Source organism: Cibotium barometz, chromosome 21 (genome assembly GCF_041138505.1).
Source record: "Cibotium barometz isolate CiBa-2024 chromosome 21, ASM4113850v1, whole genome shotgun sequence".
Classification (NCBI taxonomy): domain Eukaryota; kingdom Viridiplantae; phylum Streptophyta; class Polypodiopsida; order Cyatheales; family Cibotiaceae; genus Cibotium; species Cibotium barometz.
The window spans coordinates 18,258,926-18,331,014 of record NC_141066.1 but is presented as its reverse complement, the minus strand read 5'-3'; positions in this window follow the sequence as shown (position 1 = coordinate 18,331,014).

The following is a 72,089-nucleotide window of genomic DNA, read 5'->3' as shown; positions in this document are numbered from 1 at the left end:
ACCGGGGATCTTTTGAGCCATCGGCACCCGTGGCACCTCAATAAAATCATCGGTTGGTATATGAATTTTTTTAAAATACTCCACATAAAGCCTGACTTATTATTATCACACTCGGTTGGTATATGAAATTTTGTTAAATACTAACACATAAAGCCTAACTGATTACTACATGTTCATAATCACTAAGTAATCTTTTCTATCAAGAGGATGTTGTAGAAAAGATCTATATAATATTAATGTATAATATGCCACACATTAGAGGAAATTTGGACTCAAATTAGACCCTTTAAGGATTTGTACACTTCTCTCTCTATAAAAATGGGCTCATGGTAATTTTTTTTATAAATCAACTCAAAAGTTAGCAGAGTTTGGACATTTGGAATCTACTCTTCAAGACCTTTCCAATGATATATAGCATGACAGACAATTTTGCATATTCAAGAAGCCCCAAATTTGGTGATGATGTGGCATGTTACATGACACATCATCACCAAATTTGGGGACTTCTTAAATATGCAAAATTTCATGTCATGCTATGTATCATTGGAAAGGTCTCAAAGAGTAGATTCCAAATGTCTAAACTCCGTTCACTTCTGAGTCAATTTGGAAAAAAATTACCATATTGATCCCAAATGTCTAAACTCCACTCACTTCTCAGAGAATGTGTGCAAATCCTTAAAGGGCCCAATTTGAGTCCAAATTTTCCCTAATGCTATTTGGTTAATGTGGGAAACGTGAGGATGGAGTATAAGCATTAGAAGGGCTCAGGGAAAACATTGTGTGCCCAAATTTTTCCCTCATGAGGTAGAAGAGTATGATACCATTGAGGAAACGGTCACCCATTTTTTTTTCAAAGTGAGGATGGGGAAGGGATCCCTAACATATTGAGAGATCAAGCTCAACTAGTGCTATGGATATTGATGACCCGCATGGATGTGATAGCTTCTGCACTTATGCCACTGGCATGGTTTTTGAGATTATGGTTGATATGCCATCAATGGTGGATGATAGGCTGTGTGACAAACACAATATTTGGATTACTAGAGTATGGCATAGTTACAGCACCAGCTCATATAGTCGGGTTTACACTGTGGCATAGTTATAGCACTAGCTCATATAGTCGAGCTCACACTATAGACCAACCATTGTATGTACTCTTATCTCTTTAGTTTATAGTTGTAGACAAGAGAAGAGGATAATTGGAAGTTTAGCCATCCAATCTCTCTCCTGTGTCTCACTCTCTCTTGTGTGTGTATTTTGCTTATACAAGCAAGCTCTCCCTCTCTCACATTGTCTTTTTAACACTCAAACAATTGAAGAAGAGGATGTTCTTTAAAAAGGAAGGGAAGCTCTCCATATCCCACATTATCTTTTTAGCATTCAAACAATTGAAGAAGAGGATGTGCTTAAAAAGGAAAGTAATGCACCATTATAAGAGGGCATATGAGGACGCGGCATACTCTGCTTTGCATGGATGATTGGAGATCTTGAACTTACAAAACCCTATGGATGGAGAGATAATAGCAAGCCTACTCTGGTGAGTTCACCTTAAACCCCCCTTATTTACAATTAAAGGAAGATTGAAAATTATCATTAAAAATGTAAAATTAAAAAACATTAAATTATCATTATTAATAGTATATTATTGAAGAAGAAGATCCCGCCAAATAGTTGGATTATCGAGGAAGCATCAACTAACAACTAGTGTGCAAGCCCTTCTCCTCCCCCGCCTCAGCTCCCCCCTCCCCCCGGCTCCGCCCCCGCTATCCTCTCTCCTTCCGCCTTGCCGTTTCCTTGTAGGGCTGTGTCCCTCCCGTTGGTGACCCTGGTCTCTGGCCTTTTCCCTCTGGAGGACTCCATGGAAGCCGCTCCCACTACCCCTGCCGATTCCGGTCTCCGACGTCTAGAGTTCACAGATGTAGATCATCAGTTATTTGTTTCCACAGTATCCGCTCTTGAGGCCTCCTCCTTGATCTGCAAGATAGTGGGTAACCGTTCGATGCGGAGAGAGCTTCGCGACCTTCTCCAAGGCAGCCTCATTGGCGTGCCTGCCAAGATCGTCAGTGTCAATTTTTTGGGACGTGGCTACTACCAGGTGGATTTCGAGTCCCCCCAGGCAGCTCAGACGGTGCTGGCTCGGAGCCCCATTGCCCTCCGCTCATCCCGGGCGTTCCTGGTGCCATGGACTCACGGTTTCGACCTCGCTTCTGACCCGCTAGCAGGCGCGAGAGGTTTCCCCATCACTATCTGCTTTCCTGGACTCCGCAGGGAGTACTTGCCCCTCTTGTCATCCATTGGCAAGGCGTTCGGGTAGGTGGTGGAGACGCCTCAGACAGCGGCTTCAGTGATAGCTCGGGCAGCAGGACTCCCGGCCATTCGTGTTGTGGTTCCGTCACCGGAGTCCCTCTTGAAGATGATCCTCCTCCCTTGTCTTTCTGGAGGACATCTGATACAGCGCGTGGAGTATTCGGGCCTCCTCGGCCAGTGCTACATCTGTCGGGAGATGGGCCACCTCGCACGCTGTCGTGACGTGTGCGGTATAGCTAGGAAAGTACGAGACTTCTAGCTATGAGAGTAGGTACCAAATCTAACAATGGAAACTCACACACAAAATTTCCCAAGGAATATTGAACATCACCATTTTTAATGACATATACATGTGTCAATTCACCTCAATACATCCTTGAATTCATCCTGATGATTGCACAAAATTGCATACCAAGTACTTATTCCTTTACTCACTGACTCCTTTCTCCAAATCCTTTGAACCATTCACATGTAGGCATAACAAAACCTTCAACTTCTTCCAATATACATGTGACCATCTACATTCTTTACATCCAGTGCCAGTGCCATCAAAACCATCATTTCAAGATGCTCTTTATCACCTGAAAACCTGCCTTAATATTCTAATATCTCACAAGCAAAATAACATAGCATATGTACCACATAGTCATGTAATTTTTGAAAGTTCCATGTCTTGCATTCAAAAACCCAGCTAAATAGAATTTGAAATCCAAACTTCAAAGTTCTCCAAAGTAATAAAAAAAAAGCTTATACAAGAACTTATTCCGAAAGCCTTATGAAGGAAACCTTAGGATTTTGAATTTGTAAGTGTAAAAAAAATTCGCTTATCTTTTTAAAAGAGAAAGAAACGAATCTCTGATTTTCGCTTCTTTTCTTTTATTCGCCACCTTGCTGTAGGGCCAGATTCAGGGTTTTGCATGTAGCATGAAGTTTTTGGAAAATCGTATCCTCTTATTACTCTTCATTTTCTCTTCATTTTGAAATCCAGGACATCATGAACAGTCGCCGTCTTCTAGAAATAAAAAGCACTGGTCTTTTTTCTCTCTGGTTCTGATTTCTGCACACACTGGTTTTTTTCCGCCCCACGCTCTGGTTATTTCCCCTCTTTCCCGCGGGGAAATCGCGCCTACACCACCTTTTGCAGCTTATAACCCGGTATTTTCCATTTCAAAAAAGCTGCGCTCACATCTATTTCGCGCATTATCTAGAAATTTCCAATAAAAAGAAAATCATTTCTTTTCATTCCACGTACGCTGCCACCTCTAGTGTAATGCACCTAACCTTGGCATTAAGGCAAGGTTCCCAATGTAAAGTAGATCATCCAATTTTTATTCCCCGCATTCAATAAAGACTTCGGCACTCTAATGCCCATTGAATCTCCATTACTCTTGATGCCTCCATAGTTTATAATGTCATCACATCGGCCATGTAATTTATAGAATTCCCCAATTGTTTACTCAAATATTTTTCCATGTCTTCATAAATGCATTCCTTTGTACATTGGCATGCCCTCATGTTTGCATCCATAAGAGGTGTTCACTGATTTGACCCAATCGATACCATTTAAAAGCTACCACACATTATGCACATGGGAAGCCATTAACATCATTAACTTATCCCTTTGGCGTGCCACTCATACCATCATATATAACTGGATGTTTCTAACTTACCCATGGGCTCTGAGTAACAGCAGAACCATCACCCTCCACACTCATATACAAAAACTCCTAGATCTGGCTCAGCCTCAGCTTGTCTTATTGAACCTCATTTACAATATGAACATATGTACATGGCATCATATAATGACTCGTCATGGCACTTAACCCCATGCATCTGGATGTGTATTTGATGGCCTCACATGCAGGATTTCACACCATAGACGTGCCATGGCACGACAACGCGCCCTCTAAACCTGCACATCCTCTGGTATGTGCCAAATCATCATCAAGGTCCACATATAACTGGATGTCGTCTTCATCTTCTGCACTTCCAGGAAGATCATCCTCTTCCTCTTCAACCATATCCATACTACCACTGTCAAGCCTCTCATCCTGAGTCTCTTGTGAGTCAAAAGGATCACTGTCATACCTTCTTTTAAATATCTTGATTCTTTTGCCTGCCACAAGATTCTTTATTTCTGTTCCATCAAGCTCACACAGAGTATACGTGGCATTTCCATGCACATGCTTGACAATGTAAGGGCCAAACCATCTTTTTGCAAATTTTCTTTGAACAGTGAATTGGTTGTCAAGGCTACTATCATACATTAGAACCCAATCACCTTCTTCAATAGGTTTTGGCCGGAGTCTGTGCCTACTATCAAATCTTTCTTTATTTTTCAGCCTTGCATCTTTCAAGCGAGCTTTAGCAAGCTCTACATCTTCAGGCCTCCTCTCCAACTATCTTATTCGCAATGCAAGGAGGTCATCTCTGCTCAATCCTTCCACCCAGGGCAATACATTCCAAGTTAGAACTACTTCTTCAACTGGCATCACTGGCTTCTGACCATACATTAATTCTGCAGGCATGTATCCTGTCACTGAGCTATGAGTTGTACGGTCAGCCCACAAGGCATATGGTAGCAGCTTTGGCCACTCTCGCATTCTTTCTCTGCATGCCTTAGCCAAAGCTTTAATGATTGGAGGATGTCCTCGCTCACTTTTTCCATTGCCCTCAGGATTGTAAGCACATGTTAGGGACAGTTTGATACCAATTCTAGAGAAGAATTCCCTTGCTTCTTCAACATCTAGCTCACCCCTATCAGCTGTTATTTTCCCAATACAACCATACCGGCAGATCACATCTTCCAAGAGAAATTTGCATACTGTTTCCGTACTCTTTGTTCTAAGAGCACGTCCTTCTACCTGATTTGTCAAATCTTCTCTTGCAAGTGCAATATACCGCATCTGCCAAATTCCCAAAGGTATTGTAACTAGATCCACTACCCATTTATAGTGCATGGCAGGTGGGTAGGTTGGTTGCAGGCTCTCACGATGCCGCACATTTGAGTACATTTAGCATACCATGCATGTTTCCACATATTGGGAAATATCCTTGTACATTCCTTTCCACCAATATTTTTCCTTTATTTTGGTAAAAGTGGCCCACACACTTCTATGTCCAGCCCAGAGACTCTCATGAAATTCTTTCACAAGTTTTCCTTGAGTCTCTTTATCACATATGACTCTCTGTGGCATAGCATTCCTCTGCTTAGGATGCTTCCAGAGGTACCCATCCTTTAGGAAATAACCATATGCTTTTCTGCGGATCTTCTTAAATTCTGAGTCAGACCAATTTTCTTGCCTTGTCAGAGTACTCAAATATTGACCAATAAGCAACCAATCTCCTTCATATATTTCCTCAATAAAAGACTCAAGTGCATTTGATAGGCAAATATGGTCCCCTTTTGCATATGCTGTAGTATAGAACTTTGTACCCACATCATCAATGTCACTAATCATCTCTTTCTCATCTTCATACCTGGCTCTTGATAGCATATCTGCAACTGGATTATCTTTTCCCGCAATATGCTCAAACTTAGGATTTAGTGACTTGATATAAGCAATCCACCTAAGCATAGCAATATCTGGAGTGGTACAACTTGCTATCATCCCAAGAAGTAGCAAGCAATCAGTTTCCACAAGTACAGATGCCCCAATAAGATATTCCTTTTCACATTTTAGAGCAGTGACTATTCCGCTTAACTCTCTCTTGATCTGTGGATACTTTCGTTGCCGAAAGCTTAATACCTTTGCTCCAAATCTAATTACATACCTATGATCATCCTCATCATCTTGCCCTACTGCCCATCCTATCCCAGTAGGACTAGTATCAACTGTAACAATCACAGGCCTGCCACATTCATAATCTGCCTTCCTCAGAGTGGGTGATGATTGGAGCAAACATTTCAGCTTCCGCATAGCTTTAATATGTACTGTACTCCACAGAAATTTTTGATTTTTCCTCAAAAGTTGATAAAGAGGATCTGCTACATGTGCATAATGTGGGATCCAAATAACATAAAAGACACATGCTCCAAGAAATCTCCTCAGCTCTGTAACATTAATGCATGTTTCTTTCATTCTTTGTATTGCATCTATCTTGGCTGGACAAGGTCGGCGTCCACTAGTACTACAAAGATGTCCCACTATTAGCACTTCACCAACTCCAAACACTGATTTCAGCCCAGATAAAGTAAGATTCACTTCTTCAAGCCTGGATAGAATCATGTCACAATCCTTTATATGATTTGCCACAAACTTGCGGCACCCCTTTGAATCCAAATCCTCATCTTTATCTTTCTCATCACAACCCTTTATTGGCACATCATCCAAAAATGGCATAGTTTTTTGTGGTATGAAGTCTCGTAAGACTTTATTCATTCCATTCATCATATGTGCCATTGAATTGGTGGCTCCCTGTGGTGGTAAGGTACACATCCTTACTAATCCCAAAGGAGTTCTCATTGTGGTCAAGTCCCTGCTTTGTATATCCAGCTGGAACTGATCATATCCCGAATACAGATCACCCATAGAGTATATAGCTTTCCCTGCAAATGCTTCTGTAAACTCATCCACAATTGGACCTGCTCCCACATTCCTGATTGTGACTTTGTTTACAGGTTGCATGTCTTGAATAAAGCGCAATGTCCCATTTTTCTTTGGTACAGTAAACCATCTGTTGGAATATGGGGCACATGATGGCTCCAAGATTCCCATCCTGATCTTTTCTTTTAGTAATTCCATCAACTTCGGCAAGAGAGCCTTTGGTACTGGAATTGGCCGCAGGTTCTAGGGCACATGTGGAACAGTAAAGATCACCATTGGTGTTGTTACACTTGGATCAACACAGCCTATCTCATGCGGCTGAAAAGCAAAGGCTTTCCCATGTTTTACAAGCATCTCCTCAAAGCATTCCCTTTCAACTGGCAACAGAAAATCCTTCTCACCAATCTTCAGCTCTTTTATAGTTTCTTGAGTAAATTTATGCCCAATTTTCTTCGGATCTCTAAGATTTGGTTGCATAGAAGCTTCATCTATCTTCTCCTTGCTTCCTGGTGGCAAGGGCAAGGCAACTGGTTTCACCTTCTTTGCAACCGCCGTTTTGTACTTTGTATCAACATGAGCATCCATCTCGCAACTCATGTTTTTACATTCCACCCCCTCGAATTCCTGGATTATATCATACATCTCCACAGATGACATCTCTATCATCTCATTTCCACCCTGTAAGCATGCTCTTCCCATATCAAAAAGCACATCCATAGTATCTACAAATGACACCTCATCAAGCACCCCTGAAACAAACTCATTCTTCCCCAAAAGACCACACTGCTCAAAACTTTTTTGTTCATTTTGTATATGTTTTCGCATGCCACGCTTCAAATCCTTGCTTTTTACAAAAACCAGTGACCCATAGCTGGAAAATCCCTGAAAATTTGCTGAAAAACTATTTACATTGATTGAGTCCTGCGAGAACTCATTTTTCCTTGTACCATTGGAATCCCGCTTTACAATGGCACCTGGCCAAAATCCTTCATCTCCCTGTAATTCATGAACTCTCTGTTTATCTTTGGGAGTGACTGTGCCCGAAGAGACTCACGATTCCTTTCATGGTTAATGCAAACTGTCAAAAACTGAACAGCTTTTTTGCCATCCTTACTCCTTATTCTTGCATATGCCGAGCCATCGTCCAAAACTTTTGTTTCCATCCTCACAGCTGTAATGTAGGGTTGCCCAAGGATAAGGGGATACGATGACATCTCCTGAACAAAGAAATTCTGATCATCTTTCACATCCCCTATAGTTACCCTTACATTTGGACATGCTGCATAAAGCTCTCCAGATGAGTTATTAGCTGCTTTAATCATCCACCCATGATCCACATCCATTGGCCACTTACATTTGTTGTAGAGATTTTTAGCCATAAGATTTATTTCAGACCCATGATCAATTAGAGCGACATATGGCTCTTCCAAATCACCTATCTTGACAAGGGTTTCAGTGGTTGCTCTTGCCCAATGGCTCGTGGAGTAATGACTCTTTGTAAGAACTTCTTTTTCATCATCCTCTTCCACAAAGCGCACTTGTCGTGCCCCATCAGCAGAGTGATTACATTCCACCACATTTTCTCTCTCTTCCTTCTTCTGTACCTGTACTCCATGAGTCTTGGAAGTGCTTGCCTCCCCTTGTGATGGAATAGATTCAATTATGGACTGCCTTTTTCTTCGTATAATATCAATTATCTCATCATGAAATTCTTTCTTTGCAATCCCCAAGACTAGTGTGAACTCCACCCTGCTGTTTAGAATCCTCTCTTCAAGCACCTTTTTGAGATCTGTTGTTGCAGCTTCAATATCAGATTGAAGCTTGTAGAGTGGACTTTTCCCTTTACCCTTCTCCTTCATTTTTGCTGGCACTTCTTCCATTGAAACATCCTGTGGAGGTCTGCTATGCTGTGGAGGCATATGTGATGGCCCAGGATCCTTCTTTTCACTTCCACGTGTAACTCTTTTTGATGGCCCTCCTTCCTCATTTTCCCTTTTACGCTTCTCCTCTACCTGTGCCTCATTATTTTGGCATTTGGCAATATAGGCATGAATAGATAAAGAATCCACAGGCTCCTCCCAGCCAGTCTCAAGACGTATACAATCACCTGCCTCATGCAAAGCTTGCTTTGACACTTTCTTTGACGCAATTAATTCCATTGTTGATGGCCAAAAATCCTCATTCTCATAATCCTCATCATTCTCAAATCCCTGCTTTAGTTGACCAACCTTTAATCCATAGGTTGCTGCCTCAACCATAGAAATGGCATGACTAGCAGCCATATCCTCAACCAGCTTTTTCATCCCTCCTTTCCCAAAGTTTGTGCTCAATGGAAGACCAGTCTCTATAAGATGGATTTTCCCATCTTTGAAAAACACAAGTTGATTTTTAAGAGCTTCTTTATAGCTAGCACAATACTTCTTTGCATGTTCTGGGTCATCACACCATATGCATCTATATGTAAACCCTTCTTTGCTTTGAGGCCTTTGCATAGAAGCCTGTCCCAATGGTAGACCTTTTTCTTCAATCCTGGACATCTTCAATTTTAGGTCACGCATACCCTTGATAAGCTCATCCATCGGCCCATCTACCTTTGGAATTATAGCAGCTGGTTTGGGTAGATTCTCAGGGGTAACAGCAGTTATGGGGGTTGCAGAGCCCATCACCATTTTATCCCTCCTCCGCTGCCGCTTTGCTAACATAGTGACTGCATCCTCAACATCATTCCAATCACTCTTTAATCCCTGCTCTGTATCCTTATCCTCAAGGAGGATTTCCAATTTCTCCTGGAGATCTTTCCCAGCTGCTTGTAAGAAGAGCTCTGTTTTTTCTGTGTCCAAAGTTGTACGCTCTATTCTTGACAGCTGGGCATAGCGTTTCTCAAACTCTCTTAGCAATTCTATGGCAGAAATTCCCATTTTAGGTTTTGTGACCCATTCCAAGAAAGTTCGTTTGGTCACTCGCTCAGAATCCTCCATGAAATATTCATCCTTTAAAGCAAGCTTGAACTCCTCCCAATTTCTGCCACCATGTGCTGTCTGCAATCCTCTTATGCGCTCTCTTATTTCAGGAACACATACCAGCTCGAAACTTCGAACCATATCCTCCTCAGTCACCCTGTTTAGCTCCATCTCCTTTATATAATTGCGCAGGTACTTTGTAATGTCCTTCCCATCAAATTGATCCACCTTTTTCACAATTGATTGTAATGCTTTGGTCGTGGAAATTTGTCCCCTCTCAGTAGCTTGTTGCTGTTGCATGTACATGGTAAACATCTGAAACATCTGCATAACTCCGGGGTCAAAATGAACCCCCTGACCCTCAGAATTCTCAGCCATAGCTTCCCTGTATATTTCACCACACTCTCACCCCAGCAGTTTCACGTCGGGTTCACCAAAGATCTGTCGTGACGTGTGCGGTATAGCTAGGAAAGTACGAGACTTCTAGCTGTGAGAGTAGGTACCAAATCTAACAATGGAAACTCACACACAAAATTTCCCAAGGAATATTGAACATCACCATTTTTAATGACATATACATGTGTCAATTCACCTCAATACATCCTTGAATTCATCCTGATGATTGCACAAAATTGCATACCAAGTACTTATTCCTTTACTCACTGACTCCTTTCTCCAAATCCTTTGAACCATTCACATGTAGGCATAACAAAACCTTCAACTTCTTCCAATATACATGTGACCATCTACATTCTTTACATCCAGTGCCATCAAAACCATCATTTCAAGATGCTCTTTATCACCTGAAAACCTGCCTTAATATTCTAACATCTCACAAGCAAAATAACATAGCATATGTACCACATAGTCATGTAATTTTTGAAAGTTCCATGTCTTGCATTCAAAAACCCAGCTAAATAGAATTTGAAATCCAAACTTCAAAGTTCTCCAAAGTAATAAAAAAAAAGCTTATACAAGAACTTATTCCGAAAGCCTTATGAAGGAAACCTTAGGATTTTGAATTTGTAAGTGTAAAAAAAATTCGCTTATCTTTTTAAAAGAGAAAGAAACAAATCTCTGATTTTCGCTTCTTTTCTTTTATTCGCCACCTTGCTGTAGGGCCAGATTCAGGGTTTTGCATGTAGCATGAAGTTTTTGGAAAATCGTATCCTCTTATTACTCTTCATTTTCTCTTCATTTTGAAATCCAGGACATCATGAACAGTCGCCGTCTTCTAGAAATAAAAAGCACTGGTCTTTTTTCTCTCTGGTTCTGATTTCTGCACACACTGGTTTTTTTTCGCCCCACGCTCTGGTTATTTCCCCTCTTTCCCGCGGGGAAATCGCGCCTACACCACCTTTTGCAGCTTATAACCCGGTATTTTCCATTTCAAAAAAGCTGCGCTCACATCTATTTCGCGCATTATCTAGAAATTTCCAATAAAAAGAAAATCATTTCTTTTCATTCCACGTACGCTGCCACCTCTAGTGTAATGCACCTAACCCTGGCATTAAGGCAAGGTTCCCAATGTAAAGTAGATCATCCAATTTTTATTCCCCGCATTCAATAAAGACTTCGGCACTCTAATGCCCATTGAATCTCCATTACTCTTGATGCCTCCATAGTTTATAATGTCATCACATCGGCCATGTAATTTATAGAATTCCCCAATTGTTTACTCAAATATTTTTCCATGTCTTCATAAATGCATTCCTTTGTACATTGGCATGCCCTCATGTTTGCATCCATAAGAGGTGTTCACTGATTTGACCCAATCGATACCATTTAAAAGCTACCACACATTATGCACATGGGAAGCCATTAACATCATTAACTTATCCCTTTGGCGTGCCACTCATACCATCATATATAACTGGATGTTTCTAACTTACCCATGGGCTCTGAGTAACAGCAGAACCATCACCCTCCACACTCATATACAAAAACTCCTAGATCTGGCTCAGCCTCAGCTTGTCTTATTGAACCTCATTTACAATATGAACATATGTACATGGCATCATATAATGACTCGTCATGGCACTTAACCCCATGCATCTGGATGTGTATTTGATGGCCTCACATGCACGATTTCACACCATAGACGTGCCATGGCACGACAACGCGCCTGTCCCCGCAAGGGGGTTCATCCTTCATGCTCTGCTGCCTCTTGACCCCCTTCAGGAGGCCCGAGGGGTGGCCATCCACCTCAGAGACCGGACATCCTTGGCTCGTCTCAGCAAGCGCCATCATCTGAGGAGCAGGCCCCGGCAGAGGATGCCGTGCAGACCCAGGAGGCTGGCGGATGGTAGGAGGTTCGCCGGCGGAAACACGCGGCCCACAGGGACCGTCGCAGATGCCAACAGGCAGCACAGGCTGGCGGACAGGCGACTCCGGCTGGCACCTAGGCACCTACCCGCACTTATGCTCCAGTCAGGGATAGGTGGCCACCCAGTAGGTCCCACCCCGATGGATGAGGATTCAGTCTCCGTGCCTGTTGAGGCCAGTGGTGGAGCCCCCCATGTGGAGACCCCGCTCCCGTCCCCCCGCGCGGGGGGCCTCGCCCCCTCCATGGAGCAGATTCCTGAGGATCTCGGGCTGCACTCTGCGACCCTCGGCCCCTCTTCCCCTCACTCGGAGAGCACTCTTTCCACCCCCCTCTCCCCCCCAGCCCCCCCTCCCGCCTCCCTCGGCAGCCCCCCTGACACCTCTCCTCTGGCAGATGCCTCTCCATCCTCTCCTCGCTCTCCCCCCTCCTCTCCGCGAGCCACCATCCCTCCCTCGGCCTCTCCAGGATACTCCTCCAGACCACCCACTGCCCCGGGGCAGCGAGATAGCGATCCTAGCTTTGCCTGCCACCACAGAGTTCTCTCCGGCCTCCCCTGGGGGGGGCCCCCGCCGCAAGTGATGGGGCTCCCAGTGGATTACGGCTTCTTAGGTGTCTCCAGCTGGATGCTGGCCCGTTCGAGACACTGGTCTCGCCCTTGCGAGTATGCGTGGTGTGCCATCCCTCTCGTTCTCCTTCAGAGGTGAGCACCACGGTGGCCTTCTCCTTTCCTCTCAGTGTTGCCCCAGACACAGCATGGGATTGCAAGTCTGTAGAGGAAGTTTTGCGTGATCAGATACTGGAGTTTTCTCACCACTTCAGTGACTTGGGGCTCACGGACCTATTGCAGACTCGATTACACTCAGCCCGCATGAGCTTGTTTGGTATAGGAGATTGGTGGGCGGATCCGGTCCATACCTCAGTTGAGGCGGTGCTGCTGATTCTCCTCCACGCCGCCCCGAGGATGCAGCCTACCTTTAGATACATATATGCAGAGGATTGGTCTCACGCCTATGCCCTGGATAGGGCGAAGGTGGAGTGGGGCTGGACACAGAGATAGGTCACCCTCTTTTTGGAGAGACTCTGCACCCGAACAGACAGTGACTATTCTCCCTCCAAGTCGGCGCCCAAGACTCATAGAGTGGAGGGCAGCTCATCCGGGCCGGCTGAGAGGGGTGAGCCAGTGGCGGCTGCTTCACTTGCCATAGCTCATCCATGAGGATCCTCTCATGGAACATCCAGGGTTTTGGTGGACCTCGCTGCTACATTGGTCGGGGCAGACTTCGCCAGGAGATCCAGAGGGCTCTCGTTGGAGGGCCCATAGATATCCTTTTCATCCAGGAGCACCACCTTTCTGCCAGGCGCACCCGCACTGTGGGAAGATCTTGCCAGGCAGGAGTCACTTTTTGGTCAGTGGCATATGGCTCCCAGGGGAACCAAGGTGGAGTATGCATCTCAGTCAGTCGAGCAGCTTCTATCCGAGGTTGTTGATTTTGGCACTCTGGTTCAGGGTTGAGCGCAGTGGATCATCCTTCAGGTTGGGGAAGACCGCATTGGCTTCCTCAACTTCTACGCCCCTAATGGGGCGACCGGGAGAGCTAAGTTCTGGAGCACCATTAGGTAGTCCCTCCCCATGGCAGACCATTGGTGCCTAGGGGGGATTGCAACATGCTGGAGGATGCAGAGGACAGGATGGGGAGCAGCCAAGAGACCATTCATGGGCTGGAGCTCGCTGCCTGGGAGGAGCTAGTGCTACAGGTGAGAGGCCAGGATCCGTGGACTCTCTCGGAGTTTGGCAGGATGCAGGGGAGTTTATCTTTCTCGCGCTCGGATAGACAGGCCACAGGAGTTAACCTTTCCCACATCGACAGGTTTTACATTGATGAGTGGGCTTGCGATAGAGGTGGCACTGTGGGTATACTTGCAGGCTCTTCTTTTTCCAGATCGAGGACCCTATGAGAGGAGAGCGAGGCCAGAGCGTCCGGATTCCAGATTGTCTCATAGAGGAGCCCGAGATCGCGACCAGAGTTGAGCAGGTCTGGCAGGAGCTTCAGTTCAGGAGAGGATCGGCAGCTAGTGATCTTGACAGGGGTTTGCAGGAGCTCAGTAGGATGCTCAGACAGGCTGCCCTGGACCGTCTGGAGGCTTTCAGAGAGCAGGAGAGGAGCCTACGGAGGAGTCTAGCTTCCCTTTAGAGACTTCAGGAGAGGGATCCTACCAGCCCTTGGATTTCAGAGCAGATGGAGTCAGCTCGCACAGAGATCAGCGCACAGAGATCAGATCCATCTCGAGGAGAGGAGGGTGGAGTTCCGATTCCATGCTCGGGCATCTTTTTGGACACAGGCTAGAGACAGAGTGACTCGGGATTTCTTTGAGGTGACAGGGCCTCGCTTCAGACGAGAGGGTCTCAGGCATCTTCGGCAGGCTGATGGCCAGGTAGTGGTGGATCCCCCGAGGGTTTGGGTGATCGCCACAGATTTTTATAGGGATCTGCTCTCTGCTGAGCCAGCAGATGACAGGGTGAGAGAGGCTCGGGAGGTAGTCTTGAGCTTCACGAGACCGATTGTGCCGGTCCATTTGCAGCACTCCCTTCTCTCCCCCTTCTTGGATGCGGAACTGGAAGCGGCTCTTCAAGCACTTCCTCGGGGCAAATGCCCAGGAGAGGACGGTCTCTCAGTGGCTTTCTTCCAGAGGTACTGGGGTCTCTTGCATAGGGGTTTCAGATTGGCATTCCAGGAGATCATGGAGTCGAGAGACATGCCGGATAGCATGGCAGAGGGTTTGATTCACTTGATCCCCAAAGAGGGAGGAGACAGACTGGAGATTAGACAGTGGAGACCGATCACCTTGCTAGGCACGGCCTACAAGATCCTAGCTAAGGTGATCAGCAGGCGGCTTCAGCCTCACCTTCCGGAAATCATCCACTCCATGCAGACAGGCTTCATCCAAGATAGGAGCATCCTGGATAACATCTTCTCTTTCTGGGAGGCTACGGCTTTGGCTAGATTTCGGCAGGAGGATTTGGCAGTGCTCCTTCTCGACTTCGAGAAGGCAAATGATCGGGTGGACTGGGCCTTCTTGAAAGGCACTATGGAGAGGATGGGCTTCCCCCCTCAGTGGATTCGTGGGGTCTCTACACTCTACACATCGGCTCATAGCCAGGTGCTGATACAGGGCGTGCGCGGAGAGAGGTTCCAGCTCTCGCGCTCGGTGCGGTAGGAGTGCCCCTTGGCGCCCTTTCTTTTTCTTTTTGTGGCGGAGGCCATGAGCACTTTCTTGACGGCACAGGATACAGGTTTGCGGGGCCTCCAACTCCCCATCTGCACCTCGGAGGTGCTCCTAGACTCGGATTTTGCGGATGACACTGCTGTCTATCTTCAGGGAGGGGAGGAGAACCTCCGCTGCTTTGCCTTTGCCATGGACAGGTTTTGCAGAGCTTCGGGCGCTTTGATCAACTGGCACAAGTCGTGTGGGTTGTGGGTCAGTTCTGTGCCCCCCGACTTGGAGGCGAGTTGATGGGTTTCAGTGGCTGGCCCCGGGCACTACAGTGCGCTATTGGGGATGTTATGTGGGCATTGACATATCTCCGGAGCAGCAGATAGCCCCCTTCTTCTGAGCATTCGGAAGAAGCTTCTGTATTGGAGTACCGCTCGTTTATCTCTGGCTGGCCAAGTGGTTGTGGCCAACCAGGTTCTGCTTGCTACCATGTGGTACATCACTTCTTGCTGGGCCTTCTCTCGGGCGTGCATTGGCCAGGTGCAGAGGCTCATCAGGAACTTTCTTTGGTCTGTGGCAACGGGCGGCCCGCCAGGGTCAAGGTGGCATGGGCTGTGACTCAGCCGAGGGAGAGAGGCGGCCTGGGCATAGTTGATCCTATTTGTCAGAGCCGAGCTTTGCTTGGCAAGTTGGTGGTTCGTGGCCTCCTACCAGGCGCTGAGCCGTGGAAGGAGTTTCTTGTTTCCAGGATTCTCAGCCGCACTCCTTCTCTTAGCGGCCCCTGGACCCCCAGCATCAGGTGGATCTTTACAGAGCAACGATCCAGAGGAGTGGGCCTTGGTTTCGAGGAGTGTTTTGCAGCTAGCCTTCTGAGGGCCTGGGAGCATCTGAGGCCATCACTCTTTCAGACTCCCCCGGGCACCGATGAGAGGAGCGCCTGAGGTAGCCATTGATCTGGAACCCCTTGATCCAACTTCCCAGTGGTCATATGGTTGGATCGCGATCTCATGTGTCACGGGGCCCATTGAGCTCCGGCCCACCCCAGTCCTTAGACGACTGGATATGTTTTCAGCAGCTGCCTCTAGAGGTTCAGGAGAGGAGACTCAGCGGGATGAGGGGCAGAGAGTTGATGAGGTAGGACATTGAGGCGGCCATCCCCCTGGAGTGGCGAACTCTAGTACAGGACCCTCCACCTCCACAGTGGATGGGCATCTTTACTCGGCATGGGATCCTTCTAGCAGTCTGCGGCTCAGCAGAGAGAGTCGCCCCACTCACCTTCGAGGTGGGAGAGGGTGGCCAGCTTCAGAGGACCCGACTAGATTTGGATGAGTTCTAGGGTTGTATCTTTTAGCGGGTGTGGGTGATCGGCTTTCATCAGAGACAGTGGCATGTAGACCCCTCACCGGCCTCGATAGGGGAGGACTATTCTTGGAGATTATGGGCTTGGGACAGCAGGCCTCTTATTCGCCTTCAGTGGGATCCAGGCGAGTGGCTTTGGCAAGATCCCTATTTGGCCCCTACCAGCCCAGGCACCCCCTTTTTTAGTATGCAACGAGCGAGGTTGGGGCGGAGGATCCAGAGGCACAGGATAGTGGGCACCGCGGCGGCGGCCAAGCATTGGCGGCGGATCCAGAGGCACAGGATAGCGGGCACCCCGGCGGCGGCGGCCGAGCATTGGCGGCGACAGGGGCTCTCCCCTGCCTTCCTTACGGACTTCTGGCAGTGCCTTTGGGACAGCTTCTGGCCCCAGAAGGTGACGCTTTTTCTCTGGCTTACAGTGCATAAAGGACTGGCTGTGGGGGCTTGGCTAGCTTTTGGCAGACACCCAATGTCCTGCCCTCAGTGTGGCCATGCACAGGAGTCACAGCGGCACTACTTATGGGATCGCCCACACAGGCATAGCAGGTCTGGCAGCGCACTCTCAGGATGGTTTTTGCAGGCTCACCAGGTGAGATGATGGTGACGTGGGGTGCGGTGGCTTGGGCCACGGACAGCGACCCGGCCCTTGGATACGAGGACGTCCCTGGCAGTGTGACCATCCAGGTCTCTGACAGGGCGATGGGGCGGTGGTTCCGATGCCAGACTTCTCTTTGGCAGTCTCCCAGGAGGGGGACAGGCACAGATGGGAGATGATCAGCAGCATGACGGCTTGGCACATATGGAGAGCCCGATACAGGGAGGCCATAGACCGCCAGGTGACTCCACCGGCGGAGGTCATACAGGCTCTCTGGGTGGACATCATTCACACCTTGAGAGGACAAGGGGAAACTTCAGGGCGACTCGGATCGCATGAGAGATCGCCGCAAGGCATTCCTCCGCACTTGGCAGCCTGGCCCTTTCCTCACCGCGAGGGGCGACGATGTCACTTAGGCCTCCAGTTTGGCTCTTCTCACCTCCCGCATGTACTACTAGGTAGCCCCCCCCACCAGAGAGCGGCCAGCCACCACCACGGGGGTGGAGCTTCGGTGTTCACTGTATTTATTATCCCTCCTTGTGAGGTGAGCTTTGTAGCTTTATGGCGTCTTCTCATTAACTAATAGAAGGATCATTTTTCCAAAAAAAAAAGCTCCCGCCAATTGTTTGATGCCCAAAAAAGAAGTAGTCCTACATAATTGCTTTCTATGTATGTTGGTATGGATTAGACTCAAAAATATGCATGTTGCAATGATTGTGTACTATGTAGGGGTGCCCTTGCTAACGTCTTTTAATGTCTAGAATGTGGAGAGGGTCACTATAGGAAGGATTTGGAAGGGGGGGAAATCTAAAAACATGTTAAGGCACTTTCCTATAATACCATTCATCCAACACATGTTTCGGTGCCATTCCCAATTTTATGATCTGGCATGCAAGGCATCATTTAATCATTCGCATGGTGAGTGATCCTACCGATTCACTGGTTGGGAAACATAAAGCATGAATAGTCAGAGTTCAAATAGGATCCCCATAATTTGTGACTTGTGTTAGATATGGATGGAATGAACCCATTTGGCATGAGCTCCACATGGCTCATTTGGTTGTGAATTACAATATTTCTCCATGGATGTCCATCAAGAAATACCATGTGATGCTTGTGCTCCTTGTATCAAAGAAAAACAAGGTTTAATACCATGGACATATACTTTCATGCTTTGATTGATAAGCTCAAGAAAATATGATAAGGTATAAATGTGCATAATGATTTTTTTCCAATATCATAATGCAATGTGATGATCAAGGGTATTTTGATATGGACTATCCAAAATATACGAAGTGCTCCAATATGATTTTACGCAATTTCTCATTATAAATAAGGCATCTTAAATGCTATTTGTAAAGAAAAGGAACTAATACAATGAGCATCATAAATTTCTTCTGCATGAGCAGATCAACCCCATCATGCTCCATCACAGATTCCTATGGTTGTGATGAGAGGTGAAGATTGGGAGGAGTCATGGAGAGTGCCTTCCATCAAGCCACTATAAGGGAGGTTGGAGAAGAAGATTGGAATAAGAGAGGTGGAGATTGATTCCCATCATGCTAACTATAGGCACGAAAAGGTACTCAATTTGACTCCTATATTGACCCAAGTTAAATATTAACGATATCCTTGATTTGATTTACATTTTGAAGAATGTGGCTTAAATGACCATTTAATTGTTAAAATGACATGAAGGCACCAAGGATGACCTAAAGGATCAATAATGCATGGAAAGAACATGACCAAGGTGACAAGGTGGTTTTACGAAAGGCACAAGGTGGATATTTAGAAGGCAAGAGGAAGATAATGTTGTCAAGGGTCAAATCACTTGTTTCTGTACAGTAAATGCCATAACACACTCATCAAAATGTGTGTTCATAAAAACAAAGAAGAAGGGCATATCTCAATGTATGGTCTCAAATCAGATAATTGGCACAATATGATGTAGTACATGGGTATGCATATTTTAATTATCTATTTTTCAGTGCTTTGGTCTTCCTGCCATTATCTACTTATGTTACCCTATAAATTGTTGACTTTTTCTATAGTTCACTTTCAATATCTATTAGTGGGTGTGTAGATGAAAAATTTTAAACTGCTATCATTTTCCTTTCACAATATATTGATTGTTCCTCACAAATAATAGCTTAAGTTAAAATAATTTTGTCATTTCTACCATTTTATTATAGGCAATTTATTACAAGTAGGTTATCTCAAAGGATATCCATTTAGATCTCATTAAGAAGGCTCGAGTTAAGGAAAAATTAAGACGAAGTGTATGATTGAAGATAATGTCATGAGGAGTAACTGTAGATTTTGAGACATGATCGACTTTGGGCATTAGAGGATAATTTTTTCATTTTGTTTGGGTGCCTTCCATTTACCCTATTTTGGGCAACTTCCATATTACTTATTGGAATGGAATAATCATTTTTATAGAGTGTGTGAAAGCTCTCTTATGGACATTTAAATTTTGATGCAAAGGTTGTAAATATTATTGGATCAAAGTTTATAACTCAATTTTGAGAGAAAGGCTTACATGTAAAGAAAATAAAGCTTTTTTATTTTAATCTCCAAAGCTATTTTGAGAATAATTGATTAAAATACACCATGAGGAAGCATGGGCTAATCACTCATGTGTGGGGTAGTCCTATGTATATTTAGTGCAATTTGATTTTATTGGTAATATGTAAATTAATATGCTTGGGCTTGTCTCCCAATATCTTGGGGGGATCACTATATGTAAACCTCTTTAACAATTCTCAATGCAATTTAGACCAACATTTTCTTAATTAACATGATGACTTTTACAACACCAAACAACCCTCATGAACTTTCAGAGCTTTTATAACTTATGGGCAAATGTATTAGCAATTGTCTCCTACCATAATGCTTTTCTTTTTCAAAAACTACTTCACATCCTCAATGATAATTATGAAGAAGAATGGTCCAAGGTTTTCTTGCAAGATCATGAACTAGTACAACAAACCCCCCCCCATAGTAGCGATGGGGGGGAAATGAATGGAAAAGTGACGGGCATCGCTTAAGCGATGACATGCCATCGTTAAAGCCATCATATAAAAGACACATAAAAAGTATTGTTTATGCGACGTTGTAAGTGACATCGGCAAACTGACAGGCGTCATATAAGCGATGTTGTCACATAAACTTCTCGTAATTGGGAGGCTTATATCCTTTCCCAAAAGATTCTATCATTATTGACACCATTGCATGGAAATACGGGGAGTGAGCCAATGCAAAAGCAAGACCACACGCGTAGAATAAATGAGCCACCTTCTCATCTACCTCCTCTTTGGACTACTCCTTAAACATGCCTTGCAAGGAGGGTTGTGTAACTTGTGGTAGCACTGTCTTTTTGGCTACACCTTGCTGAGTCTTTTGCTTCTTGAGTGCACTCTCATGGTCCTCTCGAGCCATTTTCCCCGGTCTTTAGGAGTAACCTTGCAACAAACCTGAATACCTTCCCTTGTTATGCCAAGTAAATGGGCTCACACTCAAGGAAAGGAGCCAACAAACTCAATCTTGTAGTAGAAGCTACACTTCCACTTCTTGCTTCCCCCTTTATTGAATGCAGTTATAGGAGTGACATACTTCCAAAGGGGCTTATGGGTGACTGGTGGGCTTGAATGGGTTCACAAGAGGCACTGCTAAAAAGCTAATGGTGAGGGAAACATTGTTAGTGGTCAATCTTCATCAACATCTATCCCAAGGACTCCTGTAGTGCTGTGGGCCTACTTTGTGCAAGACAACAACAATGTATGTGTTGTGTTTTTTCTCCTACAGGCTTGTTTGCTGATGGTGATTACATGATTTGAGGCTTTGTGATACTCTTCACAACTACGTTTCTGGATTCTACCGTATCTATTGTCTCTTTCACCTCTACGTTGTCAAATTTGGAGCCCTGTTTTGCTGTGTTTTTTAGGCTCTATTAGCGGGAGGGAGGGAGAGAAAGAGAGAGTGTGTGTGTGTGAGTGTATGGAGAGAGAGAGAGAGAGAGAGAGGGAGAGAGGGAGAGAATTAATAGAGTTTATGTGTAGTACGAGAGGGGGAGAGAGAGTGTGTGTGTATGAGGGAGGAAGGGAGAGAGAGTGTGTGTGCATGTGTGTGAGTATGTATGATGGGGAGAGAGAGAGAGTGTGTGTGTGTGTGAGTATGTATGATGGGGAGAGAGAGAGTGTGTGTTTGTGTGAGTGTATGTATGAGAGAGAGAGAGAGAGAATATTTTGGCCTTAGCTCTCTAATATAATAACAATATCATGTGTTTCCCATTGCGCATGGGTATTTTTTTCCCCTTTTGAGCATCGGATAAGCGATGAAGGGCGTCGTTTATGCGACACTACAAATGTCTCCTATATGACAGATTTTACATCATTAAATATGTTTATTTAGCGACACCCCACATCAACGTAGAAGGTGTCACATAGGTGCCATTTTCTTGCGTTGCTACCAGCCTAATGTGTTGTAGTGAATGTTGTGAGAACAATCCAAAGCTGAGTTTAAATGTGATGTATAGGTAGATGTAATGTACATAAGATGTTGTGAACTGGATCCTAGGTGGTAAAAGCAATGCTTGGCAGCCTAGTGCAAATGTGGAGTCGTAAAGAAAACAAGAAATAGTATGGGCAATCTAAGCAATCGAGTGGTGCAAGTTTCTAGACAAGGCGGCGATGGGTTGATGACGTAAGAGAGAAATTGAGAAGTTTTTTTAAAAAAGGAGAAGGGGAGTGAGTAGAGGGACTACAGAGAGAAGGTTACTTGTTGCAACCTAAAGGTTTTATAGATTTTAAAGGTTTTAGAGTGAAGATTAGCACAGTGGGAGTGGAATTGGTTGAGTCAAAGTAGAGGGTGTACTTAAGACCAGAGAATCAGCTAGGAAGTTGTTGCCCTAGTATCTCTATGAGGCATCTCTCTTAGAGACTTGGCTCAATCTAAAACTAGCTCAACTATAGCTATTGTCTGTCAGAGATGAAGGCTGGTTTGTGTGCGTTTGAGAAAGACATATTGTTTGTGGTAGTGAGGTTTGAGGTCATGAGTGAGAAGATGTTTTAGTGGAGAATTGTTGCTGAGTCTAACTAAAGAGGATCCCAAAGGTGTTTTGTGTTTTCTTCTTATATGTGTTGGCTTGTGTCTCAGGGATGTTGAGACACTGATGTGTTTTTTTGTCTGTTTGAAGAAGATGGCACCCCAAACAACGAGCGGACGGGAACAAGCAAGACAAAGTCCAAGAAAACCCCATCATTTCCAACTGAATGTACATTGCATTTGGCCCATTGTTTCTAATATTAAAACAATTGCTGGACTTTTGTGTGTATGTACACGTGTGTGCTTGTGTGTGTGTGTGTGTGTGTGTGTGTGTGAGAGAGAGAGAGAGAGAGAGAGAGAGAGAGAGAGAGAGAGAGAGAAATTTAGTTGATATAGGTTACAAAACGTGCAAAACAATGGAGGCAAAAGAACAATGTCAAACACAAAAGATACATTTCCAAAGAGTTAATGAAGGATAGTTTCTCAATAGAAATACCGGAAGAAGATGCAATAATCAAGATCCATCCGGAGTCCGATAGAAAAGAAGAAGCTAATGCACAGCTGTACCTAATGTGGTCCTCTATTAACATATCCCAAGGAGGAGTGTGTGCACCACTCAATGGAAAATGAAGAAAAACCAAACTTGCTACTCAAGAGATAGGTCTACCTTTCTTCTCTGCCAATACATCTACACCAACATGCTTTAGAACATGTTCATGGATCTCTGTGTAGACTGGGTTCTTGAGACCTAGAGAGAAATCCCTCACAATGGCAATGAAGTCCCCCTAAACTACCATACATCTATGATCTCGACCTCGAGCAACTAACCCATTGGGAGGTGAAGGAAAAAACACAAAAGAAATAGTGTTTTTTGGTGCAACACCTCAACAAATATCTACATAAACACCCACACAAAACACCCAATTAAAGAAAAAAGTGCAACATGCAAGTAGAAGAACTAGCTATTCCAAGAAAGAAAAACTATCCACAATTAGGAATAAACTAACCCATATCATTGTTCATGCTATTCTCCAACTCGACCTTGTCGGCACTCTCCTTGATAACCTCCTTATCCCTGTTCTTTCCAGTACATTCTTAACACACAAAAAACACCATAACAAAACATAAGTACCAAAGAAGAAACACTATTAATACACGAAACACAAAACAAAACAAATTATTACCTGACATTGATATCTATTCTCCTCAACACCGTCATGTGCAAAACTCTTCTTAAAGTCCGCATACATCTCCTTCTCTCTCTCAAGTAGCTCCCCCTTGTGCATATCTATCCACCATGGAAAGTGGTTTAATTCCCACTAAGCGAGACTCCTCATGTATGGGAGGGTACATAGTGGTGTCAATATTGTCAATCACTAGCCTTTGTCTAGCAATTAGTGGAAAAGATGTGAAGACACCCAAGTGCTTAAACATATCAAGAAACCTACTCAAAGCATCAATAAAAATCAAAAATCTATCAAGGAAATAACAAGAACAGGAAAGGAAAAAGTAACTCCAACCTTTCAACAAAACACCAAAAGAACACATAATATTATAGGGCATCAAAGCTAAGAACAAACATGAATACATCTTTCTAAGTAGCCATCTATAACAAATCTAGTTTTCTAGGCGCTTTTAGCTTCTCACTCATATCCTTGCTCTCTACCCTTTTCACTATACCAAATAGTTGTCTACCTTTTTCCAACATAACCTCTCCATAAAACTGCCTCAATGACAAACAACCAGGAGGTGAAATAGGAGCATCTGGCATGTTGAGAATGTCACTAAAAACCTCCTCCGCTCTCTAGAGGATCTTCTCCAAAACCACCCCCTCGCAATCCATCTTAAAAATAAAAAGAATAAGCATGAAACACCACAAGCAATAGCTTCACCCAAATGGATGCATTCAACATTATCACCACTACGTAGTTTTAATCACATACCCTCGCAAATCATGGTTGCCTCTTGGCAAACCAGACATGGACCTGGTAGTTTTGTTTGCCTCCAAAAGTGCTAACCACATAACTTTGTCGCTACAGACACATCTGTAAGATTCCTCTCCCAACCCCTTTTTGATGTCTAGTATCTTCCCCTGTAATCAATCCCTCTTCAGAAATATAAAGACCTTGTTTCTAACTGTTTTAACCTAGAGAGAGAAAATATTCTAGAGAGAGAATATTCAGATTTTTGATATTTTTGGATAGAAAAATATCTCATATAATTAAGATGAATTCCCTTGAAACAGAAATTCAAAAAGAATTTTCCAATGTACAATTGGAATTAATTAGAAATAGGTATAAAGAACCTTAGTCTAAGGGTCTAGATTTTCATAAATCTTTGGATTATGGTCCAATTAATGTTCCTATGGGCCAATAGCATCAATCCATGTGTAGGGAGGAGATAAATCCAAATTGTAAAAAGAAGATACCCAAAAATGAGTAAATGCTCACATAAGATGAAGAGTTGAAAATGTACAAGGTTTATTAGTAAAAAACTATGAGCAATATTAAAAATATGAGATATTTTGGGAATAATGATTTTATTATGACACATATGTAAGGAAGGGGAGTCCCTTAAATGCTCACATAAGATGAAGAGTTGAAAATGTACAAGGTTTATTAGTAAAAAACTATGAGCAATATAAAAATATGAGATATTTTGAGTGTAAGGATTCCATTTTTGACACATCAGTAAGGAAAAGGAGGGCCTTCATTCAAGTCTAGTTCCAAAAAGTTAGCTTAACTGACCTAAAAATGGTCAAAAAGTGACCAAACTGACTTGGAAAATTCTAGAATCAGTTTGTTTGGTTAGGAGCTCAAATTTTCCTATAAATAGAAGCCTCCCCTTGTTGAAAAAAATATAGTGTCTTATGCATAGTTACTCTACTCCACCTTAGCCAAGAACTGTGAATTCTTTAATAATTCACTAGTTTTTGATACTTCCCTCTTCTTTAATACCCATTGGTGGCTCCATCAACATACTAAACCAATTGATTGGTTGGGGGCCTCTACCGTGATCAAAGAATCAAGCAAATTGTAAGGTAAGTATGGTGAATTTTGATTTTTCTATAATTTCTCAATGTTTCTCTCTTCTCAACCCCTCTCAAGCTTGAGAAGCTTAATTGGTATGGTTTTTGAATGCTATTGAAGTTAATTAATTAATGATAGTAAAGAATTACATAAATTTCCATTTATGTTTAATTCTAATGGTTTTTTCTCTCTCTCACAAATTAATGGTTTTTCTTTATCTATGCTTTATTTTTTTAAGGGTTAATGATCCAATTCGGGATCATTCTAATCATTCCCTTAAAGATAAGTCTTATTTTTTAAAAAAAAATAATTGAGATTATCAGTTATAGTAGCGGAGCTATGGCAAAATTTTATAAAAATTTACACATAAAATAAATTCATTCAAAGCATAAAAAGAGGATTTCCTACCATATTCTAGGAATTATCATCCTAGAATTAATTGAATGAATTTCATTAGAATCATGAGGAAATTGAATTTTTATATTATGCATAAAGGATAAATTTTATATCAAAAGTATTACTTTTATCATTTTTATTTTTTGCATGGAAGAATGCAAATGGATAAAATTTTATTTTAAAGTGTTACTTTTAGCATAATTAAATTTCATGCATAGAGGTATGCATAAAAGATAAATATTTTATTATAAAAGTGTTACTTTTAGCATAATTAAATTTCATGCATAGAGGTATGCATAAAAGATAAATATTTTATTATAAAAGTGTTACTTTTAACATAATTGAATTTCATGCATAGAGGTATGCATAGAAGATAAATATTTTATTATAAAAGTGTTACTTTTAACATAATTGAATTTCATGCATAGAGATATGCATAGAAGATAAATATTTTATTATAAAAGTGTTACTTTTAACATAATTGAATTTCATGCATAGAGGTATGCATAAAAGATAAATATTTTATTATAAAAGTGTTACTTTTAACATAATTGAATTTCATACATAGAGGTATGCATAAAAGATGAATATTTTATTATTTTATTATAAAACTGTAAAGAAAAAAAATGATTATTTTATTAAAAAAAGTTATTTTCATCATATTGAATTTCGTGCATAGAAATGAAAAAAATAAATAAATTATTATTTTATTATAAAAATATTACAGAAAAAAATAATTATTTTATTGTAAAAGTGTTACTTTTATCACAATTGATATTCTTGCATAGAGATATGCATAAAGGATGAGTTAGGATGTGATAAGAGGTGTATGAGATGTGATAAGAGGTGTATGAGATGTGATAAGATGAGATAAGATGTATATGAGATGAGTTAGGATGTGATAAGATGAGTTAAGATGTGATAAGATGTGTATGGGATGAGATAAGAAGTGTATGTGATGAGATAAGATGAATATGGGTTGTGAGAGGGTGAGAATGGATGTGATGAAAAAGAATAGATGAGAAGGCGTATGGGGTTATATGAATGGGAATGAGGAAATGGTGTATAGATGTGTATGTATGGATGTATGCATGTAGATGTGAATGTAAGCATATAGATATTGAGGTATGGATGTGAATGAGCATGAAGATGTGGATGTATGGATGAGGATGCATGAATGTGCATGTAGATGTGGATGTGAAAATAGATGCATGGATGTAGATGTGGATGTATGGATGTGGATGTGGATATATGTATGGATGTGAATATATGATATGTGATGTGAAGGAATCTGAAGTGATGAGATGGAAAATGATGTAATGGGATGAGTACACATATAACTAGAATGTGGAATAAGCAATGTGGATTGATGAGGGATAATGTGGAAAAAATGAGAGTTAATATAGAAACTGTATTTTGTGACTGTTTGTAAATGCTATTTGTAAATGACTGTTTTATGTCAAGATTGCTGGGAAAGCATTGTGACCATCTTGTGATTAAGGTCGTGGAGACCTAACTGATAAAGTTGCAACTGCTGACGGAGAGTCAATGGAGGACGTCTCGCGTAGCAAGGTCGGCCAAGGTCTTGACCAGCCTCGGTGCGATTAAAATGGTGAGCTTCCGCCGGTATGGTGGATGAGGGGCCAAGGAAGCGGCCTATGAGTGAAGCGCTAGGTCACCTGCGAAGGATCCTAGAGGGTGCTGACCATACGGTGCTCGGGCTTTGGGTCGCCCAAGATACCCACGCGGGCGTCAAGGAAGATATTGGAACAAGGAGTAAGAGTTGTTTTCTGAAATCGGGCATGGATCTGGTTGATTGACCTTGCTGGTCTTCAATGGATGAGTCCATGGCTCTTTATATGGATCTGTTGGTTGATCTTGCTGATCTTCAACGAGAGTCCATCTTGATAAGTGATTATATTGTCGAGTATTATGGGCTAGGGATTAGAAAACGGCCCCTGAGTGGACAGGTGGTGAGCGTCCTAGTTGCCAATGATGCCATAGATACTCTAATGAAGGAATGATGGGAAAATTGAGAATCAACTGGATAAATTGGAAGATGGTGATCAGTGATACTATGGTTTTATTAAAGGATTGTTTTAAACTGGTTGAATCTGTGAAAAGGCAATTTCATATTGGGTGTGTGAGTGGTGTGACTAGTTTTATTTTTGCATGAACATCTGGCTAGGGGGCCTTGGGACTCTTTCCTTGGTACCCGGGACAAAACCTAACCAAATTCTTAATTGGATCCCATCACTACAGTGGTTGGGCGGTTGGCTAACCCATGGGTTTGGATGGGGTTAGGCTGGACTGATGGATCCGTAAATCGAGACTTAAATTTTGTTACTACGATAGATAAAGCAAATCCCGGATAGTAATTGTTCTATGGATAGGAATCAACGGCTGTGCCTCTTGATGGGGAAAAAAGCGTTGATCCCAATGATCCAAGTGCAAGTTTCTTCCTTGATCTGACCAAGTATCTTTATAGATGCAGTCGGATCTGTTTGATCAGTAAGGGTTTGACTACGTTAGAGTAAAAGTTTTCCTGGTGGAATCTTCCGTGCTTTCCGGTAAAGGAAGTTTTTCCGGGTTCGGTTTTGGAACAACCGACGGATTAGTCTCTTATCCGGATATCCATGGGTGAGGCCCCGAATGTGGGACCCCTGTCCCGCGTGAGAAGTGCTACTTCCGCTGCCAGTATCCTGAATCCGTTGCTCGGTGGGAACAGGGATCTCACAGTTGGTATCAGAGCATTTGGTTAATAAAGATCAACCGAGAAGCCAAATATGTGAAAAATTTATCTAGAAAGACAAAAAGGTTATAATTGTGTGACATAATTCATACAATTTGATATTCAAATTGAAACTCGTAATTTGGTAATTGGGTCTTCAAATGAAAGTACCGCAATTATATAGAACCCTGACTTGCTTGAGGCCTAGACATGATGGTATTTACCTTATAGATGCAGAACTGGAGGCGGCTCTTCAGGCACTTCCTCGAGGCAAATGCCCAGGAGAGGACGGTCTCTCAGTGGCTTTCTTCCAGAGGTACTGGGGTCTCTTGCATAGGGGTTTCAGATTGGCATTCCAGGAGATCATGGAGTCGGGAGACATGCCGGACAGCATGGCAGAGGGTTTGATTCACTTGATCCCCAAAGAGGGAGGAGACAGACTGGAGATTAGACAGTGGAGACCGATCACCTTGCTAGGCATGGCCTACAAGATCCTAGCTAAGGCGATCAGCATGCGGCTTCAGCCTCACCTTCCGGACATCATCCACTCCATGCAGAGAGGCTTCATCCAGGATAGGAGCATCTTGGATAGCATCTTGGATAGCATCTTCTCTTTCTGGGAGGCTACGGCTTTGGCTAGATTTCGGCAGAAGGATCTGGCAGTGCTCCTTCTCGACTTCGAGAAGGCATATGATCTGGTGGACTGGGCCTTCTTGGAAGGCACTATGGAGAGGATGGGCTTCCCCCCTCAGTGGATCCGTGGGGTCTCTGCACTCTACACATCAGCTCATAGCCAGGTGCTGATACAGGGCATGCGCGGAGAGAGGTTCCAGCTCTCGCGCTCGGTGCGGCAGGGGTGCCCCTTGGTGCCCTTTCTTTTTCTTTTTGTGGCGGAGGCCATGAGCACTTTCTTGACGGCACAGGATACAGGTTTGCGGGGCCTCCAGCTCCCCATCCACACCTCGGAGGCGCTTCTAGACTCGGACTTTGCGGATGACACTGCTGTTTATCTTCAGGGAGGGGAGGAGAACCTCCGTCTCGCTTCGCCTCTGCCATGGACAGGTTTTGCAGAGCTTTGGGCGCTTTGATCAACTGGCACAAGTCGTGTGGGTTGTGGGTCAGTTCTGTGCCCCCCCCGACTTGGAGGCGAGTTGATGGGTTTCAGTGGGCTGGCCCCCGGCACTACAATGCGCTATTTGGGATGTTATGTGGGCATTGACATATCTCCGGAGCAACAGATAGCCCCCCTTCTTCTGAGCATTCGGAAGAAGATTCTGTATTGGAGTACCGCTCGTTTATCTCTAGCTGGCCAAGTGGTTGTGGCCAACCAGGTTCTGCTTGCTACCATGTGGTACATCACTTCTTGCTGGGCCTTCTCTCGGGCGTGCATTGGCCAGGTGTGCAGAGGCTCATCAGGAACTTTCTTTGGTCTGGTGGCGTACGGGCGGCCCGCCAGGGCCAAGGTGGCATGGGCTGTGATCACTCAGCCGAGGAAGAGAGGCGGCCTGGGCATAGTTGATCCTATTTGTCAGAGTTGAGCTTTGCTTGGCAAGTTGGTGGTTCGTGGCCTCCTACCAGGCGCTGAGCCGTGAAAGGAGTTTCTTGTTTCCAGGATTCTCAGCCGCACTCCTTCTCTTTACGGCCCCTGGACCTCTAGCATCAGGTGGATCTTTAAAGAGCAGCGATCCAGAGGAGTGGGCCTTGGTTTCGAGGAGCGTTTTGCAGCTAGCCTTCTGAGGGCCTGGGAGCATCTGCTGAGGCCGTCACTCTTCCAGACTTCCCCGGGCACCGATGAGAGGAGCGCCTGAGGCAGCCATTGATCTGGAACCCCTTGATCTGACTTCCCAATGGTCATATGGTTGGATCGCGATCTCATGTGTCGTGGGGCCCGTTGAGCTCCGGCCCAGCCCAGTCCTTAGACGACTGGATATGTTTTCAGCAGCTGCCTCTAGAGGTTCAGGAGAGGAGACTCAGCGGGATGAGGGGCAGAGAGTTGATGAGGCAGGACATTGAGGCGGCCATCCCCCTGGAGTGGCGAAATCCAGTACAGGACCCTCCACCTCCACAGTGGATGGGCGTCTTTACTCGGCATGAGATCCTTCTAGCGGTCTGTGGCTCAGCAGAGAGAGTCGCCCCACTCACCTTCGAGGTGGGAGAGGGCGGCCAGCTTCAAAGGACCCGACTAGATTTGGATGAGTTCCAGGGTTGTATCTTTCAGTGGGTGCGGGTGATCGGCTTTCATCAGAGACAGTGGCATGTAGACCCCTCACCGGCCTCGATAGGGAAGGACTATTCTTGGAGATTATGGGCTTGGGACAGCAGGCCTCTTATTCGCCTCACTGGGATCCAGGCGAGTGGCTTTGGCGAGATCCCTATTCGGCCCCTACCAGCCCAGGCACCCCCTTTTTTCAGTAGAGAGCGAGGCTGGGGCGGCGTATCCAGAGGCACAGGATAGCGGGCACCTCGGCGGCGGTCGAGCATTGGCGGCGACAGGGGCTCTCCCCTGCCTTTCTTAGGGACTTCTGGCAGTGCCTTTGGGACAGCTTCCGGCCCCGGAAGGTGACGCTTTTTCTCTCGCTTACAGTGCATAAAGGACTGACTGGCTGTGGGGGCTTGGCTAGCTTTTGCCAGTGTCCTGCCCTCGGTGCGGCCATGCACAGGTGTCACAGCGGCGCTGCTTATGGGATTGCCCACAGGCATAGCAGGTCTGGCAGCGCGCTCTCAGGATGGTTTTTGCAGGCTCGCCAGGTGAGATGATGGTGACGTGGGGTGCGGTGGCTTGGGCCACGGACAGCGGCCCGACCCTTGGATACGAGGACGTCCCTTGGCAGTGTGACCATCCAGGTCTCTGACAGGGCAATGGCGGTGGTTCCGATCCCAGACTTCTCTTTGGCAGTCTCCCAGGAGGGGGACAGGCACAGATGGGAGATGATCAGCAGCATGACGGCTTGGCACATATGGAGAGCTCGATGCAGGGAGGCCATAGACTGCCAGGCGACTCCACCGGCGGAGGTCATACAGGCTCTCTGGGTGGACATCATTCACACCTTGAGGGGGAAACTTCAGGGCGACTCGGATCGCATGAGAGATCGCTGCAAGGCATTCCTCCGCACTTGGCAGCCTGGCCCTTTCCTCACCGCGAGGGGCGACGATGTCACTTAGGCCTCCAGTTTGGCTCTTCTCACCTCCCGCATGTACTACTAGGTAGCCCCCCCCAGAGAGTGGCCAGCCACCACGGGGGTGGAGCTCCGGTGTTCACTGTATTTATTATCCCTCCTTGCGAGGTGAGCTTTGTAGCTTTATGGTGTCTTCTCATTAACTAATAGAAGGATCGTTTTTCCAAAAAAAAAAGCTCCCGCCAATTGTTTGATGCCCAAAAAAGAAGTCGTCTTACATAATATCTTTCTATGTATGTTGGTATGGATTAGACTCAAATATATGCATGTTGCAATGATTGTGTACTATCTAGGGGTGCCCTTGCTAACGTCTTTTAATGTCTAGAATGTGGAGAGGGTCACTATAGGAAGGATTTGGAAGGGGGGGAAATCTAAAAACATGTTAAGGCACTTTCCTATAATACCATTCATCCAACACATGTTTCGGTGCCATTCCCAATTTTATGATCTGGCATGCAAGGCATCATTTAATCATTCGCATGGTGAGTGATCCTACCGATTCACTGGTTGGGAAACATAAAGCATGAATAGTCAGAGTTCAAATAAGATCCCCATAATTTGTGACCTGTGTCAGATATGGATGGAATGAACCCATTTGGCATGAGCTCCACATGGCTCATTTGGTTGTGAATTACAATATTTCTCCATGGATGTCCATCAAGAAAGACCATGTGATGCTTGTGCTCCTTGTATCAAAGAAAAACAAGGTTTAATAACATGGACATATACTTTCATGCTTTGATTGATAAGCTCAAGAAAATATGATAAGGTATAAATGTGCATAATGATTTTTTTCCAATATCATAATGCAATGTGATGATCAAGGGTATTTTGATATGGACTATCCAAAATATACGAAGTGCTCCAATATGATTTTACTCAATTTCTCATTATAAATAAGGCATCTTAAATGCTATTTGTAAAGAAAAGGAACTAATACAATGAGCATCATAAATTTCTTCTGCATGAGCAGATCAACCCCATCATGCTCCATCACAGATTCCTATGGTTGTGATGAGAGGTGAAGATTGGGAGGAGTCATGGAGAGTGCCTTCCATCAAGCCACTATAAGGGAGGTTGGAGAAGAAGATTGGAATAAGAGAGGTGGAGATTGATTCCCATCATGCTAACTATAGGCACGAAAAGGTACTCAATTTGACTCCTATATTGACCCAAGTTAAATATTAACGATATCCTTGATTTGATTTACATTTTGAAGAATGTGGCTTAAATGACCATTTAATTGTTAAAATGACATGAAGGCACCAAGGGATGACCTAAAGGATCAATAATGCATGGAAAGAACATGACCAAGGTGACAAGGTGGTTTTACGAAAGGCACAAGGTGGATATTTAGAAGGCAAGAGGAAAATAATGATGTCAAGGATCAAATCACTTGTTTCTGTAAATGCCATAACACACTCATCAAAATGTGTGTTTAAAAACAAAGAAGAAGGGCATATCTCAATGTATGGTCTCAAATCACATAATTGGCACAATATGATGTAGTACATGGGTATGCATATTTTTATCTATTTTTCAGTGCTTTGGTCTTCCTGCCACTATCTACTTATGTTACCCTATAAATTGTTGACTTTTTCTATAGTTCACTTTAGTGGGTGTGTAGATGAAAAATTTTAAATTGCTATCATTTTCCTTTCATAATATATTGATTGTTCCTCACAAATAATAGCTTAAGTTAAAATAATTTTGTCATTTCTACCATTTTATTCTAGGCAATTTATTACAAGTAGGTTATCTCAAAGGATATCCATTTAGATCTCATTAAGAAGGCTCGAGTTGAGGAAAAATTAAGACGAAGTGTATGATTGAAGATAATGTCATGAGGAGTAACTGTAGATTTTGAGACATGATCGACTTTGGGCATTAGAGGATAATTTTTTCATTTTGTTTGGGTGCCTTCCATTTACCCTATTTTGGGCAACTTCCATATTACTTATTGGAATGGAATAATCATTTTTATAGAGTGTGTGAAAGCTCTCTTATGGACATTTAAATTTTGATGCAAAGGTTGTAAATATTATTGGATCAAAGTTTATAACTCAATTTTGAGAGAAAGGCTTACATGTAAAGAAAATAAAGTTATTTTATTTTAATCTCCAAAGCTATTTTGAGAATAATTGATTAAAATACACCATGAGGAAGCATGGGCTGATCACTCATGTGTGGGGTAGTCCTGTGTATATTTAGTGCAATTTGATTTTATTGGTAATATGTAAATTAATATGCTTGGGCTTGTCTCCCAATATCTCGGGGGGATCACTATATGTAAACCTCTTTAACAATTCTCAATGCAATTTAGACAACAACATTTTCTTAATTAACATGATGACTTTTACAACACCAAACAACCCTCATGAACTTTCGGAGCTTTTATAACTTATGGGAAAATGTATTAGCAATTGTCTCCTACCATAATGCTTTTCTTTTTCAAAAACTACTTCACATCCTCAATGATAATTATGAAGAAGAATGGTCCAAGGTTTTCTTGCAAGATCATGAACCAGTACAACAAACCCCCCCCCATAGTAGCGATGTGGGGGAAATGAATGGAAAAGTGACGGGCATCGCTTAAGCGATGACATGCCATCGTTAAAGCCATCATATAAAAGACAGATAAAAAGCATCGTTTATGCGACGTTGTAAGTGACATCGACAAACTGACAAGCGTCATATAAGCGATGTTGTCACATAAACTTCTCGTAATTGGGAGGCTTATATCCTTTCCCAAAAGATGCTATCATTATTGACACCATTGCATGGAAATATGGGGAGTGAGCCAATGCAAAAGCAAGACCACACGCGTAGAAGAAATGAGCCACCTTCTCATCTACCTCCTCTTTGGACTGCTCCTTAAACATGCCTTGCAAGGAGGGTTGTGTAACTTGTGGTAGCACTGTCTTTTTGGCTACACCTTGCTGAGTCTTTTGCTTCTTGAGTGCACTCTCATGGTCCTCTTGAGCCATTTTTCCCGGTCTTTAGGAGTAACCTTGCAACAAACTTGAATACCTTCCCTTGTTATGCCAAGTAAATGGGCTCACACTCAAGGAAAGGAGCCAACAAACTCAATCTTGCAGAAGCTACACTTCCAATTCTTGCTTCCCTCTTTATTGAATGCAGTTATAGGAGTGACATACTTCCCAAGGGGCTTATGGGTGACTGGTGGGCTTGAATGGGTTCACAAGAGGCACTACTAAAAACTAATGGTGAGGGAAACATTGTTAGTGGTCAATCTTCATCAACATCTGTCCCAAAGGACTCCTGTAGTGCTGTGGGCCTACTTTGTGCAAGACAACAACAATATATGTGTTGTGTTTTTTCTCCTACAGGCTTGTTTGCTGATGGTGATTACATGATTTGAGGCTTTGTGGTACTCTTCACATCTACGTTTCTGGATTCTACCGTATCTATTGTCTCTTTCACCTCTACGTTTTCAAATTTGGAGCCCTGTTTTGCTGCATTTTTTAGACTCTATTAGCGGCAGGGAGGGAGAGAAAGAGAGAGAGTGTGTGTGTGAGTGTATGGAGAGAGAGAGAGAGAGAGAGAGAGAGAGAGAGAGAGAGAGAGAGAGAGAGAGAAAGTATGAGGGAGAGAATTAATAGAGTTTATGTGTAGTACGAGAGGGGGAGAGAGAGTGTGTGTGTATGAGGGAGGAAGGGAGAGAGAGTGTGTGTGCATGTGTGTGAGTATGTATGATGGGGAGAGAGAGAGAGTGTGTGTGTGTGTGAGTATGTATGATGGGGAGAGAGAGAGTGTGTGTTTGTGTGAGTGTATGTATGAGAGAGAGAGAGAGAGAGAGAATATTTTGGCCTTAGCTCTCTAATATAATAACAATATCATGTGTTTCCCATTGCGCATGGGTAAATTTTTTTCCCTTTTGAGCATCGGATAAGCGATGAAGGGTGTCGTTTATGTGACACTACAAATGTCTCCTATATGATAGATTTTACATCATTAAATATGTTTATTTAGCGACACCCCACATCAACGTAGAAGGTGTCACATAGGCACCATTTTCTTGCGTTGCTACCAGCCTAATGTGTTGTAGTGAATGTTGTGAGACGAATCCAAAGCTGAGTTTAAATGTGATGTATAGGTAGATGTAATGTACATAAGATGTTGTGAAGTGGATCCTAGGTGGTAAAAGGAATGCTTGGCAGCCTAGTGCAAATGTGGAGTCGTAAAGAAAACAAGAAAGAGTATGGGCAATCTAAGCAATCGAGTGGTGCAAGTTTCTAGACAAGGCGGCGATGGGTTGATGACGTAAGAGAGAAATTGAGAAGTTGTTTTAAAAAAGGAGAAGGGGAGTGAGTAGAGGGACTACAGAGAGAAGGTTACTTGTTGTACCCTAAAGGTTTTATAGATTTTGAAGGTTTTAGAGTGAAGATTAGCACAGTGGGAGTGGAATTGGTTGAGTCAAAGCAGAGGGTGTACTGAAGACCAGAGAATCAGCTAGGAAGTTGTTGCCCTAGTATCTCTATGAGGCATCTCTCTTAGAGACTTGGCTCAATCTAAAACTAGCTCAACTATAGCTATTGTCTGTCAGATGAAGGCTGGTTTGTGTGCATTTGAGAAAGACATATTGTTTGTGGCAGTGAGGTTTGAGGTCATGAGTGAGTCTAACTAAAGAGGATCCCAAAGGTGTTTTGTGTTTTCTTCTTATATGTGTTGGCTTGTGTCTCAGGGATGTTGAGACACTGATGTGTTTTTTTGTCTGTTTGAAGAAGATGGCACCCCAAACAACGAGCGGACCGAAACAAGCAAGACAAAGTCCAAGAAAACCCCATCATTTCCAACTAAATGTACATTGCATTTGGCCCATTGTTTCTAATATTAAAACAATTGTTGGACTTTTGTGTGTATGTACACGTGTGTGTTTGTGTGTGTGTGTGTGTGTGTGTGAGAGAGAGAGAGAGAGAGAGAGAGAGAGAGAGAGAGAGAGAGAGAGAGAGAGAGAGAGAGAGAGAGAAATTTAGTTCATATAGGTTACAAAACGTGCAAAACAATGGAGGCAAAAGAACAATGTCAAACACAAAAGATACATTTCCAAAGAGTTAATGAAGGATAGTTTCTCAATAGAAATACCGAAAGAAGATGCAATAATCAAGATCCATCCGGAGTCCGATAGAAAAGAAGAAGCTAATGCACAGGCGTACCTAATGTGGTCCTCTATTAACATATCCCAAGGAGGAGTGTGTGCACCACTCAATGGAAAATGAAGAAAAACCAAACTTGCTGCTCAAGAGACAGGTCTACCTTTCTTCTCTGCCCATACACCTACACCAACATGCTTTAGAACATGTTCATGGATCTCTGTGTAGACTGGGTTCTTGAGACCTAGAGAGAAATCCCTCACAATGGCAATGTAGTCCCCCTAAACTACCATACATCTATGATCTCAACCTCGAGCAACTAACCCATTGGGAGGTGAAGGAAAAAACACAAAAGAAATAGTGTTTTTTGGTGCAACACCTCAACAAATATCTACATAAACACCCACACAAAACACCCAATTAAAGAGAAAAGTGCAACATGCAAGTAGAAGAACTAGCTATTCCAAGAAAGAAAAACTATCCACAATTAGGAATAAACTAACCCATATCATTGTTCATGCTATTCTCCAACTCGACCTTGTCAGCACTCTCCTTGATAACCACCTTATCCCTATTCTTTCCAGTACATTCTTAACACACAAAAAACACCATAACAAAACATAAGTACCAAGGAAGAAACACTATTAATACACGAAACACAAAACAAAACAAATTATTACCTGACGCTGATATCTATTCTCCTCAACACCGTCATGTGCAAAACTCTTCTTAAAGTCCGCATACATCTCCTTCTCTCTCTCAAGTAGCTCCCCCTTGTGCATATCTATCCACCATGGAAAGTGGTTTAATTCCCACTAAGCGAGACTCCTCATGTATGGGAGGGTACATGGTGGTGTCAATATTGTCAATCACTAGCCTTTGTCTAGCAATTAGTGGAAAAGATGTGAAGACACCTAAGTGCTTAAACATATCAGGAAACCTACTCAAAGCATCAATAAAAATCAAAAATCTATCAAGGAAATAACAAGAATAGGAAAGGAAAAAGTAACTCCAACCTTTCAACAAAACACCAAAAGAACACATAATATTATAGGGCATCAAAGCTAAGAACAAACATGATTACATCTTTCTAAGTAGCCATCTATAACAAATCTAGTTTTCTAGGCGCTTTTAGCTTCTCACTCATATCCTTGCTCTCTACCCTTTTCACTATACCAAATAGTTGTCTACCTGTTTCCAACATAACCTCTCCATAAAAATGCCTCAATGACAAACAACCAGGAGGTGAAATAGGAGCATCTGGCATGTTGAGAATGTCACTAAAAACCTCCTCCGCTCTCTAGAGGATCTTCTCCAAAACCACCCTGTTGCATGACGAATGAAGATCAATGCAAGGATGCAGCAAAAAAAGACACTTAGGGCTCTTGGATAGAGTTCCAAGTTGTAGATGAATGTGGGAGAGGGTTTGACAATAATCCCACATGGGAACTTTTGGGAGTTTTAGAGTTTTTGTATAAAAAGTGGCTCATTTGAGAGCTAGAGGACACTCTTTGGTCATTTGGTTGAGAGGCTCATAGAGAGAGCTTGCTCCATAGCTCCTTCTCATGTGCTCTCCCAAGGCTCTCCATCTCCATTCTTGCTTCAATCTTGTACTCTCTATTCTCTACATTTTCAATGATATGAGGTTATGGTCTACACACTTGCTAATTTAGATTTCTTAATGATGTTTTGATGCTAAAATCTGATTTGTAGAGTGCATGTGATGAAGCTTGTGCATGAAATGATATGTAGTTGAGGCTTGTGTGATAGCTCTTTGCATGTTAGATTCTTTGCATAAGTTGCATTTTTATGCTTAAGTGTAGCCTAATCTTGATGCTTTGATTATGTTAGATTGATTGCTTGAGTGTTGAAGAAGGATTGAGTAGGACTAGAAGTCATTAGTGTGTGGTTAACTAATCTTCTCCCATTCGGGATAGCCTCTATGCGCTAACCCGGTTGCATTCACGGATTGACAAAGTGTGTGGGTTGGAGTGTAGCCTCCGCTATGCTATGATGTCCCAAACAATGGCGCCGCTGCCGGGGAACGCACACCTAAGTTAGTGAAGGGTGTTAACCATTACTTCATACTAAGTGCTCCATTGATTGCAAAATCGTCGTGGATTAGGGTAGATTAGAGTAGAGTTTGCAAGGGCATTGAGTGTGTGATCTCAAGGGCGCCTTGTGTGTTTTCTGTTTTTTGATGAGAAGCAAAAAAAATTAAAACCCCATTGCGGTAGAGAAATCCCGCCATTAATCACATTTAAGTACTTTCTGTTTTTGTATTTTTGATGGGGTTGGCGAGAGGTAGGTAGGAAGGAGTGGAGGCGGCCTTTTTTTTATTGTTTTGTTGTTTTGTTGTTTTGTGGGGAGGCGTCTCCATCAAGCACAGCAAAGAAAAATAGACATATATATATATATATATATATATACGTGCATCTGTAAGGCGGCCAGTTGAAAGCCTGCAGTGAAGGCGGCTTTTAAAAATATATATATATATATATATTTTTATATACTGACGTGGCAGCAGCCTGCACAGTGGGTGGCGTTGTCTGCATTGAGTGCTGCATCGAAGGGGACTGCATCGAGCGCTGTAGTGGGAGGCTGTAGGCTGTCGACAGTGTGCGGGCGGCCAGTTGGGAGTGAGAAGGCGAAGGTGTTTGTAGGCAACCAAGCACCAGCGGGGGAAGGCGTCGAAGTGGAGGATGCGTAGAGGCGGCTGATGGCGTTGCTGCAGGCGAGAGGTAGCTGCAGGAGAAGCATAAGTCGAAGAGGTAAGGGCTGCTGCCCTTTGGCGAAAGAAGGAAGAGGCTGACGCGGCTGTTTAAAAAAAAAATGCAAAAAAAAACGCAGAGGAGGCGGCTGGCAGTGGGAAGGCGTCGAAGTGGAGGTCCAGGAGAAGTGGACGGTGTGGAGGCGGTCGACTGGCAAGGAGCTTGAAGCAAGGAGCGTTGGCATCGGCAGTGCAGTGGAAGGCAGCGCAGAGGAAGGTGTCGGAGTGGAAGGCAGCACGAAGGTGTTGGGCGGCCAGCTGCGAAGAGGGAAGGCGCAGCGTGGAGGTCCAGGAGAAGTAGACGGGCGGTGCATTGAAGAATCCGCGAGCGCTGAGGCGCAGAATGGAGGCGGCGAAGCGTTGAAAGATAAGGTTGGTGCTTTTCAATTTTTTTTATTTTTTTATTAATTTTTCATGTTTTTTTGTATTTTTAAATAAATAATAATAATAATAAATATAAAAAAATAACAAAAAAATATTTTTCCTTTAAAAAAAAAGAAAAAAAGAAAAAGAAAAAAAGAAAAAAACCATAAAACAATAAATTTATTTAAAAAAAAGAAAAACAATTTTTATTTTTGTATTTTGAGTCCATTGTTCATTTTTTAAATTTCTGTAAAATTTTTCATAATTAAAGTAGCTTGCATTTTTTATTTTTATTTTTTTTAGAATTTTTGTAATTGCGTGCATAATTAGTAGATTCATATTTTTTGTAATTGGTACGAAATTTATTGGTTAAAAAAAAACAAACAAACAAACAAAAAAAAACAACAAAACGAGAAGAAAACAAAAGAAAACAAAAGAAAAGAAATAGAAATTTAAAAAAAAATAAAAAAAAATCTATAAATTAAGTGTTTTTTAGGAGTCTACTTTTTTGCATATTTTGTAATTTTTATTTTTTTTAATTTTTTGCATAATTAGTGTAACTTGTATTTTTTTTAATTTTTTTAACTTTGTGCATAATTAGTATTTTTTAGCATGATTCATAATTTTTGTAATTTAAAAAAAAAGTAAAAACATAAAATCATATTAAAAAAATCATTTAAAAAATAATAATAAAAAATAGGATAGATAGTTACACCACACATACTCATTTTAGTTGCATTTAGTGATTAGGTAGGTGAAAATATATATACATATATATATATATATATATTTATAAAAAAAAACAAAAAAACAAAACAAAACAAAAACACATAAAAAACCAAAAAAATTTGACCTTATGCACTTGCGATCGGGACGTCTTATAGATTCTGCCATAGGGCCTAGGGCACCTTCTAGAGTACCTACGCAGGAAAGTGGGACCCAATCGGTAGGAAATTTGGCAGATATTGCTGAAACCCTTTCTGAATCCCAATCCGATACCCTTTCCTCCAGAACAACTAGTTCATTGTCCATGGACAATCTTGGGCCGTCAAATAGTCAGTCCATAGCCCCAAATAGGACACCCGCAAGATCTTTTAATCCATTTGAAGCCGACACCATGGGGTTAACACTTAATGTGAGACTCCAATATGTCTACACAAATGCTCAAGGAGCTGAGATCTTTAGGGATCCACAACAACGGTATCTTGTTAAGATCGCAGACATTTTCTCAGAACTTGATAGAGCACCTCTAGTCAATGACCAGGGTAACATGTACATGGGTGGAGATGGTGTTCGCTACGAAGTCACCTACCATCCAGAAAATGTAGACAAATTAGGGGAGCTCTCTAAAACCGAGTTATTTGACTTATCAAAACTTTCCAGAGCAAGGGAGTCTAGAGATGACTGGCTCATTGAGCCGGACATGCCTGGACCCTCCAATGCCCAGTCCTCAAAACCATCCATAGATGATTTACTTCTTGTAGATCTAAATTTGGAAAGGGATAGGAAAGGCAAGAGTAAAATGGATCAGGGGGCTGAGAACCAGTGGGAGTTTGTACGACAAATTCCAGTGACAAAGGTCTTACAGGATGACCCACTTCAAGAGGTCTATAAGGACTCGTTAGAGGGATATTAAGCCACAACTAAATTGCCACAACTAGATCTTCCTCTAGCACTGGTGGTGGTAGTTGAGAAGCTTGCAGGACACATAAACCGAATAATTGATAAATGGGCCAATGAATACCGAACCTTAGATTGGAAAGAGATTCGGGAATTCACATGGAAAGGACAACCATTATTCATGGAAGTGTTCTCAACAAATATAGCCAAACCAAGAGAGACAGCCTTTCTTGGAGAAACTGTTGCTCCTCCCCTACGAGAGTTCACTAGAGAGGGACCCTTAACATCAAAGTGGACCACTGCTAGTAGCCCAACCCTAGCACCAAGACATTATCCGACACCAAAAGTGCGACCACCGGTCACACCACAACAACATCTTTCTCACTATGACAATCGGAGGAGAGGGGAGCCAACTCGGCCTCCCATTAATGCACCTCCTGAAATGCGGGTGACAAGATCTTTGGAGGGGTTTGGTGAGGCTGGTAATAGGGTACCCACACCAATTTTTGATGCATGTGGACTATCTTTCCAAAGAGAGGAACAATTTCCACTGAGAGTGAGAGGCCGTAGGCCCTATGATGAGTATTCACGAGACAAGTAAGGCCATCAACTCTTCAGAAACTGGTAAAGAAGTATGAAGGGTCGGGAGATCCATACGACCATGTAGCAACATTTAGGCAAGCAGTTCGAGCAGAGCAAGTGGACAAGCATACTCAAATTGAAGGATTTGGACTCACTCTTGAGGGAAAAGCCCTGGCTTGGTTTCAGGCACTAGAGGCTTCAGACAAATCTTCTTTACGAGTTTTGGAAGAGAGATTCATTGCTGTTTTTTCCTTGATGGGAATTCAACATGACACGGTAGCACACATCTACTCTTTCAAGCAAGGCGAGAATGGGAGTGTTAGAGACTGTGTAAATAGAATGAAGCAGTACATTAATCGTTGCCCAGAAGATGAGAAGATTGCCCAAAGTCGATTAATTTCTCTCTTCTTAAAAGGACTCAAAAATTCAACAAACACTGCATACACATCTCTATGCAAAGAAGCATACAAATTTCAATGAGTGTTGCCATGACGCTATGGATTTCACCGATAACTTCAAATTCCAAGATGGTTCTGGCCCAGAGGTGAAAACTAGAGATCAGTGGGGTGATGACCAAAGTTCAGGGTCTAGCGCGCTAGTAAATCCAGACCAAATAGCTAACCTAGTACTAAGGAGATTGGGACAGACCTATCGTCCACCCATGCAGCCACAACAACAGCAGCAGAGAATGAGGAGTGTACTTCCTACAGGTCCTCATCTTTGTGGAGCATGTGGCGGTAACCATAAAACAGAGGAATGTAATACCTTTTCTCCTCTAGTCACAAACCAACCCACAAAGAAGTGGTGCCAAGCCTGTGCTTGGAACTTTACCCATACCACACAGGAATGTACTCGCATTGCAAGAATGAGACAGGAGCGTGAGCAGCCAAGGGGTGGAGTGGCTCCACAAATGTATCAACAGTATACTAATTTTGAACGTAAGCCACCGATGGCACAAGAGCAAGCACGACCTGTTCTTGGTGCTCAACCTCCTGCTCCTGGGACTGCTCCTATGAGGGTTGTCGAATACGACAATTCAAATATGTGTAGAGACTTGGTAAACCCGGGCTATGTGGAGGAGGAATACGCATCATATTCATCCAAAGAAAATCTCTTTGAAAGTCCCGCATACCCAAACCAAGCACTAGGCTCAACCAGGGGAACAAAACTCTTTAATGTTGCTAGGCGGCTACCAACCTAGGACTCCAGGCCCCTCAGGTCAATGGCAGCCAAGGAAAGTAGAGGTCAAACCAATGGGCCCCTGTTATGAGTGCGGAGAACCCCATTGGGCTCGTGATTGTCCACATCGCTCAAGGCAAGCATCTCGATCCAATACAACAGTACAACAGTTTCCACCAATTGAAAGATATTGTCTAGGGTGTTGTGTAGAACACTTCCCAAAGGATTGTCTGCTGAAACCACATGAGGAAGGCACCTCTCAACCAAAGGTCTCACTCAACCTTGTAGGGGCAGTTCCATCACCACCTTCATCTGAGAATGAGGATGTCGTGCCACTTAGAGTCATGACTAGATCACAGACACGAAATGCCGAAATACAAACTGATGAGACACCTCGAACTAGGGATGCAAAGACAAATCTAGTGGACAAGACCCTACAGTCCAATAGAAAAAAGACCACTAGGAGGAAGAAGAACCGAAACAAGCAAACTAAAAGTGCATCCACTAGTTCTCAAGAAGCCTCTAAACAAAACATGAGGGATAAAACTTTTACATCCCAAGAAGTGCATGGGGAACATCAACCTCAACCTGGGCCTAGTGCTAAACAAGATGAGACTAGTACGACCGAGGATAGTTCTGGGGGTTCTGTTTTTGTGGATAAAGTGAATGAGACTCTAGATGCTATCATTGATGCTCATAGAAGTCGCATTGCAGCTTTATCTGAGCTACCCAAGAAGCTTCAAGAATACCCAAACCCTCGTGAGGAGAAGATCAATCTAGCTGTACATCAACAACTCATTAGGGAAGCTCAGTCAATACTTGAGGGACCACCACCACCTATTCCTCGGGGCCCGACCTCTCTTAAGCCAACATTAGAAACCATACCAGAAGTGTCATCAAGTCGGGAAATGAAAAGTGAGCTCATTTCATAAGCTCATAGCAAAAGGTCTGCACCAATTGACACCCAATTGAAAGGAGGTATTCTGCCACCACCTAGCCTTGTCTTCCCATGCAATGATGAAGTTATTGATGCTAATGAGGACATGGCAAATGAGATGTGGGCCGCAGTTCATGAGAAAGTTAATGAGAACATGTCCTCTATTAGTTTGCCTCCATTCTCTGAGGTGGATTTTACCAGGGGCACGGAAAACAACTTTGGACGCCCAAGCATCCAGGAGGAAGTTCAAACAATTGTTTCTCCTAGAAGTAAGCATACAATGAAAACCTTACCATCATATTTGGGAGAATATGAGAACTGTTCTCAAACCTTGAGGATACCCTCCATGCATAAAAGGTTGACAAAGGAGAAGGATATGAGTATCGTGCAAGCTATTTTGTCAGCACCAGTGGCTTGTACCTTACCATTGCTTGATCTGATAAAAATTCGACCTGAGTTATGGAATGATATTGCCACATGTTTGTCAGAGCAGGTATTGCTACAAAAGGGTCACCATGAGTGTACTATACACACTGAGACAAAACATGTTATGCCAGTTCCTATCAACAAAGTAGGAAAATTTTGTGAGGACGATCAGGGAAATGCTACCCTCCCATTAGAAGTGCAAAAAGTAGTTTCAACTGCAATACTTGATAGTGGTGCAGGAGTGGGCATTGTGACAAGGTCCATTTGGGAAAAGTGGGGCAAACCAGCTATTAGGAATACCAGGATGCGCTTGCAGCTAGCAGATGGGAGCTTAGAACATCCCCTTGGGCTGCTTGAGAACATATTGGTCACCACATGTGGGATTGAATATGAGCACACCTTTGCAGTAGTGGATTTTGGAAAACATCCAAACTATGAAGTGATATTGGGTAGACCATTCATGCGACAATTTCAAATGATTCAAGATTGGGGATACAATTATTTGTACCTCCGACATGATTCTGTCATCACAAGAGTCAACCTAAGGAATCACTCATATCGTGATGTAACAAGGTCTCCAATAGATGAGTTTGATTCTGCTTCATCTGAGGACTCAAGAGTTACATTGTCAAACGCGCGAGAAGATCTGTGGATGTGTGGAGCCTCATGTAGGGATTTCAACACTGAGAGACTTAAGGGTAATCGAAGTGTATCAGATGAGGCATACATTCCACAACCCTTCCCTGAGCATTTAATTGATCCACTAGAATGGAGTCATGTCCTTGCAACATTATTGACATGTGCTTTACCGAAGCCAATTCAATTTTGTGACTCAGATGGATATGATATTATTCCTATACGAATGGTACAACCACGTGCCCTTCTAGATGATTTGTACTATAGGGATACATCCACAACAGCTATGCATGTCGAGGAAGTCTCAGTGGAGGATTTAACACTCTAATCTGCTAATGATGCTGATAAGGAAGATGGCTGGGACTCTGATTTTGATAATAATGTGATAATCCCTGAGGATGAGTTAGGAAAGGCACGCCTACTCTTAAGAGGAAGGGAGGTTCAAGTAGAGATCCCTCGAAGCCGACCTAAACGTAAATGTTGTAAGAGCCATAAAAGAATCCGTAAACAAGATGAGCGGGAACAACGTGAGAGACTACAAAAAGAAAAGGAGTCTAAGAGTGAAAACTCTCGACCACCACCTCACTTCTCAGGAAAGAACGGATATCTATACTATGTCCAAGCACAAGATAGTATCAAAGACCAAGTAAAACGATCAGATGGATTCCAAGCAGGAGAAAAGCTAAATAATGTTAGCAAAAATAGTAAAAAAACGAAGAAACAAAAACCAAAACTCAAGTCTAAAACCAATTCAAAAGAGAGTATCGGAAGTGCAAAGACAACGGTTGAACAAAAAAATCCGATGCAAGATGGCAAAGGAGAGCTCAAAACCGCATGGTCTTCAATGAGTGAAGACTCAAGTGGACAAGAACAAGGTCTCAATGTTCCTCCCAATTTCACACAGTACACTCTTCAAGATCGGAAGATTGTTCTTCAACAGCCCATGCGACAAAAACCAAGCATACCAGGGGTTTCATATGATGGTCCAGAAGATGCAAAAAAGATTGATATTGCTAAGCCAGGAGAAGAGCCTCGCTATGTGTGGATTGCCACAGACTTGTCCTTAGATGAGGAGAAGTTATTAATTCAAACAATAAAGGAGTATCGCGATGTTTTTGCTTGGAGTTATAAAGACCTCAAAGGAGTTGATCCAAGCATATGTCAGCATACAATTCCATTGCGAGAGGATGCAAAGCCCTCCAAGCAACGACCTTATACAATTCCATTGCGAGAGGATGCAAAGCCCTCCAAGCAATGTCCTTATACTTACAATGAGAATTTTGCACGGAAGATAAAGGAAGAAATAGACAAGCTCTTAGAGGCAAAATTTATCTATGAGATTGAACACACTGAATGGGTCTCCCCTATTGTAGTGGTGCCCAAGAAAAGTGGAAAACTTCGAGTATGTGTAAACCTCAAGAAGGTAAATGCAGCTACTGTGCGTGATCATTACCCACTTCCAATCACGAATCATGTTCTGGAACGAGTTGCAGGGAAAAAGGCATACAGTTTCTTGGATGGATTCTCCGGTTACAATCAAGTGTCAATTGATCCAAAGGATCAACACAAGACAGCCTTTGCTACTGAAGATTATCTTTGCCTATCGTGTTATGCCATTTGGTCTAACAAATGCACCAGCAACCTTTTAGCGGTTAATGAGTCATGTATTCAAGGAGTACCTTAGGCAATTTCTTGAGATCTTCATGGATGATTTATGTGTTCACTCACAAGAGCGTGATGATCATATAGAACACCTTAGACTTTTTTCCAAGTGTCAACTTTATCGTATATGCTTGAATCTTGACAAGTGCAAATTCATGGTAAGACAAGGGAAAATTTTGGGCCATATTGTTTCTCGCAATGGGATTTCAACAGATATGGATAAAATTGATGTCATTGTCTCATTACCTCGGCCTATCAACCCTAAAGGGGTACAAACATTCATGGGACATTGTGGCTATTACCGTAGATTCATCTACATGTATGCTGTCCTAGCCAGACCATTATATGCTCTTCTTGTAAAGTTTAATTGGACTGATGAGTGTGAGGAATCCTTTGAAAAGTTGAAGCAAGCATTAGTGACTGCACCCATCTTACGGGCACCAGATTGGACCCAAATCTTTCATGTCCATATTGATGCTTCAAACTTTGCAATTGGATGTATTTTGGCTCAATCGGGAGAACATAATAAGGATTTCCCAATCTCATATGCTAGTCTCGACAGTTGAACAATGCTAAGAAGAATTACACCAAAACACAAAGAGAAGGATTGTCCATGATATATGCAGTGAAAAAGTTTTGCCATTACCTTTTGGCTAACAAATTCATATTTTTTGTGGACCATCAAGCATTGCTATATTTGGTAAATAAGCCTTGTGCAACTGGAAGGATTGTAAGGTGGTTTATCATCCTTCTTGAGTTTGATTTTGAAGTTGCAGTTCGAAAAGGAACAACTCATCTAAGGGCAGATCATTTGTCTCGAATCACCTCTGGCGAAGCTCCTGTGGGTGTGGATGATGATATGTTAGATTCAACACTTTTCCTTGTAGAGACAGCTCCTAGATGGTCTGAATCCATTTTAGAAATTTTGACAAGTGGGCAGATACAACTAGCGGGTCCTAATGTGGACCTATGGCAACCGTTCAAGTTAATCTCATGAAGATTATATCGTCAGGGTAATGATGGAGTGTTGCGGCTTATACCTAACCCCGACCAATATGAGGAAATCTTGGAATGGGCACATGCAGGTATCGATGGAATCCATGCATCAGCTACTACTTGTGTGCGACGTATCTCTCAGGATGGGCAATGGTGGCCTACCATGCATGGAGATGCTGAAACATTTGTTCGTAACTGTGCTTCATGTCAAATTCAACAGCCAATTCATAATGTCACATTATTCCAAATTTCAACTACACCAAGTTGGAGTAAGTATATTGTGGACTATCTTCAGCATGGTCATACGGATCAAAAAATTCCTAAACATCGAAAGCATGCTATTAAAATTGAAGCGGCAAACTATATGCTGATAGAGGGCCAACTCTACAAGAGGGACAAGGATGGCAACTTACGCATGTGTGTATGTGAAGCTGACTATCTGAAAATCTTAACTCATGCACATGCAAGTGTTGGGGGTGGACACTTTTCGAGCAATACCACAACTAAGTTGATTAGGTGGTCTGGGCTTTGGTGGCCAACCTTACAAATGGATGCCGAAGAATATGTAAAACGTTGTGACGATTGTCAAAGGACCAAACCTCCCATCACAAAGGACAATATGCCATTGCGGCCTATGTTAAGCACACGTGCTTTTGCAAAATGGGGTATTGATTTTGTCGGTCCCATTAAACCTCCAGCTCGTCACACGCATGCTGAATATATTATAGTCGCAACTGACTATTTGACCAAATGGGTTGAGGCAAGGGCTACAGTAAAAAATGATGCCAAAACCACAGCCAAGTTCTTGTATGAGTACGTGTTTACACGCTATGGCTTACCTATTGAGATCGTTAGTGATCAAGGTGTGCACTTTGTAAATGAAGTCATAGAATTTTTGCTTCAAGAATTTATGGTAATTCACAAGCATTCTGCACCCTATCATCCCCAGACCAATGGACAAGCCGAGAGTACTAACAAGATTCTCTGCATAGCACTCACAAAGATTGTTGAGGGACATAGGACTGATTGGGAGCAAAAGTTGCACTGTTCTCTGGGCATATAGGACAGCCTATAAAACATCTGTGGGCACAACCCCATTTGAGCTTGCTTTTGGACTAGACGCAACTCTTCCCATTGAATTTCTTGTACCTACTCTATGGGTAGCTAAACAATTGGATTGGACTGGTCATGAGCTTTCACAACGCATTGACGAATTGGAAAAGCTTGATGAGACCCGCTTATTGGCGATAATGGGGATGTATGCTGAGAAGAGGAGACAAAAGCAATGGTATGATAGAAATGTAACAACTGGCCGATTCAAAAAAGGAGACCTGGTGCTCTTGTACACACTTAAGAAGCATAAGAGAAAGCTCAAGAAACGTGGCCTAGGACCGTTTGTGATTAATGAGCTTACTCCAAGTGGTGCAGTGCGTTTAGAGACACTAGAAGGTGAGCAAATGCCTAACTTCATTAATGGAAGTCGTCTCAAGAAATACAATGAACCATTAACTGAAGCCATGCTTCAACAGATGCATGCTGCACAAACACGGAAAGAAGCACTTGACCTACTTAAGCGTCAGGCTCAAGAAGAGGCTAAAGCTAGAGTTGCAAAAGCCAAGGAGCATCGCAAAGCTTCTATGTTGGCCATACAGTTGGCTACTGATGAACCATATGTCGATCCATTCAATATTCAAGTGTGCCTTCATCTTCATGAGACTACCTACTTTGTCTCTGCCTTAATTGACTTTGGTGCAGATTATAATGTTCTCTCGTTTGACACATGGATAGCCTTGGGTCAACCCACACTTGTACACATTCCTGTGGACCTACGAAGCTTCTCAGGGGAAGATAACCCTATAGAGGGAAAATGTGTCATTATGATGTCCATTCAGGATCACCAGATGTCAATGCCCTTTTATGTGGCACATAAGTCCAAGGCAGTAGTAGAGGCTGTTCTCGGTAGATCGTGGTTAAGTGCTACCAATTGCTCATTATATTGGAAGAATAGACAATACAAGTTGCAAATTGATTCTGATTGCATCTTGGGATCTGCTACTCCACGAGCTTTATCGTGTCAAAAGGGTAATGTTTCTACCTTACACAACCCACTCTCAAAATCTGCTCTTGAAGCTCCAAAACAAATGATGTGGATATTTGATGAGGACTCAAGTGAGGGCCATGGCTGGCATGTTCCAACTACTCTAGTTGCTGCTCAAAGAAGGCCAGGCAAGAAGGAATTATCAATTTGGCTACCCAAAGATGCGTACAAACTTGTACCATCTAGTCCAGTTGCTAAGCCTCTTAAGAAGCACATCATTTCCAAGCCTAAACCTTGGATTGTTACTCGATGGGTCCCAAAACATGTTCTTAAAGCACAAGGCTATTATGAGGGGGCAACAGCAATTTGGCTTCCAAAATGCCATGGTTTGCTAGGAGTAAAAGAGTGTTTCAGAAAGATTCCAAAAGCCACCCTTGATTTTCCATATCAGTGGGTGCAAAAGAAATCAACATAAACTCTTCAAGATAGGATAGGTGGCTGTGATAGCACCTACGAATCTACTTGTGTTGATCTTCCTAAAACATGTATTGAAACACCGGTTGTCCCGATTTCTCCTTGTTACACAATTCAACCATCAACTTGTGTACCTAAGACAAGTCCAAATGAGTCTCATTTGAGCATAGATTCTAGCATTTCAATGCCTAAATCCTCTTATCTTGCTCAAATTCCAAGACAATTGCTAAAGTTCCCACCTCTTAAAAAGGATATACCTAAAACCAAAGATAAGGCATTAACACTACAATTGAAGCTCTTTGGTAGATCAATGTTTGAATAATGTAGTTCCTTATGCCTTTAGAAGATGTGTTCTTTTTGAGATAATCTTGTTTTTTATTGGAATTGTAATGATGGATATGAGTGATCTAAATTTCAGTGTTCTACGTCCAGATAACTCCTGATGGATATTTGGCGAGATACATGTCCACCATGCATTGACCCTGATAGTACTCGACCTGATCATCGCGGGGGTTATAGTGCTCCTCCGTTTCAAACACATTCTAGGTACTTCTATGCTCCCTTAGGTGAAAATTGCTGTGGGCATCACTTTGTCACGTTATTCTATCAACAGCATCACCCATTTCCACATTGTCAAGAGTGTGCACGACTCGTATTAGGAGAAGCTTCACATATTTGTTGGATATGCCGCTCTTACTTTAGACGATATGGCACGGGCTTAATGAAGCAAATTGTGGGAATTACACCCCAACGCCATAATCTTCTTAATGTGAGAATACCAGAGAGAGGACCAAATCAACGTAGATTACCTGAGGAGGTTCAAGCACAACAATGGAGGGATACAAGTTTAAATGACTTGCAACCACCGATCTTGCAAGCCCTCCTTCCCCAAGCCTCAACATGTCAATATTGGATCAATATGAGTACCTATATTGCGCAGTTCCAAAATCGAAATTGTCTGCTTAACCTTCCCATAGAACCAATGCCATATTTTAGTGAGGAAGCACTCCTTCCTCTACCACCTTCTCCAGAGGCCGGTTTTTGTGAGGGGTTGTCCCTGCATCCTGAGGAAATTGATACCATCTTTCCAGCAGACGAGGACACGGATCCACCACCAGCGCAAGGGTAAGCTCACGACTCCACAATAAGATCGACAAGCCAGGGCACTTTTCTCCCACTGGGTTTTTTCCCCTCGGCTATATTCGGTGATTGGCACCAATAACAAATTTTATTCCTTTATTTTCTTTTCTTGTTTGTTAATAACCATTTTGCAGAGATCTCAGATAAACAAGAGCATCTAACATGCCCCAACAGTCCACCTACCGTGCCTACAAATTAGGAAGGGGGGAGACATGCTACGCCTACAAAGACCAAGGAAGAGCAATCTGCACAAAATCAGCAATGCATCAATGCAAACGAACAACATCAACGGGCACTACAACAGGTGTATTCAAATCTTAATCCTATGTTCTTTATGTGCTTTTATCTTTTGGATATATGGTTTGCATGTTCACACAATGTTGGCTGGTTTAAGTTTTTGATTAGTTGTTAAAATATGGTGAGTGAATTCTAGATTCTTAGAAGACTTAGTAAAAGATATTTCTATCTAAAGACAGTGTAGGATATATACCAAGGGAGTATGCCAAGTTCTTATGCTTTCAAGGTATATTAGTTATCCCTAGTGGTAGCTACAACTTAGGTATGAGCTAGGTGCTAGGAGTAATAAAAATTTATGAAAATATACCCTTTAAAAAAATATATATATACAAAGTGAATTGAGACATGACGTGTCTACAGCCATGAGGAATGCTTGGTAGGACCTGGGGTTGTCTTAGCACCTTGGGGCCGATGCCTTGGTTTCTATGGGGTGAACACGGACGTCTAAAAAACTTCAGAAGAAGACCTTCAAGGAATCTATCACCTTGATAGATGTTGGTAGGACTCTGGGGTACATTATGGACCCTCGAGACCGATGCCCTCATCTTCATGGGGTACTCCTTAGGTCATAAAAGAAAGAAAAAGGATCAGTCGCCCTTGAGATACTTAGCGGTCTTTAAATTCTCTTGGCGGAGGTCTCTTGGCCATTGCTTGGGTCTCATTGGGATGGAACCTTAATCTTTATCACCTTCTACACACATAAAAAAAAAAAAAGAGTTCCAATCACCTTTGCTCATATTTAGGAGTAGGTTTGCCACTTAGGAATAATTTACATACTTGTAGGACATTGAGACTGCGGTCATAACCGGCGGTGTACAAGCACACTTGCCTTTGCATAGCACTATCTACCACTTAAGTCTCACTTTGACTAGTCTTTACTCACCTATTTTAGTACTCTTTAAAACTTTAATCAGCCTTGCACTTGTATGCTCACGTGTGAAATTATCATTGCTGGTTTTTTTTCTTTTTCTTTTTTCTCAATAAAAGGCTTTACTTGTATCCATTGTTTTTTGCAGCTCGTGCTCCTACTGCGCTCGAGGACGTGCGCAAAATAGGAAGGGGGGAGTGTTGCATGACGAATGAAGATCAATGCAAGGATGCAGCAAAAAAAGACACTTAGGGCTCTTGGATAGAGCTCTTGGATAGAGTTCCAAGTTGTAGATGAATGTGGGAGAGGGCTTGACAATAATCCCACATGGGAACTTTTGGGAGTTTTAGAGTTTTTGTATAAAAAGTGGCTCATTTGAGAGCTAGAGGACACTCTTTGGTCATTTGGTTGAGAGGCTCATAGAGAGAGCTTTCTCCATAGCTCCTTCTCATGTGCTCTCCCAAGGCTCTCCATCTCCATTCTTGCTTCAATCTTGTACTCTCTATTCTCTACATTTTCAATGATATGAGGTTATGGTCTACACACTTGCTAATCTAGATTTCTTAATGATGTTTTGATGCTAAAATCTGATTTGTAGAGTGCATGTGATGAAGCTCGTGCATGAAATGATATGTAGTTGAGGCTTTTGTGATAGCTCTTTGCATGTTAGATTCTTTGCATAAGTTGCATTTTTATGCTTAAGTGTAGCCTAATCTTGATGCTTTGATTATGTTAGATTGATTGCTTGAGTGTTGAAGAAGGATTGAGTAGGACTAGAAGTCATTAGTGTGTGGTTAACTAATCTTCTCCCATTCGGGATAGCCTCTATGCGCTAACCGGGTTGCATTCACGGATTGACAAAGTGTGTGTCTTAAAAATAAAAAGAATAAGCATGAAACACCATAAGCAATAGCTTCACCCAAATGGATGCATTCAACATTATCACCACTACGTAGTTTTAATCACATACCCTCGCAAATCATGGTTGCCTCTTGGCAAACCAGACATGGACCTGGTAGTTTTGTTTGCCTCCAAAAGTGCTAACCACATAACTTTGTCGCTACAGGCACATCCATAATTGCAATAAGATTCAACTTCTCCAAAGTGGCATAGCTATCATTATTCCACTTAAGAGCCAAGACCTTCATCCACCACTCGTCCCCAAGGGCAGGGTTAGATATATTAAGCAACTAAAAAAACAATAAAAAAATCAAAAAAGATCCCCACACATAGCAATATACTAGAATATCATCATTTGTAACAATAGTAATCCATACCTTCCCCATCCTATCACTATATTTTCTCATTAGTTCTGTCTTTGTGCACACTGCAACTTTTCTCAGCTTCTCCTCTGAGATACTGGCCCACAAGATGTTGAGCTTCTTATTCAAATCTTTTGTGAATTGCACCTATTATCATCACGAGATCATTAGCGATGCACAACAATTCTTCTAAAACATAACAACGAACGACAAGTCAACATATCTAGAAATCAAGGAAGATGTAGATTGTAGCTCACATTGTACACCAAAGATCCCAAGTACATTCTCTAGAGGAAACCAAGGTTCTTCACATTTTTTTTGACCTCTTATTATGAATCTCATAAATAAGCTTAAATGCAACCTCTCTAGCATCTCTTGCAGGTAGGCATATTGATCACCCTTACATATGTTTGATCTATTGACCAACTCATCTCTCCAATGAGGTCACAACAAGAGCATGGGTGTTCAAGCTACACACATAATGGTATATTTAAAGCAATTGTTGAAAGAACCAAATCAAATCAAGTGATGAATGAAACATATGATATAAATCACTTACAAATTCATTCTTTGGATACATGACAAAAGTGCAATCTCGCTAACCACAATGGTATCGATCACTGTAGAGAGTACACAAACATGCTTCTCCATGAAGGCTGAGAATTTCTCCCTTATTGCTTCAGCCCAAGCCATAGTATGATGGTTCCCCTCCGAGACCAAAAACGTATGGCCAACTAGACTTGTGAGCTCAAGACGAGCAACTATCCCATCCTTGAAGGCTTGGTTCACCGGCCTCCAAATCTGATCCCACCCTTAGTGAATATCATCAACAACTATCTGTTCCTCTCTATCCAAAGTCCACATTGACACTATAAACACCCCCTTCTCTGGAACATATCCCTCATTTCCAAAAGCAACTTTCAACGCAGAAATGTCATCACGAAGACTCTCACTTTTCCATATGGGATGAATCTACATAAAGGTATGGGTAGACACACAGAACATGAAAACACTCTAGTATTTTGTAATATTTCTTCCCCTTGCTGCATCAACAAACTATTCTCATCCTTGGGATCCTCCTCTATCTAATTCTCTGGCCTCACAACAAATGAAACTATTTGCATCTCACACTCCCTCCTAAATAAGTCATCTTCGTTCTCCCTATCATACCGCTTGTCCAACAAGAACATCAACAACCCTATCATGTAGTTCCAACCCCATGTCTTCCTGTACTGTATCTACTTCACTCTCCTTTTCAACCATCTTTTATCTCCCTCCCCTTCATCTTTTACTCAACTTAGGTGGACTACCGGTGGACAATTGGACCTCTTCTCTTGGAGGCCTGACTAAACACATTTGTCCTGTAGAGACATCCAATACTTCTCTTAAACTCAAATGATAATTGTTAAATCTTATAAGCTCACATTTTTTTAAGTTTTTCCATGGCAAGCATAGGCTTGCACTGAGCATAATCAACATTGTCCATGGCAAGCATAGGCTTGCACTGAGCATAATCAACATTAATCATTACAGAAAACATGGTTATGAGCAAATTATCAACATAGTCATTGCTCTTGCTTGCCATGGTCAAAATGGCCCGCCTCCAAGACCATGGGCATGCTATTGAGCATCAACATGACCATAATGGAAATATTGAAGCTTTCAAAATCATGACCATGATAGCCATGGTTGGGAAAGCTTCAATGGCTTCTTGCCAACAAGCTCAATGAGAACCATGACACTCTATGGCAAACAAGGATATGAGCATATACATGACCATAAACATGATTAGCATATCCAATTTTTCACTACTATGGCCATGATGGACATGGTTTCAATATTTAAAAAATAACAAGTTTCCTAATTTTAGCTATTTAAGTGAGTAGTAAAAAACTTACATAGTTTTTTTTACATCTTCTTATGTGTCATTATTTTCCTAGCTAGTAGCCACCATAAAGACTATGACTTTTGGTGTGTGGTTTACATTGATGTATGTGTAACCCAAGAAGGTAAGCAAGGAACCACATAGTTTTTCTCATATTATTGATTGCATGCATGTGAGTGAAAGCATGATAAGGTGGTACACTTTCTACTAGTTGCATTGGGTGCTACACAACCAATATTAGTGGATTTAATATCATCTTAAGATGTAATTAGTAATTTATCTAGTTCCTTTTAGATATAATAACTATGAAACAAGATTAAACAACCATATTTTAATTCTCTATCTCAGTATAAAAGTGTTCACAAAGTCTAGTTGTAAACTATTGTCTAGGATAGGTTTTCAGTCCACCTTATCATGCTTTCACCCATGTATATAGATTAATTTGACTAGTGTAAATGATCATGCATATGCATCGGGGCTTGTAGTAAGCTAAACAAGATGTATGTACCATAACCAAGAGTAACACCGTCATGAGGATCTTCAACATGAACATCACATGGAGCAATAGGATGAAAATAACCATCAAGGACCATTGCTACTTCCATGGCACCCTCTTTTTTCTTATGGCTACAACTTCTTCACTACCATGGCCAAGATGGCCATGCTTTCAATAAAAAAAAGGGGGTTGGAAGCGGCCCATGCCAGCGCGGGATGCTTCCAGCCCCTTTTTTTACTAAAAGCATGGCCATGATGTCCATGGTAGTGAAAGACTCTATAGCCATAAAACAAAATAGGTTGCTTGATTGCCTGTTGAGTGTTCCTCTTTCACTACCATGCCCATTATGGCCGCCCTAGCATTCAGCTCCCACTAGCCACCACATGGACATCCGTGTGACCACACTGACCCAAGAGGTACATGCATACCTCACCTTTTGACCGCGTACAAGCACTTCTCCAGACTCATGCAGCCATAGACTGGTGTACTTTCACCATACACCGTCCTTTGCATTGCACTTTTCTCTCCCTTCCCCTACACCCATGCATGTACCAAGCCCTATATAAACTCCCTAGCTCCCTCATGGCCGGTACCCTGACTCCCTACACTACCTATATCTGACACTCTATATGTATAGAGACTGTACCCTGACACTCTGTGTGGGATTGTACCCGACAACCCTCTGCAGTCCCCCTCTGAGTGAGATAGGTATGTCATGACATGGCATATTCAGAATGCCTCTTCGTCTCGTCGTTGCTGAAAATTGCAAGCCCTTTTTAGCCCATGTCCAGGTAGGCTCTGCAAAATGTTTTCAGCAATCTCACCCTTGTGTTGAGGAGAGGGTGTCCTTAGTAGACTGCTCACTCTCTCTCTCTCCCCCCACCACCCCCCGTGTGAATAGACTTAAGGGAGAAAATCCCCTTCTCTCCCTCTAAGTGTAGGCTTTTGCCCCAAATTCCAGTTTAAGAACACCTCCCCTGCCGGCTCCCCCCCCATAGTAGCGATGAATTTAGTAAGCGCACTTTGGCGCTTAGAGGTGGTTCCCACATAAGAGTTTTATGCTCGTAAAGTGAGAAAACGAACTCCTATTCATGATTCAACTGAAGCATTGAGTTTGGCGGGATGGGTTACAAAAAGGCAAAAAGTATGGCACCTCATCCAAGATGCCAAAATACCATGTTGAAAAGCGTGCATAATAACGACTCGAGAGGAAATGCCCCGGATGCAGCCCCAACTCTCCCCTTGGAAATCCCACAAGGAACTAATGGCCAATCGGGCAGGGGCGACGTTAGCGAGACGACCTGGAGTCAGCTAAAGGTATCCCTCCTACCATTAGGAAGAAAAGACTTGCCATTTTAGACAAGTGTTATGAATGCTTCCTAATCCTATGGGCCCAGGCTAGTGCGGTGAATAAGCCCACCCTAGCATGTAGACATCCCATTGAGGAGTGGGAGGATCAAGCGATGGAGCCTAAGAGGGTGATAGGCCGACCTGAGTCCTCTCGAGCTACCAAAACGACGAGGCATATAGTCCCGTAGGGATTGCCCAGTCTATAGAGGCTCTATAGAGGCTGGAAGGCCGAATTCTAGATCATCACTAGAATAAAGTAAAGGAATAAGAGAGCCTAGATCTGGCTATGGATAGAGTTGAAGATTGTTTTTTTAAAATCCCTTGTTTGCTAGCATTGTTGTGTCATTGTTAAGGGCTATTTAAATGAACACTTTGTAAGGTCATTAATTAAGGAAATTGTTTATATATGTCACACAGCATGGTAGGACTAATTAGAAAAAAAAATTGATATGTGAGTAGGGTGGAAAGTGGGAGGATGGAATGCTCGGAGGGAACCATCCTATAGACAAGTGGACCAGATTAGTCAGGTAGCTTTCTAACAAAATTAATTGAAAGCTCTACGTTAGGTAAGTAGGTCCCGAGGCAACCCTACTCTAGAGGATTAGGCTAGTGGTTGTGCCTTATATAGATAGGGAAAAAAGTGTTGTTTCTAGGAATCAAGAATAGAGGTTTTACAAGTTAAGGTCAATCACTCTATGGATGATTTGATTTTAAGAATTTACATATTTACATGGTCGAGGTGTCGAGGAATAGGATTTTTTTTCTTGTTAGATCTAGTAGACCATCTTAAGGTTTCCCCCATTTAGGATGGGGGGACCTTACAATTGGTATCAGAGCCAATCTTAGTGCATCTTCCAGACATTGTGTCGCTCTTCAAAATTTGAATTCCGCAATACCATTGTGTAGATACTCAAAAATTTCTCCCTCCCTCATTCCTCTCGTATCCAAAGAGGATGGGGTAGAGATCACTTTTGAAATTGTGGGCCGAGGTACTTTATCATCCAAGTAGACCGAATTGGGAACCTCACCACTGATTTAAAGTGTATTCATTGGATCAATAAACTAAAGATGGTCTACTTATTTTGGTTCATGAGTACTCCCACATGCAATACTTATGTGACCATAGAGGGGAATCGTATGCCACATGTGAGATCCCTGTTCCCACCATGCAACAGATTCGGGGTACTAGCAGCGGAAGTAGCACTTCATGCGCGGGGCAGGGACCCACACTCGGGGCCTCGTCCACGGATATCTGGACAAGAGACTAATCCGTCGGTTTTTCCAAAACCGAACCCGAAAAAAACTTCCCTTACCCAGAAAGCATGGGCGATTCCACCAGGATAACTCTTTACTCTAACGCAGTCAAGATCATTACAGATCAACTGATCTGACTGCACCTTTAACGGTACTTGGTCAAATCAAGGAAGAAACTTGCACTTGGATCATTGGGATCAACGCTTTTTTCCCCATCAAGAGGCACAGCCGTTGATTCCTATCCATAGAACAATTTCTATCTGGGATTTACTTCATCTATCGTTATAATAGAAATTAAATCTCGATTTACGGATCCATCAGTCCAGCCTAACCCCATCCGATCCCATGGGTTAGCCAACTGCCCAACCACTGTAGTGATGGGATCCAATTTGGAATTTGGTTAGGTTTTGTCCCGGGTACCAAGGAAAAGAGTTCCAAGGCCCCCTAGCCGGAAGTTCATGCAAACATAAAACTAGCCACACCACTTACACACCCAATATGAAAATTGCCTTTTTCTTAGCATCAGCTAACTTTAAAACAATCCTTTAATGAAACCATAGTACCACTGATCACAATTTTCCAATTTATCCAGTTGATTCATAATTTCCCATCATTCCTTCATCAGAGTATCTATGGCATCATTGGCAACTAGAACGCTCACCACCTGTCCACACAGGGGCCTTTTCAATAGTTCCTAGCCCATAATACTCGGCAATATAATCACTTATAAAAATCAAGATGGACTCTCGTTGAAGATCAGCAAGATCAACCAACAGATCCATATAAAGAGCCATGGACTCATCCATTGAAGACCAGCAAGGTCAATCAACCAGATCCATGCCCGGTTTCACAAAACAACTCTTACTCCTTGTTCCAATATCTTCCTTGACGCACGCGTGGGTATCCTAGGCGACCCAGAGCCCGAGCACCGTATGGTCAGCACCCTCTAGGATCCTTCGCAGGTGACCTAGCGCTTCACTCATAGGCCGCTTCCTTGGTCCCTCATCCACCGTACCGGAAGCTCACCATTTTAATCGAACCGAGGCTGGTCAAGACCTCGGCCGACCTTGCTACGCGAGACGTCCTCCATTGACTCTCCGTCAGCAGTTGCAACTTTATCAGTTAGGTCTCCACGACCTTAATCACAAGACGGTCAAAATGCTTTCCCAGCATTCTTGACATAAAACAGCCATTTACAAACAGCATTTACAAACAGTTTACAAATACAATTTCTATATTAACTCTAATTTTTCCACATTATCCCTCATATAATCCACATTACTTATTCCTCATTCCATTTATATGTGTACTCATCCAATCACATCATTTTCCATCTCTTCACTTCAGATTCCTTCACATCACATATCATATATTCACATCCATACATCCACATCCACATCCACATTCACATCCATACATCCACATCTACATGCTTACCTCCATTTTCACATCCTCATTTATACATCCACATCCCATATCCACATTCATACATACACATCCATATCCACATCCATACATCTACATCCACATGCATACATCCACTATCACGTCCTCATTCATACATCCACATCCACATGCATACATCCACTATCAGGTCCTCATTCATACATCCATATCCACATACATACATACATCCACATCCACATTCCCATTCACATCTATACATCCACATCTACATCCACATGCATACATCCACTATCACGTCCTCATTCATACATCCACATCCTCATGCATACATCCACTATCACGTCCTCATTCATACATCCATATCCACATACATACATACATCCACATCCACATTCCCATTCACATCTATACATCCACATCTACATCCACATACATACATACATCCACATCCACATTCCACATTCACATCTATACATCCACATCTACATCCATATACATACATACATCCACATCCACATTCCACATTCACATCTATACATCCACATCTACATCCACATTCACATATATCCACATCCACATTCCCATTCACATCTATACATACACATCTACATCCACATACATACATACATCCACATCCACGTTCCACATTCACATCTATACAACCACATCTACATCCACATTCACATACATCCACATCTACATTCACATTCACATCTATATCCACATCTATATTCCCATTCACATCTATACATCCACATCTACATCCACATACATACATAAATCCATATCCACATTCCACATTCACTTCTATACAACCACGTCTACATCCACATTCACATCTATGCATATACATCTTCATGCATACATCCATTTTCACATGTATACATCCACACTCCCATCTCCACATCCACACATCCACATACATACATCCATTTTCACATTCCCATTCATATAACCCCATATGCCTTCATATCTAATCTTTTATATCACATCCATTCTCACCCTATCACAACCCATATACATCTTATCTCATCTCATACACTTCTTATCTCATCCCATACACATCTTATCACATCTTAACTCATCTTATATGCATCTTATCATATCTTATCACTTCCCATATCTTTTATGCATACTTCTATGCATGAAATTTAATTATGCTAAAAGTAACACTTTTATAATAAAATTATCATCTCTTATGCATACCTCTATGCATGAAATTCAATTATGCTAAAAGTAACACTTTTATAATAAAATATTCATCTCTTATGCATACCTCTATGCATGAATTTTAATTATTGTAAAAGTAACACTTTTATAATAAAATATTCATCTCTTATGCATACCTCTATGCATGAATTTCAATTATTGTAAAAGTAACACTTTTATAATAAAATATTCATCTCTTATGCATACCTCTATGCATGAAATTCAATTATGCTAAAAGTAACACTTTTGATATAAAAATTTATCCATTATGCATACTTCTATGCATGAAAATAAAAATGATAAAAGTAACACTTTTGATATAAAAATTTATCCATTATGCATACTTCTATGCATGTAAATAAAAATGATAAAAGTAACACTTTTGATATAAAAATTTATCCATTATGCATACTTCTATGCATGAAAATAAAAATGATAAAAGTAACACTTTTGATATAAAAATTTATCCATTATGCATACTTCTATGCAAGTAAATAAAATGATAAAAGTAACACTTTTGATATAAAAACTTATTCTTTATGCATAATATAGAAATTCAATTTCTCCATGATTATAATGAAATTCTTTCAATTAGTCTAGGATGATAATTCCTAGAATATGGTAGGAAGTCCTCTTTTTATGCTTTGAATGAAATTATTTTATGCATAATTTTTATAAAAATTTTGCCATAGCTCCGCTGCTATGACTGATAAATCTCAATTTTTCTACGGGATAAAGCTTATCATAAAGGAAATAATTAAAATGATCTCTAATTGGATCATTAATCCATAATGGATTGAATCATCAATATGCATAAACTAAAAGCATAGAAAAAAAAACCATTAATTTGGCCTCAAGCATAGCTTAATCTTGGATTAAAGAAAAGCTTTATGAAAAGCTTCTTTTGGATTGAGAATGGGTCATGAGTATGACCATTTCTTGAGTGAGAGAGAGAAATTACATAAAAACCATTAGAATTTAAACATAAATGAAAATTAACTTCAATAGCATTTATTAAATTATGTAACTCTTCACTACTATTCACCAATTAACTTCAATAGCATTTAAAAAACCATACCAATTAAGCTTCTCAAGCTTGAGAGGGGTTGAGAAGAGAGAAACATTGAGAAATTATAGAAAAGCACTAATTACCTTACAAGTTGCTTGATTCTTTGTTCACGGTAGAGGCCCCCAACCAATCAATTGGTTAAGTATGTTGATGGAGCCACTAATTGGGATTAAAGAAAGAGGGAAGCTCCAAAAACTAGTGAATTATTAAATGAATTCACAGTTCTTAGCTTAGGTGGAGTAGAGTAACGATGCATAAACACTATATATTTTTCAACAAGGGGGAGGCTTCTATTTATAGGAAAAATTGAGCTCCTAACCAAACAAACTGATTCTAGAATTTTCTAAATCAGTTTGGTCAATTTTTGACCATTTTTAGGTCAATTAAGCTAACTTTTTGGAACTAGACTTGAATGAGGAGAGAGGAGAGATGAAATATCTCAATTTTTATGAGTTTAAAACTCATTCAAGCATGTGAAATATGCACCTCCTTTAAAGAACTCCCCTTCCTTACATATGTGTCATAATGGAATCATTTTAATATTGCTCATAGTTTTTTAACTAATAAACCTTGTACATTTTCAACTCTTCATCTTATGTGAAATATGCACCTTCTTTAAAGAACTCCCCTTCCTTACATATGTCATACTTTTAATATTGCTCATAATTTTTTACTAATAAACCTTGTACATTTTCAACTCTTCATCTTATGTGAAATATGCACCTCCTTTAAAGAATTCCCCTTCCTTACATATGTGTCATAATGGAATCATTTTAATATTGCTCATAGTTTTTTACTAATAAACCTGGTACATTTTCAACTCTTCATCTTATGTGAGCATTTACTCATTTTTGGATACCCAAAATATCTCATATTTTTAATATTGCTCATAGTTTTTTACTAATAAACCTTGTACATTTTCAACTCTTCACCTTATGTGAGCATTTACTCATTTTTGGGTATCTTCTTTTTACAAATTGGATTTATCTACTCCCTACACATGGATTGATGCTATTGGCCCATAGGAACCTTAATTGGACCATAGTCTAAAGATTTCTGAAAATCTAGACCCTTAGACTAAGGTTCTTTATACCTATTTCCAATTAATTCCAATTGCACATTGAAAAATTCCTTTTGAATTTCTGTTTCAGGGGAACTCATCTGAATTATAAGAGATATTTTTCTATCCAAAAATATTCAAAATCTGAATATTCTCTCTCTAGAATATTTTCTCTCTCTAAGCTAAAATAGTTAGAAACAAGGTCTTTATATTTCTGAAGAGGGGTTGATTACAGGGGAAGATACTAGACATCAAAAAGGGGTTGGGAGAGGAATCTTACATTCTACCCCACTTAAAAAACACGAGATGTCCTCATCTCGCAGGTGGAGTATGATTTCTTTCATCACATCTTCTTCTTCTTCAATCACATTCAACTTTACGCCTTGGAAGTGGACGGTCGATTTTTCCCTGGTATTCTGCTGGAGTATGGATGACTTGAGAACTGTCGGTTAAGTCCTTGGTTTTTCAATTGCAGTAAAGATCTGCCCTTCTTTCCTCTTCTACTTCTTCTAAAATTGTGACTGCTCTGGCTGCTGCAGTCTGAGGTGGAATTCTTTCTCTTTGGTTGCCCCTGTTCTGGAAAGGAGTTCTAAGGTTATTCTGGGTAGAGGCAGATGGTTGATTTGGAGTTCTTCTGGGGTTACCCTGGCTTGGGTGAGACGGACCCTGATTAGACTGGTATGAAGGAATTGGTCTCTGAATTCGGGGTCCTAGACTTCCCTGTCCCCTTGACATGGCAGGAGTTGGGCAGTCTTTTAACTGATGACCAAAACCTTGGCATCCAAAACACCGGTTCTCACTTCTGGGCTCATTGTTCTGCATCCTTAAAATAGATGGTCCTCTTGAGAAAGTATTTTGGGGGAAGGATCTTCCTTCACTTTGGAATCTTCCTGCATCTTGATTCTGAATCGGTCCTTGCTGCCTCTTTGGAGGTGGAAAGTTTGAAGTACCTTCCTGGGCTTGGAATCTTTTAAAGTTAGAGGGTGCAGGTTTTGGCGGGACCTTTACTACAAAGGCTTTGGCAAAATCCTTTGCCATTTTTACTGCTTCAGCCATGGACACTGGTTTGGCATTTTTGACCAGTGTGTCCAAAGGTTCGTTCATTGCCCGAATGAACCTGGCCATGAGCTGTTCTTCATCTAGAGGTGGTGAGTATTTGAGTAGAAGAGCAAAGGCCTGGTGATATTCTTCAATGGTTTTGTTCTCCTGCTTTAGTTCTAAAAATTCGTTCATTTTGGTTTCCAAAAATCCAGGAGGACAGAATCTCTTTCTCAAATAGTTTTTTAGGTCATTCCAAGATTGGGTATTTCTATTTAGACGGTTGGTGTCACAGTGGTTCCTCCATGCTACCCTGGCTGTTTCCACTATTTTCAACCGGCCAAGAGCTATTTTGCTCAGCTCATTATAACCTGTGACGTCAAAATACTCTTCCATGGCTTCCACCCATTTCTCCACAGTCTCACCTAGGTTCTCCCCTTCTCCTTTGAAGGGTCCTGGTTGAGTCCTATGAAGAGCCTTGCGAACATCAGGATCAAGTTCGTTATCTTCAGTGATGACAGGGTCTGGCTGCTGACGGCTACGATTTCCTCGTCTCATGATTCTGTCAAAAATTTATATATTAGAGAGAGAATAGTTATAAGATTAGAGAGGAGATTCTTATTTTTGAATACCTCAAAAACTGGGAAGAATTCTTACATTCTACCCCACTTAAAAAAAGCGCGAGATGTCCTCATCTCGCCAAGTAGAGGACAACTCTTTTTCTTAAGATCCAATTTATTCTAGGGTTCCTTATATTCTGGTCAACCCAACAGAATACGAGGATAAATATCCCTTATATAGAACTCATCATTAAATAATTTCATTTCAGATCATATCATTCATATCTTTAACACAATAATGGTCCATCAGATCAAAAATTTTTCTTTCTGAACATTCCTCCACGGGAATTTCAGTCAAGCAAGTTTTCAATTTGTCATCCCTTAACTTGATATACCGAGTCAAGTGTTAACAGTAGCACTTTGACAGCACAATCCACTAATCTCATAGTGATTTGCTGAAATCATTATCATCATTTATCATTACAGGGACTCGTCCCATTCATCCTCATTGCGGTTTTGCTCAGGTTATTATATTTCAACTAAATTTCAAAAATCATCATTTTTCAATCAGAATCCCAATCAATTCATCAGTTCCCAAACAGAATTAAAAATCATATCAACCACATTCAAATTCATCATCTGGATAGAATTAACGCTTATAATTTCAAGTCTTAGATTTACTCGTATATACTGTCAGTAAAGAGCTGCAGTTATACTCTCGGTATATACGGATAGTCACGGCCCTTGGAATTATAAGGTAAATACCATCATGTCTAGGCCTCAAGCAAGTCAGGGATTCTATATAATTGCGGTACTTCCATCTGAAGACCCAATTACCAAATTACGAATTTCAGTTTGAATATCAAATTGTATGAATTATATCACACAATTACAACTTTTTTGTGTTTCTTGATAAATTTTTGACCTATTTGTCTTCTCAGTTGATCTTTATTAACCTGGCTCTGATACCAACTGTGAGATCCCTGTTCCCACCATGCAACAGATTCGGGGTACTAGCAGCGGAAGTAGCACTTCATGCGCGGGGCAGGGACCCACACTCGGGGCCTCGTCCACGGATATCTGGACAAGAGACTAATCCGTCGGTTTTTCCAAAACCGAACCCGAAAAAAACTTCCCTTACCCAGAAAGCATGGGCGATTCCACCAGGATAACTCTTTACTCTAACGCAGTCAAGATCATTACAGATCAACTGATCTGACTGCACCTTTAACGGTACTTGGTCAAATCAAGGAAGAAACTTGCACTTGGATCATTGGGATCAACGCTTTTTTCCCCATCAAGAGGCACAGCCGTTGATTCCTATCCATAGAACAATTTCTATCTGGGATTTACTTCATCTATCGTTATAATAGAAATTAAATCTCGATTTACGGATCCATCAGTCCAGCCTAACCCCATCCGATCCCATGGGTTAGCCAACTGCCCAACCACTGTAGTGATGGGATCCAATTTGGAATTTGGTTAGGTTTTGTCCCGGGTACCAAGGAAAAGAGTTCCAAGGCCCCCTAGCCGGAAGTTCATGCAAACATAAAACTAGCCACACCACTTACACACCCAATATGAAAATTGCCTTTTTCTTAGCATCAGCTAACTTTAAAACAATCCTTTAATGAAACCATAGTACCACTGATCACAATTTTCCAATTTATCCAGTTGATTCATAATTTCCCATCATTCCTTCATCAGAGTATCTATGGCATCATTGGCAACTAGAACGCTCACCACCTGTCCACACAGGGGCCTTTTCAATAGTTCCTAGCCCATAATACTCGGCAATATAATCACTTATAAAAATCAAGATGGACTCTCGTTGAAGATCAGCAAGATCAACCAACAGATCCATATAAAGAGCCATGGACTCATCCATTGAAGACCAGCAAGGTCAATCAACCAGATCCATGCCCGGTTTCACAAAACAACTCTTACTCCTTGTTCCAATATCTTCCTCGACGCACGCGTGGGTATCCTAGGCGACCCAGAGCCCGAGCACCGTATGGTCAGCACCCTCTAGGATCCTTCGCAGGTGACCTAGCGCTTCACTCATAGGCCGCTTCCTTGGTCCCTCATCCACCGTACCGGAAGCTCACCATTTTAATCGAACCGAGGCTGGTCAAGACCTCGGCCGACCTTGCTACGCGAGACGTCCTCCATTGACTCTCCGTCAGCAGTTGCAACTTTATCAGTTAGGTCTCCACGACCTTAATCACAAGACGGTCAAAATGCTTTCCCAGCATTCTTGACATAAAACAGCCATTTACAAACAGCATTTACAAACAGTTTACAAATACAATTTCTATATTAACTCTAATTTTTCCACATTATCCCTTATATAATCCACATTACTTATTCCTCATTCCATTTATATGTGTACTCATCCAATCACATCATTTTCCATCTCTTCACTTCAGATTCCTTCACATCACATATCATATATTCACATCCATACATCCACATCCACATCCACATTCACATCCATACATCCACATCTACATGCTTACCTCCATTTTCACATCCTCATTTATACATCCACATCCCATATCCACATTCATACATACACATCCATATCCACATCCATACATCTACATCCACATGCATACATCCACTATCACGTCCTCATTCATACATCCACATCCACATGCATACATCCACTATCAGGTCCTCATTTATACATCCATATCCACATACATACATACATCCACATCCACATTCCCATTCACATCTATACATCCACATCTACATCCACATGCATACATCCACTATCACGTCCTCATTCATACATCCACATCCTCATGCATACATCCACTATCACGTCCTCATTCATACATCCATATCCACATACATACATACATCCACATCCACATTCCCATTCACATCTATACATCCACATCTACATCCACATACATACATATATCCACATCCACATTCCACATTCACATCTATACATCCACATCTACATCCATATACATACATACATCCACATCCACATTCCACATTCACATCTATACATCCACATCTACATCCACATTCACATATATCCACATCCACATTCCCATTCACATCTATACATACACATCTACATCCACATACATACATACATCCACATCCACGTTCCACATTCACATCTATACAACCACATCTACATCCACATTCACATACATCCACATCTACATTCACATTCACATCTATATCCACATCTATATTCCCATTCACATCTATACATCCACATCTACATCCACATACATACATAAATCCATATCCACATTCCACATTCACTTCTATACAACCACGTCTACATCCACATTCACATCTATGCATATACATCTTCATGCATACATCCATTTTCACATGCATACATCCACACTCCCATCTCCACATCCACACATCCACATACATACATCCATTTTCACATTCCCATTCATATAACCCCATATGCCTTCATATCTAATCTTTTATATCACATCCATTCTCACCCTATCACAACCCATATACATCTTATCTCATCTCATACACTTCTTATCTCATCCCATACACATCTTATCACATCTTAACTCATCTTATATGCATCTTATCATATCTTATCACTTCCCATATCTTTTATGCATACTTCTATGCATGAAATTTAATTATGCTAAAAGTAACACTTTTATAATAAAATTATCATCTCTTATGCATACCTCTATGCATGAAATTCAATTATGCTAAAAGTAACACTTTTATAATAAAATATTCATCTCTTATGCATACCTCTATGCATGAATTTTAATTATTGTAAAAGTAACACTTTTATAATAAAATATTCATCTCTTATGCATACCTCTATGCATGAATTTCAATTATTGTAAAAGTAACACTTTTATAATAAAATATTCATCTCTTATGCATACCTCTATGCATGAAATTCAATTATGCTAAAAGTAACACTTTTGATATAAAAATTTATCCATTATGCATACTTCTATGCATGAAAATAAAAATGATAAAAGTAACACTTTTGATATAAAAATTTATCCATTATGCATACTTCTATGCATGTAAATAAAAATGATAAAAGTAACACTTTTGATATAAAAATTTATCCATTATGCATACTTCTATGCATGAAAATAAAAATGATAAAAGTAACACTTTTGATATAAAAATTTATCCATTATGCATACTTCTATGCAAGTAAATAAAATGATAAAAGTAACACTTTTGATATAAAAACTTATTCTTTATGCATAATATAGAAATTCAATTTCTCCATGATTATAATGAAATTCTTTCAATTAGTCTAGGATGATAATTCCTAGAATATGGTAGGAAGTCCTCTTTTTATGCTTTGAATGAAATTATTTTATGCATAATTTTTATAAAAATTTTGCCATAGCTCCGCTGCTATGACTGATAAATCTCAATTTTTCTACGGGATAAAGCTTATCATAAAGGAAATAATTAAAATGATCTCTAATTGGATCATTAATCCATAATGGATTGAATCATCAATATGCATAAACTAAAAGCATAGAAAAAAAAACCATTAATTTGGCCTCAAGCATAGCTTAATCTTGGATTAAAGAAAAGCTTTATGAAAAGCTTCTTTTGGATTGAGAATGGGTCATGAGTATGACCATTTCTTGAGTGAGAGAGAGAAATTACATAAAAACCATTAGAATTTAAACATAAATGAAAATTAACTTCAATAGCATTTATTAAATTATGTAACTCTTCACTACTATTCACCAATTAACTTCAATAGCATTTAAAAAACCATACCAATTAAGCTTCTCAAGCTTGAGAGGGGTTGAGAAGAGAGAAACATTGAGAAATTATAGAAAAGCACTAATTACCTTACAAGTTGCTTGATTCTTTGTTCACGGTAGAGGCCCCCAACCAATCAATTGGTTAAGTATGTTGATGGAGCCACTAATTGGGATTAAAGAAAGAGGGAAGCTCCAAAAACTAGTGAATTATTAAATGAATTCACAGTTCTTAGCTTAGGTGGAGTAGAGTAACGATGCATAAACACTATATATTTTTCAACAAGGGGGAGGCTTCTATTTATAGGAAAAATTGAGCTCCTAACCAAACAAACTGATTCTAGAATTTTCTAAATCAGTTTGGTCAATTTTTGACCATTTTTAGGTCAATTAAGCTAACTTTTTGGAACTAGACTTGAATGAGGAGAGAGGAGAGATGAAATATCTCAATTTTTATGAGTTTAAAACTCATTCAAGCATGTGAAATATGCACCTCCTTTAAAGAACTCCCCTTCTTTACATATGTGTCATAATGGAATCATTTTAATATTGCTCATAGTTTTTTAACTAATAAACCTTGTACATTTTCAACTCTTCATCTTATGTGAAATATGCACCTTCTTTAAAGAACTCCCCTTCCTTACATATGTCATACTTTTAATATTGCTCATAATTTTTTACTAATAAACCTTGTACATTTTCAACTCTTCATCTTATGTGAAATATGCACCTCCTTTAAAGAATTCCCCTTCCTTACATATGTGTCATAATGGAATCATTTTAATATTGCTCATAGTTTTTTACTAATAAACCTGGTACATTTTCAACTCTTCATCTTATGTGAGCATTTACTCATTTTTGGATACCCAAAATATCTCATATTTTTAATATTGCTCATAGTTTTTTACTAATAAACCTTGTACATTTTCAACTCTTCACCTTATGTGAGCATTTACTCATTTTTGGGTATCTTCTTTTTACAAATTGGATTTATCTACTCCCTACACATGGATTGATGCTATTGGCCCATAGGAACCTTAATTGGACCATAGTCTAAAGATTTCTGAAAATCTAGACCCTTAGACTAAGGTTCTTTATACCTATTTCCAATTAATTCCAATTGCACATTGAAAAATTCCTTTTGAATTTCTGTTTCAGGGGAACTCATCTGAATTATAAGAGATATTTTTCTATCCAAAAATATTCAAAATCTGAATATTCTCTCTCTAGAATATTTTCTCTCTCTAAGCTAAAATAGTTAGAAACAAGGTCTTTATATTTCTGAAGAGGGGTTGATTACAGGGGAAGATACTAGACATCAAAAAGGGGTTGGGAGAGGAATCTTACACCACAGAATCACTGGGTATAAGACCAAGTAATGCAAGTCTTACTTGCCGACAGCGTAGCTGTTATGGAATACACCACAATACATAGTCTAACTTCCCTACCATTAGTCTTCCGTATCTTAGAAACCACGATGGAACCCCCATACTTCACTTATTCAGATTGCTTAAGTCTTATGCTTTAGTTGAGCCTAGAATTCTCCTTTATGGATGAATAAGAATAACTATATTAGTCTCAAATCTTTGTAATGAATCTTGTCCTTGTAAATATTTGAGAAATAAATTTATTTCAAAGTTTTACTTTTAAAATCATGAGCATAGTGTAAAGTATGAATCTCATGATCCTAAATTTAATCTTGTGATAACAGCCAAGATGATCATCCTCGTCTCCCCAATGTGCTATACATAGTTACCCAGGAGAAGAAGCTCCTACTCAAATAAATGCAACCTCTCTCCTTTAAGGGGGAAGGTTCAAAAATTGAGAAGGATGCCGAAGTATGGATTGAAACAATGGATGATTATTTCTCAGCTATCGGTAGTAGAGCGCCAAACGAGTCCTTGCTTGGACAAATTTGCCTCACTAGGGATGCTAAACTCTAGTGGAAGCAA